Below are 71,656 nucleotides of genomic sequence, written 5' to 3' on the forward strand. Positions count from 1 at the left end.
TATTCTATTCTACTCTATTCTTTATTCTATTCTATTCTATTCTATTCCCTATCCTATCCTGCCCTATCCTATGATGATACAGAGAGCTGTGAAAGGCTGTTTCTCCTCCAACAATGTCCACAGCAAAGATTCCGATTATCTGGAAGCCCTATTAGGGCCCTGCATGAATTTTCTTCTTCAAAGTTGACAAGTTTAAGATGTATATAGACTTCAACTCCCAGAATTCCCTAGCCACCCATCTCACAGTTGCAGCGTTTTTTTTTTGGGGGGGGGAAACACACACCCCACTGCAATACATTGACTGCCTTGCATCTACAAGGGGAGGCAAAATCTTGCGGTGTTAAGGCTACACAATCAGTCCCAAAGCTCAAGATAAGTTCAAGGTGCCTTCAATGGGACTCAAGGGGAATCTCATTCCGTAGGTTAATTAATCAGTCCATTGAAGCCAGTGCTTTTTTTGTAAAAGAAAAAGGTGCCGGAACTCACACATGTCACACAACCCACCTTGCCTACCCTACAAGGCTCCATCCAAAAAAGGTGCCGGAACTCCATTCTGAGCGTTCTATGACAAAAAAAAGCCCTGATTGAAGCTATGTTCACAAAATCCTCTTTATCCCGGCTACGAGGGGGGGGGAAAAATCCCACAAGCAGCATTTGCACAACCCTTGAGCTGATAGGATCCCATCCAGAAAAAAAAGTTAATTCAGGCACCAGGGGAAGTGGATAAAGTGATCTCAAGTTGTAAAACATACAGGAAGTCCTTGATTTACAAGAGTTTGTTTAGGGACTGTTCCAAGTTACAGCAGCAATTGAAAAGGAAAAAAAAAGAAGACTTATCACCATTTTTTGCAGTTACGGCCATTGCAGCATGGGGGGCGGGGGTCAAGTGATCAAAAATTCAGCCACTGGGCAACTTGACTCGTGTTTATGACGGCTGCAGTGTACGGGGTGGGGTGGAACACGATCCCCCTTTGGGACCTTCTGACAAGTAATGGGGGAGCCAGATTCACTTTTAACAACCCGTGTGACTAACCTTTAGCAACTGGGGCAGGGAAGGTGGTAAAATGGGTCAAAACTCATTTAGCAACGGTTTGGCTTGCCAATTGGGGTCATGTGGAGGAGGACTGCCAGAACCAGGGCCTGATCAGGTCTGTCTATCGCTCGGAGGTCTCCTTCCCTGTCAAACAGGGCAGAAGAGACTCAAATTCCACTTCCATGAAATGGTTGGCCCTCACCTACGCCCACTTCTGCAGGTGAGCCACGCCACCCCAGAGTTTTGCAACATTAGGGGGTGCACAGCTGAGAAATCGGTCTGACTCGACTCCCCGAAAGTTACTAATGGGACTGCAACGGAAATATTGAGTGGATTTCTGGAATTAATGTAACTGTAATGATCAGAATAGAGTTGGAAGGGACCTTGGAGGTCTTCTAGTCCAGCCCCTTACTCAAGCAGGAGAGCCTATACCATCTCAGACAAGCGATAGTCCAGTCGCTTTTTAAAAACCTCCAGTGATGGAAAGGCCACGATTTCCAGTGGCGAGCTGTTCCACGGGTTAATTGTCCTTACTGTTAGGAACTTTCTCCTTAATTCCAGGTTGCTTCTCTCTTTGGTCAGTTTCCATCCGTTGTTTCTTGTCCTTCCCTCTGGTGCTCTGGTGAATACATTGACACCCCCCTCTTCCTTGTGGCAGCCCCTCAAATATTGGAATACTGTTATCATGTGTCTCCCCCCCCCCCACGCCCCAGTCCTTCTTTTCTCTAGACTGGCCATTCCGAAATCCTGCAACCATTCTTCGTATGTTTTAAGTCTCCAGGCCTTTAATATCATCTTAGTTGGATTGGAACTGGACCAGAACAACGGATTGGAACTGGACCAGAACAACAACAAAAAATGGAGATTTGAGTTACTTGTTTGCTCACTTAGAGAGCTTCCCCCCACACCCCCCATCCAGCTAGGTTTTTTTCTCACTCAGCCCAACCCAATTCACAGGATGATGATGATGATGATGATTGTTGGTTTTGTTTTGTTTTGTTGTTTTGTTGTTATATTATTATTTGTTTGTTGTTTTGTTTGTTTTGTTGTTTTGTTTTATTATTATTATTATTATTATTATTATTATTATTATTATTATTATTATATTATTTTATAAAACCTTTATTCATAAAACATGAAACTCAGTCAACTGAACACTCAAATTGACTGGCATTAATGGTTGACACAATTGCTGCCATTATTATTATTATTATTATTATTATTATTATTATTATTATTATTATTATTATTATTTATTTTATTTTTATACCGTCCTTCTCCCGAAGGACTCAGGGCGGTGCACAGGGCAATAAATTATTATTATTATTATTATTATTATTATTATTATTATTATTATTATTATTATTATTATTATTATTATTATTATTATTATTATTATTATTATTATTATTATTGGGGCTAAGTGAGCAGAGATCCTCATGCAAGTTGATGGTAATTCAGAGAAAATAACAGTGCATAAGGAAGCCACCAGAGTTTGACCTGGTCACCTCCAGATCTTTGCCAGGACTGGTACCAAACTTCCAGGATGAGAAGCTGCCACAAAGAAGAGGGAGTCAAATTATTCCCCAAAGCACCAGAGGGCAGGACGAGGAGAAAAAAAAATGGTTGGAAACTGACCAAAGAGAGAAGCAACCTGGAATTAAGGAGAAACTTCCTGACAGTGAGGACAATCAACCAGTTGCCTCCAGAAATCGTGGACTTTCCATCACTGGAGGTTTTTAAGAAGAGGCTAGAGACAGTCACTTGTCCGAAATGGTGTCGGTTCTCCCGCTTGAGGGGTGGGGGCTGGACTAGAAGACCTCCGAGGTCCCTTCCAGCCCTTATTCTATTCTATTCTTTATCCGAAAGTTGCTTCTGAATCCCAGCAAGGCGATTCAAGAGTTTTACAAAAGGGAGAGAGGAACGGGCAAGGTGGAGGTTTGGAGGAAACTCAGGAAGTGGGGAAATAAATAAGGGGGAGGGGGAGAAGGCGGAGGTAGGAGGCGGCGGTCAGGATTGCGTTTTTCCCACGTTCAACCAGGCGAACCCGCAGGTTCAACCAAACAAGCATCCAGGAAGAGGAAGTTTCAGGTTAGATTTCTAACAAGCCAGGAAATGGGGAGGAGGGGAGAGGGGGGGGGCAAAGGAGCTCCGGAGAGAGAGAGGCGAAAAGGCGCCCCCCAAAAGCAACCAAGAAACCAACCCAGATCCCCGCCGCGAACCTCGAACCGCGGTTCGAAACCGGTCCGAAACCGGAGAGCTCCCACGCCCCAAAACGTGGAGGGGAAAAAAGGGGAAGGGGGTCTTCCCACCCGCCGCACTTCGGGAAGACCCGACGGCTTCCCTGCGGGCCCCATGGGCGCGGGCCGGGCCCCATGGGCGTTGTAGTCTCGCCTGGAAAAGGGGAAGGACGAGCACACGCGCACACACACACAGACACACACACACACACACACAATCGCGCGATTCGGAGGAACAAAGGAGATCTCTTTTTCTCTCCTTCCCAAGGAGAGGCGAGGCTGGGCTTTAAAAGCCAAGGGGCTTCCAGAGGAAGGAAGGAAGGGACCCCCCCCCAGCCACCCATTGAAGGGGACCCCCCACCCCCCAAAAAAATAAAGGGGGGGAACCCAAAGAGGGAAGGCAGACGGACAGACGAGGCTGGGCTTTAAAAGCCAAGGGGCTTCCAGAGGAAGGAAGGAAGGGACCCCCCCACCCACCCATTGAAGGGGACCCCCCACCCCCCAAAAAAAATAAAGGGGGGGAACCCAAAGAGGGAAGGCAGACGGACAGACGAGGCTGGGCTTTAAAAGCCAAGGGGCTTCCAGAGGAAGGAAGGAAGGAAGGAAGGGACCCCCACCCACCCACCCATTGAAGGGGACCCCCCACCCCAAAAAATAAAAGGGGGGGGCGAAACCCAAAGAGGGAAGACAGACAGACGCCCGCCTTACCGCTGAACAGCCTGGCTGGAACTGGGCAACTTTGCCACCAAGTTGGCTCCGCTGGCTTTTTTCAGGCTGCTTCCAACCGGGTCCGACCGGGTCCCATCTGCTCCTCTTCCTCGCCACGCTCGGGTAGGGCGAGGAGGAGGAGGAAGAGGAGGAGGAAGAGAGAGCTGGGGGGGGGAACGCAGGAAAAAGCCGCCGCCGCCGCCTCCGCCCTGCTGGCCGAAGCGAACCAGCCTCTCGGGGGCCGCTTGGCCCCGCCTGGTGACCGAGCCGCCCCGCCTGCTCGCCGGCGCTTCGGGCTTCGGATTTCCCGGGAGGAGCCGTCCGGCAGCTTGGCGGCTGCAGCTTCGGGTTGGCCCGGGAAGCGTTTGGGCGGGGGAAGGAGGGAGGGGAGGCCACGAGGAAAGCCCAACCTCTTTCCTAGCCGGGAAGCGGGGGTGAGGTGGCGTGGGGTGGGGAGGGAAACAATGCTGGATAGATCCTCTTTAGATGGCTTGGCCAGAAATAGGAACTAGGGATAAATTAATATGTTTATTTTATGTATATGTGTGTGTGTGAATGTAAGTGGATGGATGGATGGATGGATGGATGGATGGATGGATAGATAGATAGATAGATAGATAGATAGATAGATAGATAGATAGATAGATAGATAGATAGATAGATAGATAGATAGATTTCACCCATATTTGAGTCGCAGAGGTGCTCAAAAACAATGTGTGTGTGTGTGTGTGTGTGTGTTGGCGTATTCAGGTCTTTTCCCGTGTAGGATACTACAAGACCTACATACCTATACCCATGAAAATCTATGAAAACAAACGTACATACATACATACATATATATATAAAAAGGGAAAGGTTCCCCCGCACACGCGTGCTAGTCGTTTCCGACTCTAGGGGCTGGTGCTCATCTCCCTTTCAAAGCCAAAGAGCCAGCGCTTGTCCGAGGACGTCTCTGTGGTCATGTGGCCGGCATGACTAGACGCCAAAGGCGCACGGAACGCTGTTACCTTCCCACCGGAGTGGTCCCTATTTTTCTATTTGCACTTGTACGTGCTTTCGAACTGCTAGGTTGGCAGAAGCTGGGACGAGTAACAGGTGCTCAGCCGTTGATTAAAAAATTCCCCCATGTTCTAAATCTTCTTTCTCTTTTTATCTTCAATGTCAATCTATCTGTTTCTGCACCGTCTAAGATTTTCTTAATTAATTGTTCCTCTCTTGGTAGGGTTTTCATTTTTCCAGAACTGAACACATACTATTCTTGCTGCAGTTAATAGATGTAAAATTAGGTAGATACATTCTTTCTCATAGTTTCCTACTATTATGCCTAACAAAAACAATTCTGGCTTAAAATATATATGGTTTTTGTTTAATCATTTTCTGTAACCATATATGTATCTTTTAGCTTTAGGGCATGTTCACCAGATATGATAGTAAGTTTTTGCTTACATTTCCAACACTTATTAGACATATTTTTAAACATTTTTGCTAATCTCAGCGAGGTTAAATGCCATCTATAAAACATTTTGTATAAGTTTTCTTTATGGGTGGCCGCTTTCGTTATTTTAAAGCAGGGGTGCCAAACTCGCAACGTCACGTGACGTGTCGCGATGTATCGTGACTTTTTTTCCCATCACCGGCAATGGGGTGGGCGCGGTTTCGGCATGACTCATCCGGCCCGCGGTCCAGCAGTTTGACACCCCTGTTTTAGAGTTTCTTTCCCGTAGCTTTGCCAATTTTCTAATTCTATGTGATATCCAAAGTTCTTTGCCCATGTTATCACTGTTTCTTTTACTTGTTCCTCTTCCACCTTTAAGCTTAGCAAATGTTTGTGAAGTTTTTTAAATTGGTTTTCCGTCTGTTTTCAGCAGTATCCGATCAAATTCTCTCTGTGACCATCTTTAATGGGGTCCGTCCCTGGTTGACTGACCCTCCTCTCATTCTTACTAACTCTTAAGACCCACCTTCAATCCACATCTGAAGCAGCCTTCTTTTTTTTTCTTCTAAGACTGATGATATTATCTACTTGGGTAATGAAACATCTGCATGAAAACAGCCAGGATCAGCGAGCATCAGGGGCCTCCAATTGTTGTCGTTCTCCTCCTTTCTGCAAACGTCATTCTTTCTACCGGTAACACTGATGATGTTGCCTAGATGGGTAATGAAACATCTGTAAGAAAACCAGCAGGCTAAGTGAGCATCAAGAACCCCACAATCCTCCTTCTCCTCCTCCTCTTCCACCTCTTCTTCTTCCTCCTCCTTCTCCTCCTTTTTGCAAACCTCATTCCCTTTCAGCACTGATCATGTTCTCTAGTTGGGTAATGAAACGTCTGCAAGAAAACCACCAAGCTGAGAGAGCACCAAGGACCCCACAGTCCTCCTCCTCCTCCTCCCCCTCCTCTTCCTCCTTTCTGCAAACCTCATTCCCTTTCAGTACTGATGATATTACCTAGTTGGGTAATGAAACGTCTGCAAGAAAACCACCAAGCTGAGAGAGCACCAAGGACCCCACAGTCCTCCTCCTCCTCCTCCCCCTCCTCTTCCTCCTTTCTGCAAACCTCATTCCCTTTCAGTACTGATGATATTACCTAGTTGGGTAATGAAACGTCTGCAAGAAAAACACCAAGCTGAGAGAGCACCAAGGACCCCACAGTTCTTCTCCTCCTCCTCCTCCTCCTCCTCCTCCTCCTCCTCCTCCTCCTCCTCCTCCTCCTCCTCTCTGCAAACTTCATTCCCTTTCAGCACTGATGACGTTCCCAGTTTGGATTGTGAAATCTCTGCAAGAAAACAACCAAGCTCAGGGTCCTTCATGTCAACCCTGGGTAACAAATATTCTCCTTTACTGGCACCTACTCCCTTTTGCTTTTCCTCAATTCCAAGCTTGCAGACCAAAACCTTACTTCTGGAAAATTAATTGTTTTAACTATTCCTGCCTGGGGTTTTTTTTTTTTTTTGGCTGTTCTTCAGCCCAGGGAAACCAAGTAGCTGTTTTAACATCTTTTCCATCGGCCAAACATTCACTCAGTGTATGAGTTAGCCATGCGGTTAAAAAGCCGCTGGGGGTGACTTCCTTCGGCCGGTGTCCGTCTGTCACTTCTTGACAATGCACCTTGAAAAATTTCCAGCCGTAAGCTGTGCAGTTGTGGGAAGTTAACACCTGGAAGGCAAAGGAGTGGAAAAGTAAATTGGGTTGGATATAAAAAGGTTTAATTCTCTGCATCCCCACTGCTTGTTTGCTGATTGTTCTGAACATGCTCTGTTCTACCAGGCAGGTGTTATTATGCACATATCCACACTTGCACATAATACTTTTAGCTAAGCTAGAACAGAATGGAAAAATACATTTGAAAATGCTTTGGGCTTGGCCAGCAGAGGGCAGCATTGTTAACAAAATTAGCAACAACCGTTGTTAAAAGAAGACTTGTCTAGTTTTGCTAAATGCTGCTAATTCATTCTCTGAATAAATTACTCGTGCAAGGCTTTACCTTCATCTGAATTTATTACATCAGTTGGTGGCATAGATTAAGTTCCTGAACTGAGTCTGCATTCATTGTTACTATAAGCAAAGAGAATTCAAAAACGCACCAAAGACACTACCTTATTTTTATTTTATTTTCAATGGCTAAAGCTGTGAATCCTTTGGTCATATCACCTGGCAACACAATAATTTATGCAGTCCCTGCTTGTTTGTAAACAAGAGGACCCAGTTGCCGTGGGAACACTTACAGGGAAAAGGAACAAAGCCTGCTTTTTTTTCCCATGGGGGCAAAGGTGGGAATAGTGACATAGAAAACAGAACATCTTATTGCGTTTTCTTTTGCCGGATGATGGACAACGGGTTGATCCCAAGCGTGTTTGAACTAGGTTCCTGATCACTGACCCACTTGGAAATTGGTTCCAAGCTTCGGCTACTCCTTCTGTGAAGTCATGCTTCCTAACGTGACCTTTGAGCTTCCTTGCGGTCAGTTTGAGCCCGTGCCCGCTGCCCTCTTCTCGATTTTTTGCCTAAGATTGAACGTGATTCGAGACCGGGAAAAGGAGTAGTTGGGTCAAGCGGTTTAAGGGCCACTGACTTAAAGAGGAAAAACTAAGGCGGACATTCCAGGTATTCTGAAACAATCCAAGCAGCCTGCGAGGAGGAAAAAAAAAATGCACGCCTGACTCATCTCACAGAACGCAGAATAACAGGATTGGAAGGAGCCTTGGAGGTCTTCTAGTCCAACCCCTTGCTGAAGCAGAAGACACTACACCAGCGGTCCCCAACCTTTTGGGCACCAGGGACCGGATCCATGGAGAAGGGATTTTCTGTGGACCAGAAGGGGGAGGAGCGTGGATTCGCCTCCCGCCTGCATTCCACGGATGGGGCTTTGCTTGTTTGTGTGGCCCGGTTTCTGGCATGTCACAGCCCGGTATCGGTCCACAGATCAGAGGTTGGGGACCCTTGCCGTACACCATTTCAGACAAGTGGCTGTCCAGTCTCTTCTTAAAAACTTCCAGGGTTACAGCATCCACAACTTCTGGAGGCAGGTAGTTCCACTGATTAACTGTTCTCGCTGTCAGGAAACTTCTCCTTAATTCCAGGTTGCTTCTCTCCTTGATCAGTTTCCATCCGTTGCTTCTTCTCTTGCCTTCAGGTGCTTTGGTAAATAAGTTGACTCCTTCTTCTTCATGGCAGCCCCTCAGACTGTACCATTTCAGACAAATGGCTGTCCAGTCTCTTCTTAAAAACTTCCAGTGTTGGAGCATCCACAACTTCTGGAGGCAGGTTGTTCCACTGGTTAATTGTTCTCGCTGTCACGAAGTTTCTCCTTAGTTGTCCATGGAGATTCTCACTCATCCAGGTCCTGGTTGTCCCAAAGGCGTTTTTTTTCCTCTCCCAGGAGGCAACTGGACTTCCTTTGCTTTTCTTGGAAGATGTTTCGCTTCTGATCCAAGAAGCTTCTTCAGCTCCCTTCTCCACCATCCCCACCATACGGTCAGAGCTGAAGAAGCTTCTTGGATGAGAAGTGAAACATCTTCAAAGAGAAACAAGAAAGTCTCCTTTGAGGACCTCTCCTTCATTCTAGGTTGGATCTTTCTCTTTAATGAGCTTCCCCCTTACTTCTTGTCCTGCCTTTTGGTGCTTTGAAGAGTAAGTTGACTCCTTCATCTTGACTAGGCATACCTAGTTCCCTGAAACATTCAGGGAATAATTTTTGTTAATAAGATTTTATTATTATTTTTCCATACATAACAATAATAATTTTTCAACCAACGTGCTGTCTGGATTTAAATACGTTAATGCATATTTAATTCCTAATCCTTTATTCTTTCCTGTAACCATCGGTAAAGTAAGTCCCAAGTTGGATATAGTATTCTGTTTCTTCTTTTTCTTTCAGTCTCATAGTCAATCTGTCCATCTCTCCGCGTTCCAGTATTTTTTTTAAAAAAATATTTCTTCATCTGGTGGTATTCCCTCATTTTTCCAATATTGCGCAAATATTATTCTCGCTGCTGTTGTGACGTGTAAAATCAACTATAGGCTTTGTGTGTTTATCTTTTCTGGCATTAAAGGTAAAGGTAAAGGTTCCCCTGCACATGCGTGCTAGTCGTTTCCGACTCTAGGGGCCGGTGCTCATCTCTGTTTCAAAGCCGAAGAGCCAGCGCTTGTCCGAGGACGTCTCCGTGGTCATGTGGCTGGCATGACTAGACGCCAAAGGCGCACGGAACGCTGTTACCTTCCCACCGGAGTGGTCCCTATTTTTCTACTTGCATTTTTACCTGCTTTCGAACTGCTAGGTTGGCAGAAGCTGGGATGAGTAACAGGCGCTCACTCTGTTATACAGCACTCGGGATTTGACCCGCCAAACTGCCGACCTTCTGAGTGACAAGCCCAGCATCCTAACCCACTGAGCCACCGCATCCCTTTTTTTCTGGCATTATACCTTATTAAAAAAAAAAGTTCAGGTTTAAAATCTACATATTCTCCCAACATCTTTTCTAACCAAGTATGTATCTTTTCCCAATAATTCTTTGCTTTATCACGTGTCCACCAAACATGATAATACGTACATGCCTGAGTTATGTTTACACATTCTGGGAATAAATTATTGGTTAAATAAATCATCTGGTTTAGCCTCCAGACCCCTTAGATGCTCCTCCTTGCGCTCTTTCTAGAGCTTCACGCAGTGGCTAAGCCACTCGTCATAAGCCGAGGGCTACCTATTTCACACTTCATGCCATTCCATAGGTCTGCCTCACACCCATCTGAAATAGTACCAGAAATAGCACCAAAACTAACCAGTAGGTCACCAGACAGTAATAATAATTTAAAAGCCTATCATTACTTTTGTAATTAGGAAAAACTGAGTAGAGAAAGACTTGATTAATACCTAGAGCCATTAAATGTCAGGAATGTATGCCAGGATAGAAAGTAAAATCATCATCATCATAATAATAAAAAGTCCCAAAAATTTGATTGCAGCTTTAGGGAGTATTTCACCGTTACATGTTTTTCATTCAAGCCAGAACATGATTGTCATGGTTCCGCCAGATGAAACTCTTCAAAAAGAACTTTGAGGCACCGTTTACCTTAAAAGATCTTTTCTTCGAGTGGCATAATATCGGCACTTTCATAATCGAAGCCAAAAAAAAACTGAATTCCCCTCACCTGGGCACAGAGTACCAAAGCACAATTTCTTCCTCCAATTTGCAGTCATAAATCACATTCCCCAATTATCTTGAAGGCCCCCCCCCCCCCGCTTCCTCTCCAGTTCGCCCTTGACTTAAAGAGGAAAAACTAAGGCGGACATTCCAGGTATTCTGAAACAATCCAAGCAGCCTGTGAGAGAGAGAAAAAAATGCACGCCTGATTCATCTCACAGAACGCAGAATAACAGGATTGGAAGGAGCCTTGGAGGTCTTCTAGTCCAACCCCTTGCTGAAGCAGAAGACACTACACCAGCGGTCCCCAGCCTTTTGGGCACCAGGGAACGGATCCATGGAGAAAGGGTTTTTTGCAGACCGGAAAGGGGAAGCATGGATTCGGGTCGCGCCTGCATTCCACGGACGTGCGACCCGCTTTCTGGCATGCCACAGCCCGGTACCGGTCCACAGATCAGAGGTTGGGGACCCCTGCCGTACACCATTTCAGACATGTGGCTGTCCAGTCTCTTCTTAAAAACTTCCAGTGCACTGGTTAGCCTGCCCTGGAGCCACATCTCCCTGTGGTTGGACTAGAAGTCCTTGCAGGTCCTTGTTAATTCTGGTTGCTAGAGGCCAAACTCAAGGAAGCTTTTCATAGCAGGCAACAGTAACTTGGCAGATCTCAAAAAAAAAAAAAAGCTAAGCAGTGTGTACCCTGGTGGCTCTTTGGATGGGAGAAGATCAAAGAATATCGGAGCTGGAAGCCTGGCATCTATCTTGGAAAAAGACCGTGACTTAAATTCTTTTGTATAATTGGATTGAAAACCTCAGGTACATAACGAAGACATCACTGGAAACTGAGATGACTCAAAAGATTTTCCTTTATGTTATGATCAGCATAGATACTATTACTAACAAAGTCATCCTGTTCACCACCTGCCGATTAGTCACCAATACATTTGCAAGGCACCTGCCTGAAGGAAGAGATTTAACCCAAGCGTTTCCCAGCTTGCATTTCTACCAAGAATTAAGCCTGGCAAGCTTGAATTCGTATCAGCTCTGCAGATCAGCTCTTTTCTTTGCTCCAAGTAGTAAACCCAAATTAATAGCAGTAACGCCCACAGCTAACAAATAATCTGTCTGGAATCTACATCTTCTGAAGCGCACGTCCACACCTCTGGTACATGGAAAGATTTTCATGGTTTTGTCTCGTTGCCGACGAAAGCTCAGAAGAATTTGGAACTTCCACCAAATTGATGGTGCTAGCAAATTCTTGAACCTTCATGAAGACGAGAGTCCATAACAACCCAAAAAAATAATAATGAAAAAAATCAATGGAATGATTGGAAAATAGAGGTTTACCAGCAGTGGTATTGCAGAATTATGCTCGAGTAACATTTTCTAATAATTTTCATAGATAACGGCGTAGATTCCTTGGGACGTTCATGTCTTCTTCCCATGGACAGAGTGTCACACGCTGTCACAAAAGTGCTTTTTTCAGGAGGCAACGGGACTTTCTGGTTTTTCTTGGAAGACGTTTCGCTTTTCATCCAAGAAGCTTCTTTGGCTCTGACTGGACAAGTCAACGACTCTCTAAAGGAATGCAAATGACCAGCCGTCTGCAAGGAGTATAAATCCTTCCATTTCCCCACCATCCAGGCAGAGCTGAAGAAGCTTCTTCAATGAGAAGTGAAATGTCCTCAAAAGAAAAACAAAATCCAGGTGCCTCTTGGAAAAAGCATCTTTGGGACAACCTGGATGAATGAGAACCTCCATAGACATTACACACTTGTCATTTAACTGTTTTGTTTTGCACTGTGGTTACTTACTTTTGTAGAGTACAATGTTTTAATGATGTTTGTAAACAAATGGGTTGAACTTGTGTAAACGCAGCCTGGAGCTGAAGAGAATCTAATAAATGCATGCTGTTAAATGGCGTGGCTTACTGTTACACTTACTACTTACTGTTAAATAAAGGCTTACAATACTGTCTACGGTTATGCATTTTTTTAATCTTAATGTTGGAAGATAATTTCGTTTAAACCAGGCCTACTGAAAGGTAAAAGGGTATTTCCCTTCTCCACTGTACCAATTATCCTCTTGGTGCAAATAGACTCGGTGCCCGAACGTGTGCAAAAATATACGTTTACTAATGGCTTCGGGAGGAAAGAAAAATTAAAACTTTCTCCCATTCTGAACTGGCTCCCCTAGTTCAGAATGGAAACGCCTTCATCTTTTAATAAAATGCTTTCCAAAAATTGCTTTTCCATAAAGGCAAAATGCAGAATCATAAATCCAGATGCAAACAGATCTTTTTCTAATTTTCTTCCTCCCTAATTTTTTTCTTCCTTCCTTTTTTTTCTTTCTCTTTTTCTTTTTTCTCTTTCTTTCTTTCTATAACAATCATACACATCAATATATTCTCTTTTTTTGCCCTGTTTCCTGAACGAATAGAAAGCTTTGGGAATGATTTTGACTGAAGAAAATAGCACAGCTTGAAATCTTTGCTCGTTGGATTGATTTAGCGCTATAGAGACCACACAGAACTCCCCCACCCCCACCCCCATCATCTCGATAAGAACCCCGAGGTTTAAAAAAAAGGTAAATGTAAAGGTTCCCCCGCACGTGCGTGCTAGTCGTTTCCGACCTTAGGGGCTGGTGCTCATCTCCATTTCAAAGCCGAAGAGCCAGCGCTTGTCCGAGGACGTCTCCGTGGTCATGTGGCCGGCATGACTAGACGCCAAAGGCGCACGGAACGCTGTTACCTTCCCACCGGAGTGGTCCCTATTTTTCTACTTGCATTTTTACGGGCTTTCGAACTGCTAGGTTGGCAGAAGCTGGGACGAGTAACAGGCGCTCACTCCAAAGTCACCTTTCCATTGCTGAGGGCAGAGTACCCAGCCACCATTCAACACCTTTTTACATCATAGGAACATTCCTACTTTAGTTCTGCTGAGTCCAAGGGATGCTCCAGTAAGAGATGTCCGTATGTGGTTATTATCAAAAAAGCACGAGATTCTGAAAGTACCTCCAGGTTAAGGCTGCTTACCATTTCTTAAAAGGATGTCTAGTTTGACCTTATCCAGCCAAACTAGACCTCATTGGAGACATGGAAAGTACCAGGTGAGCAAACTTGGGTTTTCGAAACCATGACAAAAACCCCACAGCATTTAAACTTTCAAAACAACGTTTATTAAGCTTTCCGTCATCCTCTCGACACCCCGATACCCCTGAATGTTTCGTTCCAACTGGGAAGGATCTTGGTCAGACCTTAACAATTTCAGACCTGGCCTTTCATTAACCCAGTAGGACAAAAGACAAAAGAAGGAATCGGCGGTATCTGAAGAACAGACAGAAAGAGCGACTAGGAAGGGTGGACTTTATGCTGAGGTTATTTGGGAGAAATTGAGAACCTGGCAGAGATAAGGCCCACGTTTGCGTGGCAACGCTTAGCATTTGCAAAAACAAAAACAAAAAGAAATAAAGGGTGCTTTATTCTCCACGGTCTGAAGGTTGCACTTTGATCTTCTTAACAGCTTCAAGGACAGCATCCTGGCTAACTTTGTCTCCAAATTCTTTCTCATGGTGTTCCAAGAGAAGCCCCTAAAAAAAAAAAAAAGAAAGAGAGGTCAGGAACAGGGCTGTCTCCAAAAACTACAATCAGAAGACTTTTTAACATCTCCACAATTTACCTAGGTTATCCCCTTCTGGGCTTAGGAAGAATTTTATAGCGAGATTTTTTTTTCAAATTTTAAAGCATCAATATTATCAACTTCCAGTTCTCCACGTTAAATTTTACAAACTTAAAACAGGAATCTGGTTTCAGAGGTTCCACATCCCCTGGCCTGATGGGGGATGTGTTGGGGTTTTTATTGCGGTTTTTAATACTATTATTTACTGTTTTAGCTCGGGTTTATATTTAATTCTCTTTTAACTTTTGTATTTTGTATTTTATATGTGCCCTGTTCACCGCCCTGAGTCCTTCGGGAGAAGGGCGGTATACAAATATAATAAGCTTATAATAAACCTAACTCATTCATAACGTTCTGCGACACAAGGAACAGGATGGCATCTCCAAAATAACATATAAAAGAAGTGAAAACAGAGAGAGAGAGAAAGAGAGAGAGAGAGAGACAGACAGAGGTAGAGGTAAAGAGCAAGAAAGAGGGAAGAAGAGAACAAGGCAGAGAGAGAGAGAAGGCGAGAGAGAAAGATAGCAAGAGGGAGACACAGAGAAAAGCAAGGAGAGACAGAAAGAGAAGGAGAGAAAGAGAAAAAGGAGAGAGAGAGAGAAGGAAAGAGAGAGGAGACAGAAAACGAAGAGAGGAGAGAAACAAGAAAAGAGATGGAGACAAAAAAGAGAGAGAGAAAGAAGGAGAAAGAGAAAGATAGCAAGAGGGAAACAGAATGAGAGAAGGAGAAAAGAGAGGGAGAGAAAGAAAGGAGAAAAAGAAAGATAGCAAGAGGGAGAAAAGCGAGAAGGAGAGACAGAAAGAAGCAGAAAAAGAAAGAGATAGAGAAAAAGGAGAAAGAGAAAGAGAAGGAAAGAGAAAGAGGAGACAGAGAAAACGAGGAAGAGAGAAGGAGAGAAACAAGAAAAGAGATGGAGACAGAAAAGAGAGAAAGAAAGAGAAGGAGAAAGAGAAAGATAGCAAGAGGTAGACAGAACGAGAGAAGGGAGAAAAGAGAGGGAGAGAAAGAAAGGAGAAAAAGAAAGATAGCAAGAGGGAGAAAAGCGAGAAGGAGAGACAGAAAGAAGCAGAAAAAGAAAGAGATAGAGAAAAAGGAGAAAGAGAAAGAGAAGGAAAGAGAAAGAGGAGACAGAGAAAACGAGGAAGAGAGAAGGAGAGAAACAAGAAAAGAGATGGAGACAGAAAAGAGAGAAAGAAAGAGAAGGAGAAAGAGAAAGATAGCAAGAGGTAGACAGAACGAGAGAAGGGAGAAAAGAGAGGGAGAGAAAGAAAGGAGAAAAAGAAAGATAGCAAGAGGGAGACAGAGAGAAAAGCGAGAAGCAGAGACAGAAAGAGAAGCAGAAAAAGAAAGAGAGAAAAAGGAGAAAGAGAAAGAAGGAAAGAGAGAGGAGAGAAAACGAGGGAGAGAGAAGGAGAGAAACAAGAAAAGAGGGAGACAAGACAGAGGAGAGAAAGAGAGAGGGAGATAGAGAAAGAAAGAGAGGGAGGAGAGGGAGGAAGAGAAGGAGAGAAAGAGGGAAATATAGAAAAAGAGAGAGAAAGAGGGAGGGAGGAGGAGAAATCCTTCAATCCGGAAGAGAAAGCCAATGGCGAAGGTCCTCTCGTGGGCTGAAGGCCGCAGAGACCTGAGGCCACCGGGCCACGGGGACAGAAGACCCAGTAACAGCTGCCTTCCCAGCCACACCTGTCCGCTCTCTACCTGTCTCCCTGGGCCGAGGACAAACACCCCTCCTAGGATCACGCCTTCTCCATCAAGGTTGCCGGTGTAGCCGCTCCTCCAAGCACGCCAGAAGTTCCTCCAGACGTTCCAGCGGAAAAGGGCCAGAAACAGCATCTTCCTTTTGAGAGGGCCGTAGAATTTCCTCTGGGGGAAGGGGGAAAAAAAATGAGAGGAACTCGGTGGCAAAAAAAAAAGAAAACGGACCGGGGGGGTTGGGGGGGGCTCTACCTAGGGAAGACCCACTGGAAAACGACCACCTTAAGCCCAAAATTGCTGATCTTGGGGAAAAGAAAAAAAAGAAACGGGATCGAACCCGGCCTTGTTCATTTTAAGTCAATTTTCATGTCGATGTTTATTGTTTTTTTTTAAATGTTTTATCTCGCTGCTTTCATTTGGCTGTAAGCCACCCGGCCTCCTCTAGGTAGGATGCGCAGCATACGAATTTAAAAAAATAATTAGTAGAGAAATCAAGGCTGGGTTATTTTAACACCTGTTCCCTTCTTGCCTATCTTTGCGCCATTCCTTTTCGTAAAATTAGGTGGCTCGAAGATTAGAATAGAATAGAGCCGGGAGGGACCTTGCGAGGTCTTGTAGTCCAGCCCCCTGCTCAAGCAGGAGAACCTATAGCATCTCAGACGAGGGACTGTCCAGTCTCTTCTTAAAAACCTCCAGTGATGGAGCGCCCACGATTTCTGGTGGCAAGCTGTTCCACTGGTTAATTGTCCTCACTGTTAGGAAGTTTCTCTTTAATTCCAGGCTGCTTCTCTCTCTTTGGTCAGTTTCCAACCATTGTTTCTTGTCCTGCCCTCTGGTGCTTTGGAGAATATGGTCACCCAGAACCGCAAAAAACCCCCACCCTCACCGTTTTCATCTGGGGAGGTTCACGCCACGGGCAGGCCTTTTCCAAGCATACAGAAAACCTGATTCCCAAATGCCACCAGCATTTGCCAGGGGAACAAGTGAACTGAACAATGTAGGTTTTAGCCCATCTCTCCCCCACCCCACCCCACCCTTAATCCATTTCAAGAATCCCACCTACCTTTTCATCCAGAAATATTTCCCCCTTGAAATATGGCTGAAAGTCGACCACCTCCGTCCCAATGTTCTCTTTCACAACAGCATAAAGGGGCACCCCAGCCTGATCGAGTTGGGGTTTCAGAGAGGACAGCTCAGAGGCCTCCTACAAACGAAAGGACGAGTTGAGTCAAAACACCATCACCCATCGCCAAGGTAGTGAGTTGCCCGCAGTACTGGCTCTATTCAAAAGAGGCTGTTAAGTGAGACATTTGTTCAGTGAATCTGGCTCCGTTTTACGACCTTCCTTGCCCGGGCTGTGGGGCTTAAGCAATTAAGAGGATGACAAATTGTTGGGGGGGGGGGGAAGGATTATTATTGTAACCAATAAATGGAAATAACCGCAGGAGGGCGACTAGCATTAGAAGAAGATGCAATTAGGATTAATAGGAGCTTGTTTGAATACTTACTCTAATTACTTGAATTTAAGTGGTTTGTAGAGTCAGCCTATCTCCCCCAACAATCTCGTTTTACCGACCTCGCAAGGATGAAAGGTTGAGTCAAGCTCGAGCTGGTCAGGATCGAACTCCTGGCAGTGGGCAGAGTCACCCTGCAATACTGCATTCTAACCACCGTGCCGCCACGGCTCCACTCTTAAGTCAGGATCGAACTCCTGGCAGTGAGCAGTGAGTTAGCCTGCAATACTGCATTCTAACCACCGCGCCACCATGGCTCCACTCTTAAGACAGTCAGGATCGAACTCCTGGCAGTGGGCAGTGAGTTAGCCAGCAATACTGCTTTCTAACCACTGCGCCACCACGATTTTTAATGGCTCTGCTCCTAACAGAGTAGGGAACACCGAGTTGTGATTCAGGGTCAGCCTGTGGGTTCGGCAGTTGGGTCGGACGACTCAGAGGAGGAGGAGGAGGGGGGTGTTGAAGAGCTTGCTGATGAGAGCCCTCAGCCAGGCCCCTCTCACCTGGTCACGACGCAGACCCAGCTGTGTTAGCCTGACAGCGTGGATGAAGATCACCCACAGCTGGCCCTGTTCAAGGACGCCCGACGCAGGAGGCAGTCAATCAGGAGTAAACAGAGGAAGGCAATGGGGCACCTCGGAAGGAGGCAGAGAGAAGCCACGCCCTGAACTGTATTTAAGGGGGAATGCGTGGGAGGGCTGGTTTGCTGAAGGCAACCGCTTGAAAGTCTCCTGTTTCTTGGTTTGTGTCTTGTTCTATTTGTTTTTGTAGCAATAAATTTGGCAGGCGTAATTCCAGCCTCTTGCCTTCTTGTAAAAGGGGTTGTCCCTGCCTTTTCTGCAGGGCCGGTAGCAGGCTGGTACAGAACACACCCCATCTGTATCCTTTCTGTACTTTGCTCCCTCCCTCTCTATCCTGCCTTAAGTTTTAATTGCATTTTTAATTTTAAGGTCTTTATTGCTTTCATGTTTTATAAGGTGTTTTAATCAACATCTGTAGAGTCGCCTTTGGCGTATAAGTGTAATAAATAAAGAGAAACCACTACAACATCCCAGCTTTGTAGGCTAGGCTGTCCATTCAAAAAAACACAAAAAAAAATCTTGCGAAAAGGCAGCAGCAGAAAATTACCACGGATGTGCTCGTGAATTCAAACCGAAGTGCAGCATGACTCAAAAGGAATTTTGCTTCAAATTCCTAAGCAGAAGGTAAAAAACCATAAGATATTTTTTCCTTTCCAGCTGCCCAGCTAAATCTACATATCTACTAAAAGCTCCTTGGGGGCCGCGAGCAAGCAATGGGCATGCTTGTAAGGAAATATTCCTAAGAACTGATCTAAGTTTGCCTTGCCTTAATTCTTTCTAAGAGCGAGCATTTGTATTTGGGGGTTAACAACTTCAGGTTGCTTCTAGGGATTCATGCTCTTAAACACACACACACATGCACACACAGAGAGCAATAAAAATATAAACCTCCTCCCCCCTAGGAAAATCAGATTGCAGGAATGAGGCTTCTGGCTTGCAGCACATCTGATGCGTTACTTTTCCAGGCAGAGAAAAACAGGTAAGGAAACCTAAGACAAATGTGGCCAAACAGGAGTCACTTAAAACACGAAGGGATGATATATCTCAGTGTAAGATTCTGCTTCGACATCGTGCTACGTTTTGGGGCCGCGTCACATATTTTGCTCTTGAAGGAATGCGCTTGCAAATCCCATCCTCTTTTTTTTTTTTTTTTTTTTTTATTGAAAAGTTTTAAAATACAATTTTCCCTTGAAAAACCCCCCTTCCCCCTCCCTCCTCCCCCCCTACCTCCCCTCCTCCCCCCTCCCTCCTCCCCCCCCTACCTCCCCCCCTCCCCCCCCCTACTTCCCAGAGCTGAATACAAGGTATATATATATAAAAAAAAGCAAACCTAAGCAGCCATATACTAACAACTATAAATTCTAAAATCCATCACTCTCTAGCTTATATAGGATAAAACAAACCTTAACAATATTAAATATATATATATAAAAAAACTAGAATAAGAAAAGGACACTCTCTAGCTTATATAGAATGAAACAAACCTTAATAGTATTAAACATATATTAAAAACAAAAAAAAGGAAAAAAAAAAACCCCTTCTCAACCCTATACTTATCCTAAATAAACTCCATCCATTTTATCCATTCCATGATATAACATTCTTACAAATAATTTTCCAAATTAACCAAGGATCCCAAATCAAAAAACTTTAAAGTCAACTCTTCTGTAATCGACCGTTCCTCTTCCAGTACCACATCTATAATTATTCCAAACACAACAAAAAAGAAAAAAAAAAAATTGCAAACAAAACTTGAACTTTAATCCAAAAAAGCTCACCCTTTCCACAAAACCACCAAATATAGAAATATATTGCGTCTACACCCAAATCTTTTCCCCCCTCCCCTACTTGACTACTTGACTATATCGTAAAAGTTCCAAAGACTTCTGCGATTCCTGCTACTTTCTCTTCTTAGATCGTTTTGCAGCAGCACGCGTCACCCTCTGTTTTATAGATTCATCCAACGAGGTTGTATCTTGATCTCCTCCAACACCGTTGTCTTCTATCTGACCATCTTCGGCCTCTTGATGCACTCCTTCTCCAGATCCCTTTCCAGCTTCCAAAAGTGTTAATGGCGTTGCATTTAAAACATTATTGTAGAAATCACGCGCTTGCATCACAGTAACCAAACGGTACTTTTTACCTTCGTGCGTCACCATCAACCCCACTGGGATCTCCCATCTGAACCTTATATCTCGTTGCTTGAGCTCTTGCACAAGAAATGTAAAATCCTTCCTTCTCCTTAGAATCTTTGGAGGAATTTCTTTTAAGACCAAAACTTCTTGATTAGCAATCATAACTTTAGTATCATAAGCAGCTTGTATAACTTCATCTCTAGTTTCCCTTTTTGCAAAATATACCACCACATCTCTAGGCAACTTCCTCTGTCTGGCAATCCATGAATTCACACGAAACACTTTGTCCATGCCTCCTTTTATTTCAGATGCTGGCTGTTTCAACACTATTTCAAAAGCCTCAGAAACCAGCTGCTTTAGATCTTCCTTAGTATTCTCCTTTAAGCCTCTAATTCTAATAGCAAACTGCATCTGGAAATATTCAGCAAGACACAGTTCCTTTTCCATTTTATTTTCATTCTCCAATACTTTCGCTTCTAATATAGCATTCTTTTGAGTCAAGTCTTCTAGCTTTTCCTCCAATTCTTCCACACACCGAGCCACTTTACACACTGAAGTCAAGATGTCTACCCTCATCGCTTTGAGCTTCTGTTCCATCCTCTCCTCCATTCTCTCCTCCAATTTCTCCAATTTCTCCTCCATCTGTGCAAATCTAATATTAATTGATTCCAAAATTACCTGGGTATGTTTTTCAAGAGCATCTTGTAAGTCCTTTGATGTCAATACATCAGGAGGATGCAGCGCCTGCAATAATGATTGTTGCACGGGAGAAGTTCCAGCACTCCGAAGAGTTTTAGGGGGTGGTTTAGCCGCCATCTTTTACCAAATATGACGCACTTTCACTTCAGATTTGTAATCCAAAAAAGTCCATCAAGCTGGAGAGTAAAACATAGTAATCCTCTTTACCATTTCCTCTTGTATCGCTCTGCCTGCTCCTTTAAATCATAGTCATTCCTTCAGGCAGGGGTGGTCGCAGACGGCTGGCTCTGCTCCAAGAATCAGGAGCAGAGGCGACGGCCAGCTGGGAGCAGCCCAGGCTACGGGGGAGTTCAATCCTTCAGCCGCCCAAGCCATAAGCTCAGGCGGCCCTGGAGAACTCTACCCCTACCTGGGAGCTCGCCCCCTCCTCTTCTCCCGAGGAGGGGGCTTCGGATTCGCCCGAACAGCTGATCGGCGCTGTTTCGGGCGAAAAAAACAACAGCTGAGCCGCGGGCAGCCCGGGAAGGCTCCCTCCGTCGCCGCGGAGCCACCGGAAGTCGCAAATCCCATCCTCTTGATAAGAAATTCCTGGCCTTAGGAATCTGATTTAACGCTCAGCTTTTCGGTTGAGCGGTAGAATCGTAACACAGAATCAGAATGGAGCTGGAAGGGACCTTGGAGGTCTTCCAGTCCAGCCCCCTGCCCAAGCAGGAGAACCTATATCATTCCAGACAAGTGGCTGTCCACTCTCTTCTTAAAAACCTCCAGTGATGGAGCATCCACAACTTCTGGAGGCAGGTAGTTCCACTGGTTAATTGTCCTCACTGTTAGGAACTTTCTCCTTAATTCCAGGTTGCTTCTCTCTTTGATCAGTTTCCATCCATTGTTTCTTGTCCTGCCTTCAGGTGCTTTGGAGAATAGGTTGACCCCTTCCTCTTCTTTGTGGCATTCCCTCAATTACTGGAATAGTGCTATCATGCCCCACCCCCGCTCATCCTTCTTTTCTCTAGACTGGCCATTCCCAAATCCGGCAACCGTTCTTCATATGTTTTAGTCTCCAGGTGTTGTGATTCAGGGTCAGCCTGTGGGTTCGGCAGTTGGGTCGGATGGCTCAGAGGAGGAGGGGGGTGTTGAAGAGCTTGCTGAGGGGGTTGGACAGCTTGATGAGAGCCCTCAGCCAAGCCCCTCCCACCTGGTCACGACGGAGACCCAGCTGTGTGAGCCTGACAGCGTGGATGAAGATGACCCACAGCTGGCCCTGTTCAAGGACGCCCGACGCAGGAGGCAGTCAATCAGGAGTAAACAGAGGAAGGCAATGGGGCACCTCGGAAGGAGGCAGAGAGAAGCCACGCCCTGAACTGTATAAAAGGGGAATGTGTGGGAGGGCTGGTTTGCTGAAGGCAACCGCTTGATTAGTTCCTGTTTCATGGTTGGTGTCTTGTTTTGCTCTGTTTTATGTTAATAAATTTGGCAGGCTTAATTCCAGCCTCTTGCCGTTTGTAAAGGGGTTGTTCCTGCCTTTTCTGCAGGGCCGGTAGCAGGCTGGTACAGAACACCAGGGCCTTTAATCGTCTTAGTTCTGGAAGGGACCTTGGAGATCTTCTAGTCTTAACCCCTGCCCAAGGCAGGTCCTTGTTTCATCCTGGACAAATGTTGTCCAATCTCTTCCAGTGATGAAACTTCCACAACTCCGGGAGGCAAACCCTTCTACAGTTGTTCTGCGAAGAAATTTTTTTTCCTTGCTTTTAGATTGTATCTCTCTTTGAACAAGGTCCCACCCATTGCTCCTTCTCCTGCCTTCAGGCGCTTTGCAGAAAAACGTTTATCCCCTCTTCCCTCTGGCAAGCCCTTCCAAGGATTATGCCCCCCCCCCCCGACTGCCTCTGCTTTACGAGCCTGCATCAATAACTCCAGCTAAGCCAGTTCAAACCAGTTCTCCCACGAGATACCTGGCCTACTTCCAGTTTAATAAGCTGCTACCGTATCTCTGCTAAGCTTGCACCGTTCCTTCTTTGGGCTCCCATGTTTTCAAGTCCCTGTTCTCTGCCTTTTTGTACACCTAGAAATTAAAGCCTTTTGTTCTTTTGTCATTTTATTTTATTTTTTCTTATTTGGTCCCATTTCCCTGTTCCTGCCAGCTGTCCCAGTTTTAAATGTAGATTTAGACATGCTTAAAAAGCTTTTGTTCTCCCGTGCTGCTTTCTGGTTCACTGCCCAAAGGATTGGCAGTTAGGGAACACAAAGATGTAATGGTAGGCTTGAAACCATAGAGAAAGATTTAGATCCTAACTAACTGAACATTCCTGTATTCTTAGTCAAGAGAACAAATCAGGTTCACAGGAGAATTGTAAATAAGAGAAGAAACCATCTGCCTCAACCACCAGAAGATCAGCTGAGCTGCTGAGAGTTCTGTAATCTTATTCTATCCTCTGACTGCTCTTTAGAAGGCCAGATCCTGAAGCTAAAACTCAAATCCTTTGGCCACCTAATGAGAAGGAAGGACTCACTGCAGAAGAGCCTAATGCTGGGAAAGATCGAGGGCAAGAGAAGAAGGGGACGACAGAGAAGGGGGTGGCTGGATGGAGTCACTGAAGCAGTAGGCGTGAGGTTAAATGGACTCCAGAAGATGGAAGAGGACAGGAAGGCCTGGAGGAACGTTGTCCATGGGGTCGCGATGGGTCGGACATGATTTCGCAGCTAACAACAACAATTCTATCGTCTTCCAGTAAATCTTACTAAATTTATCACTGGAAGAACCTTGCTTTTTTTCTGTGCAGGTTTAACAGAGTGAAAGTTGGAAGGGGCCTTGGAAGGTCTTCCATTCCAACCCCTTGCTCAAGCAAGAGACCCTGTCCTACATCAGACAAACTCCTTCAGTGATGGAACGACCACAACTTCTCGGAGCCAAGTCCTTCAAATGTGGTGGGTTGTCCAAGAACTTGGCACAGAGGCTGGAATTAATGTTGGCCTGTTGTGTGCACAGATGACGGTCAAGGAGAAGAGCTCCCGATCCAAAAAGATCCAAGTTGTGTCAAACTTGGAGATGTGCCGTTCTTTCCAGCTCCTTCCACTCATCCATAAGGCTGGACTGCTTACATCTTCCTGGGTTTTTTTTTTATTAAAGAGTTTTACAAAAACAAAATTTTACAATATATCCCCAAATCCCTCCCACCCCAAACCCACCCACTTCCCCCCCCCACTTCCCAGAGCTAAATACAGGATTATAGTTACAATAATCATATTCTAAATAAAAATTATGCATAATATACAATTAACCAAATTCATAATGCGCTTTAACTCCCCTTTAACATAACTACAAACAACGTACCAATAACAATATCCCACTAAAATCTACTCATAAGCTAAATGGTACTTTTTAGTCCCATATTTGTTCTGGATATAATTTATCCATCTCCTCCAAACTGAAATATATCTTTCCTGTGAATGATCCTTCAGATAAGCAGAAATCTTAGACATTTCTGCAAGATTCGAAACTTTAAACACCCATTCTTCTATAGTGGGCAAACTATCCTTCTTCCAATATTGTCCCACCAGTAACCGTGCTGCTGTTATCATGTTCAACATCAAGTTAGTTTCTTTAACATCACAATCTACAACAATACCCAATAAAAACAATTGCGGGGAAAACTTTATCTTTCTCTTAAAAATCTTTTGAATGTTCCACCAAATTTTAATCCAAAAAGCTTTTATATTTCTACAAGTCCACCACATATGAAAATAGGTAGCTTCTAAACTACCACACCTCCAACATTTAGACTGTAAATTAGGATACATGTTGGACAACTTCTTGGGATCCAGATGCCATCTATAAAACATTTTATAAAAATTTTCTCTTAAATTTTGTCTTCCTGGGTTTTTATTAAAAGGGTGCAAACTAGGCTACCGTTTGATCCAATTCAAGGTGCATTCATTCAACTCTGTCAGTCATTTTAACAGGTGTGAACTGTGAGAGGACTACCTCAAGATGAATGAATGTTATCTAAACCAAATCAACAACCTACCCCAAGACGGATATAGCAAAAGTTCTTGCAACAGATCCAGACAATCTATCAGTTAATCCCTATCGAGAGGGTGGGGGGAGAACCTCAAGGCTTTTCTGTGATGCAGCCATAAGGGATGAGGCTGGGGCCATCTGCTCTGCCTCATCTGTGAAGAACCAAGGTTTCAATGCCCGAGAACAACTTCTTATGGCCTTCTCAGCTCTTCTCACAACACCTTTGCTCCTCTGGATTAGCCCCCTACGGACTGGGCAGTTGGGAGGGGGTTTGAGCAACCGGGTGTGTGTGTTGTGTGTGGTGTGTGTGTGTGTGTGTGTGTGTTAACCTCACGTTTTGGGGAAACTTTAGATCCTGCCTGTTCTCGCTGCGGTCACTGCCCGCTTCAAGAGTTTTGACTTTCTTGAGGGAATAGCCAAGAGCTTCCACAATCTAATGCACGTTCAAATTTCACAGCTCGACCAAAAGCTAATTATATATAGTTTCCCCAAAACGTGAGGTTAACACACACACACACACACACACAGACACACACACACACACAACACACACACCCAGTTGCTCAGCGCTTGTCCTCAGACAAGCGCTGGCTCTTCGGCTTTGAAACGGAGATGAGCACCGGCCCCTAGAGTCAGAAACGACTAGCACGCATGTGCGGGTGAACCTTTGCCCACTGCCAGCAGTTCGATCCTGACCGGCTCAAGGTTGACTCAGCCTTCCATCCCTTCCGGGGTCAGTAAAAGGAGGACCCAGGTTGTTGGGGGGCAACAGGCCGACTCTGTAAACCGCTTAGAGAGGGATGTAAAGCACTGTGAGGCGGTATATGAGTCTAAGTGCTATAGCTATTCCACTAACATGTTCAGATAGCTCTGAATAGGATTTACACCTTGCTTGGTATCTGCCAACGCTGTTTAAGTGGAGCACAGTTATCTTCCCCAGCATGTGACTATGATGCTCCTTGGCAGACATTGGATCATGTAGTAACTAGCCACCCTTTGAGAGCTCATACAGGAGGTAAATCAGATTTTCTCAGCTAACAAAAACTGTGTTTAACGGGATAAACGGTCTAGATGTGACTATACATACAGAACACTTATTCCATTCCCAGGAAGCCACGGATTTCAAAATGTAAACTATAAATGAACCAGAGGATTATCTTCTCTTGCATGATGAGCTTGTGCTATCAGTGATTCTGTTCTAAGCATCCTGCAGTTAGCTTCAATTTTGCAACAAGGTTCCCACAAAATAAGTGATCCGAACTGCATTTTTGTGCCTGGGCACGTCTGGTTGGTACGTCGGCATTCAGAAAATGCAGGAAGCACATCAAGTGCCTAAGCTGGGGTTTCTGGCCAAGGCAATAACTGAGGGGCAGTTAAGAGGGCAATCTGCTTCAGTTAATTCAATTAATTCTTAGAATCTGGTGACTTCCGGGGAAGTCTCTCTGGACTGTCATTTTCCTGAACTTAACAAAAGAGGAAATAGGCCTCCTCTTGCTTATTTGACATTCCTGGATTAGGGAGAGTCCCAGAATCATCCCTCAAGATCTGAGGTCTTCAAACTTGGTCCTTTTATGACTTTGTGGACTTCAACCCCCAGAATCCCTCAGGCAGCATGCCTGGCTGAGGAATTCTGGGAGGACTCTTCAAACTTGGCCCTTTTATGACTTGTGGACTTCAACCCCCAGAATTCCTCAGCCAGGCACAACAAGTCCACAAGTCATAAAAGGGCCAAATTTGAGGAGCCCTGGTCAAGAACCTCCGATAACAGCAACAGTCTGCAAGGACTTTTAAAAGCTGACCACCACCTTTTTCATTTCCCTCTTTACACTAGCCTATTCCTTCCCCTCCCCCTTCCCTTAGTTTTCTCTATTACTTTTTCTTTAAAAATCTCTCTCTGTATTTTACATTTTGACCAAACCAATAAAACTACACACACAGAATAATCCTTAAGAATCTGTTCTACCGGAGGACGTGCGTTACCTCTCTGCATAAAAATCATCCAGGCCGCCTCACCGCCATGATGACAGCACCGTTCGTCTTCCACAGATCCTTGGCTTTGAACGTTCTCTGTTCTCCTTGAGATCAAAGGGAAGGGAAGGAATATCTCGTTTAAGTTCAGCTCCTTTCTAAATCGTCCTCACGTCCCGGTACGTTCGCGGAGAAGCCCACAGAGTTGTTTTAGCGGCAAGATGGAAGCGACTGGGTTATGCCTTTCACACGGATGTTTCCTCAACTTTCCCGTGTAACCTGCTTGCGGGGGGTGTGTGTCCCTGGTGCTTCTCTTGAGTTTGGTTGCTTTCTTGCAGACATTTCATTACCCAACTAGGTTAACATCATCAAGGTTAGGATCACTAGCACCGGTAATGCTATCTAGAAAACAAGCTTAGAAAGCTCCAAGGATCCCACAGTTCATGCCCGAGCCTACAAATATTTGTTTCTATTCGTAGCCTGCCACTCTGGGACTTTCAAAGAGTTTCCCGTTCAATTCTCTGCCTAGCTTTTCAAGATCAGTCAAAGTGTACCCGTAAATCATGAAGACATGATCAGCAGATAATTAATTCTATTCCCATCTGTTAGGCCAGCCTGATGCCTTCTAGACAGCCACGCTTCTCAGGAATTGTAATCCAATATGTTGAAAGGCACCAGGCTGAAGGAGTTCTGTGCTATTTTAACCCCACTTTCTCCCGAAGAGAGCTTTGGAAGAATACTTGAATTCTGAAAGTCCACAAATTCACTTTTTCTCCAAAACTGAATCCCACCTTCACAGTCCCCAAACTACAGAACAAAGGACTGTGTCTGAAGAATACAAGAGGGCATATATTCTTGCATACATTCTTGCATTCTGAGTGGAAAGGGGATGCTTCTTTTCTGAGAAACAAATCTCACATGTAAATGAAATGAAATGATACTCAACCTGGACTTGGGAGTCCTAGGGCAGGGGTAGGCAACCTGGGCTCTTTTATGACTCGTGGACTTCAACTCCCAAAATTCCTGAGCCTGCATGCGGGGAACTATGGCCCCCTTCATGACTCGTGGACTTCAACTCCCAGAATTCCTGAGCCAGCATGGCTCAGCTTGGAAACCTCTCCCTTTCCCCTCAGCATGGCTGGCTCAGGAATTCTGGGAGTTGAAGTCCACCAGTCATAAAAGAGCCAAGGTTGCCTAACCCTGGTCCTAGGGGATGATCACTTGAATATGAAAGACCTCCAAGCTCTAATTCAATTCAATTCAATTCAGTTCAGTTCTATTCCATTCCATTCCATTCCGCATCTATTCTATTCTAGTCTAGTCTAGTCTATTCCATTCCATTCCAATTCCTCTATTCTATTCTATTCCATTCTCCTTATTCTATTCTACTCTATTCTATTCTAATTCCCATATTCTATTCTATTCTATTCTATTCTATTCTATTCTATTCTATTCTATTCTATTCCATTCTCCTTATTCTATTCTACTCTATTCTATTCTAATTCCCATATTCTATTCTATTCTATTCTATTCTATTCTATTCTATTCTATTCTATTCTATTCTATTATTTTATCTATTCTATTCTATTCTATTCTATTCTATTCTATTCTATTCTATTCTATTCTATTCTATTCTATTCTAAATTCCCATATTCTATTTTATTCTATTCTATTCCTTATTCTAATTCTATTCCTAATTCTAATTCTATTCTATTCTATTCTATTCTATTCTATTCTATTCTATTCTTTCTGTTATTCTATTCTATTCTATTCTAATTCTATTCTATTCTATTCTATTCTATTCTATTCTATTCTATTCTATTCTATTCTATTCTATTCTAGTCTAGTCTAGTCTAGTCTATTCCATTCCATTCTAATTCTTCTATTCTATTCTATTCTATTCTATTCTATTCTATTCTATTCTATTCTATTCTATTCTATTCTATTCTATTCTATTGTATTCCATTCTCCTTATTCTATTCTCCTCTATTCTATTCTAATTCCCATATTCTATTCTATTCTTTTTTATTTATTTCATATATTCTATTCTATTCTATTCTAAATTCCCAATATTCTATTCTATTCCTTATTCTAATTCTATTCCTAATTCTAATTCTAATTCTAATTCTAATTCTAATTCTAATTCTAATTCTATTCCTAATTCTAATTCTATTCTATTCTATTCTATTCTATTCTATTCTATTCTATTCTATTCTATTCTATTCCTTATTCTAATTCTATTCCTAATTCTATTCTATTCTATTCTGTTCCGTATTCTAATTCTATTCCTAATTCTAATTCTAATTCTATTCAACTATATCTCTATATAAGTATAGAGATAGATAGATCCACTCCTTTCTACTCTACTCTACTCTACTCCTATTCCTATTTTCTAACTTTCCAAAGGAGGAACGTTACTTGCTCTAAATCTCTCTAGCAGAGTAAACACTCAAGTATGCTTTCAGCCCTTTATCCACTCCAGGAAAAAAAAAAGGAAAATTCATCTCTCCAGTGCATTTCTACAATTTGCAATTAGGACCTTGTGAAGAATCTCTTTCCCCCACCCCTGCCCCCCACCCCCAGTCTTACCTTGTCCCAGAGTCTTGAGATCAATTTCTTCTAGAAAGTCCAGCGAGGCATTTTCTGCCTTAGGGAGGAACAGATCCGTATTGGCGAGGATCATCCCCGTCACGGCAGCCCCGATGGCTCCGAGTCCCAGAGTCCACATGGCTACCGAGAAGTCGATCGGGAAAGACATCTCTAGAAAAATTTAAGGAAAAGAGCGATTACACCAGCAGCCCCAAAGATTCAAAAAAAAATTTTTTTTAAAAAAAAAGGTGGGGGAGAGAGAAAAGGAATGAACGTCATTAAAGAACAAAGGGAAGGTAAATAAAAAGTTCCTGTTGAGTCAGGCTCAGCTCCTAGTGACTACAGAGATACGTCCATGTGATATTTTTTTCCCCCTCAACAACAGTATTACTCATTTGATAAATAACTTTGCTCGCTTCCCTGCAAAAAACCAAAAATGCTTTGAAAAAGCGGAGCTGGATACTGGGGCGGGCTGTCAAATGACTTGACAGTTTGCCTCCGAAAATTGTGGCCTCTCCGTCGGTGGAGGCTTTTAAGAAGAGTCTAGACCAAGAGTTGGCAACCTCGGCTCTTTTATGACTCATGGACTTCAACTCCCAGAATTCCTGAGTCAGCATAGATGACTCAGGAATTCTGAGAGTTGAAGTCCATGAGTCATAAAAGAGCCGAGGTTGCCTACCCCTGTTCTAGACATTCATCTGTCTGAGACGGTATAGGTTCTCCTGCCTGGGGCTGGACGAGAAGACTGTCCTGGTTCCGACAGATGAAACTCTTCAAAAGAACTTCGAGGCATTGCTTACCTTAAAGAATCTTTTATTCGGGAAACAAAGCATTGGCACTACACAGTTAAAGCCAAAAACTGAGGTCCTCTCCCGTGGATACAAAGTAACAAAGCACAATGCCCCAATTAGCTTGAAGGCTTTCTCCCCAGCTCTCCAGCCCACCAAAACTCTTATCAACAATGACCTTGGGTTCCCACAGCTGAGTTACTCTTGTTACAACTAACTGGACTCTCATCCACACACACCCTCCCAGCATCAACTAACTCTAAAAGCAAGAGAGTAAAATGGCTGCATTTTCATCTGTTGTCAAAGCAAGAACATCCGATGGTCCCTTCCAACTCTACTCTACTCTACTCTAATTTTATTCTATTCTGCATTCTATTCTATTTCCTATTCCTATTCCTATTCCTATTCCTATTCCTAATTCAATTCTATTCTATTCTATTCTATTCTATTCTATTCTATTCTATTCTATTCTATTCTATTCTATTCTATTCTGCATTCTATTCCTATTCTATTTTATTCAATTCTGCATTCTATTCTATTCTGCATTCTATTCTCTTCTATTCCATTCCATTCTATGACCTGGATGATGGAGAATCTCCATAGACAACTAGTTTCCAGAGAGGGACACTTGAGTCAGAGGTTTTTTTCTCAAGCTAGACCTTGGAAGCTATCAAAATCTCCCTGGGATAATCTTCCAAAGCACGGCATGGTTGTGCAATGTTGCAAACCACCAGCTGGGAAGCAGAGAATCATCTCAGATGTTTACACAGAGGATTCCATGTGCACATTCACACAGACCTGATAGGCGTAATCTATATGTATACATGCACACCCACACCCATTGATAAAAACAATGATAATTTAAGGCAGTCATGATCATCCTTATCCTAGGATGGAGGGGAAAAAGAAGAGTGGATTTCAGAACAGAAAAGGGATTGTTTCTGGAGCCCCGCTATACAACACAACCAAATCCACGTAACACTGCCAAAGACACTAGGCATTGGACTGAGAACTTTGTGTCCACAACTGGTTAATATCTGAATCATATTTTTACTGATGGAACCAATTTTATCCAATGTAAGCATTCTCTAGATCAGGGGTCTTCAAACTTGGCCCTTTTATGACTTGTGGACTTCAACTCCCAGAATCCCTCAGCCAGCGTTGGTAGCTGAGGGATTCTGGGAGTTGAAGTCCCCTAGTCATAAAAGGGCCAAGTTTGAAGACCCCTGCTCTAGATGCTCAGATCTTGAATTCTTTGAACCTCATCTAGTTACTTCACAATTCAGTTTTATGTCCATGGGATAGGTTCTTAGTTTCGGCCGACCATGTAGTTCAAAACTTAAAAACCCTGAACCATCCACCATTCCCAGTTTTCCTGAAATATAAATTCCCTTGTCAAGTGTTTGTGACAGTGTTTAGGCAGGTTTTTTAAACAGCTTTATTCATAGTGTGTAATTGTGCGTGTATAAAGGGGAACACCAAGATTATCATTAATCTGGAAAACTGCTGACTGTCACATTGATGCATGCTTTGGTGCTATGAGCGTTAATTGATGCTACCTGCAAAGAGAAAGTTGCAACACCACCTGAATTCACTAATGTCCTGATGTTTCACAGAAGTACACAACTAATAGGAAGATGTTTTGACACCCACCCTGTTCAAAATCTGTCTTGTAGTGTCTCCTGAACTTGGCAACAGGAAGAACAGAAGAATGGAATGGAATGGAATGGAATGGAATGGAATGGAATGGAATGGAATGGAATGGAATGGAATGGAATGGAATAGAATAGAATAGAATAGAATAGAATAGAATAGAATAGAATAGAATAGAATAGAATAGAATAGAATAGAATAGAATAGAATTAGAATTAGAATTAGAATTAGAATTAGAAATCTGGAAGGGACCTTGGAGGTCTTCTAGTCCAGCCCCCTGCTCAAGCAGGAGAACTATACCATTTCAGACAAGTGACTGTCTAGTTTCTTCTTAAAAACCTATAGTGATGGGGCAGCCAAGACTTCTGGAGGCAAGCTGTTCCACTGGTTAATTGTCCTCACTGTCAGGAGGTTTCTCCTTAATTCCAGGTTGCTTCTCTCCTTGATCAGTTTCCATCCGTTGCTTCTTCTCCTGCCTTCTGGTTCTTTCAGCCACTGAAATCTTATATGAATCAATAGTCTGAACTTGGATAAAGGAGCTTCATCTACCTTTATGTACATCTTCCAGAGTGTTTGGTACACTGCAACAACTGTGAAACCTACCCAGTGCTTAAGACCACAAAGTAAGCACTAGCTACACAGCTAAGTCCTCAGCTTGCAATCCTTTACTGAGCGACTGTTTGAAGTTACAAGAGACTTATAACCATCCTCACACTTATGACAGCATCCCCACGGTCACTTCAAAATTCGGACTCTAGGCAAGAGGTGTCCTGGACTCAGGTGACCATCATTTGTGACCTTCCCAACTGGCCTGCCACAAGCAAAGTCAATGGGGGAAAGTGTGTTCGCTTAACGGCCATCTGACCCACTTAACAACCGCAGTGATTTGTGGCCAAAAAAACACAAAAACTAGTTGCAAAATCGGGACGCGATTCACTCTAGAGCTGCCTGGCTTAGCAATGGAAATTACTGGGAACATAAGTCGAGGATCATCTGGAATGAAATTCCCCTGCAAAAAAACAGGGTTGCTTTTCTCCCCGTTATTGTTCTCCCTTGCTTGTAAGGGTATAGAATCCGTGCGCTCTTATCGCTTCGACTTCAAAAGAATAAAGGAATCCAAGCATAATAGGAATGGCTTGCATCAAACTAAAAGTATGGTGTTTATCATTACAATCTACCTTTCCTTTACAACAGCAAGCAAAACAGACAAGTATCAGCAGCTCCATACATCCTTCTCCCATTGTCTCAACTCTACTGCCTTGTACGCTGCTCCAGAATTTGCGAATTCTCCACTATCCTTAACAATTCTCAGTTTTCCTAAGGCCCTCTGGCTTTCAGTGGCAAAGAGCCAGTGTTCCTTTTCTGTATATATACATAGAATGAAGGCTACTGCTAAGCTTGTAAGCCGCCCTGAGTCTTCGGAGAAGGGCGGGATATAAATGGAATTAAAATAATAAAAAATAAATGGCTGTAAATAAAACTCAAGTCAAGCGCCTTCCCGCTGAAGGTGCAACATTCACCCAATTTAGGACAAGACAGGGGTAACTCCACCAAGCAGTCTTTCCTTCTGTTAGGAAACGCCAGTGTGAAGTAGCACAGAATACATTGGAGGAGACTATTCACGGGCTTGAATTCCAAATGTATCATAGGAATAAGAGGAGACACCTACCAGCTTTTCACATGGATGCTAAACGTTGGAAGACCTCCCAGTTCAGGTGTCAAGAGCTATCCGGGCAAGCTGAAGGCAAGTTCTGGATGAAAAAGTCTTGAGCGAACAAGGAGAGATGAATACCCTGCCCCTCCGAGACAAAACGTGGGTAGGACAGGCTGGCTGCCAGCCAGAAGAACGTTGGCGTTCTTCTCAAGTGAACTGCTCCAAGCAAACTTACCCAACACGTCTTGGGTGGAAACAGGACTGGATGGTTAGTAAATCTGTTAAGCAAAGGACCCAGTTCCCTAGGGACGGAGAGCGGGTGGGTGGGTGGGTCCATCAAAAGGAGTGGATCTGAACTGGGACATGATACACAAGTAGGTAAGAAGGTGTCAATTACAAATGTTAATTAAAATCATAAGAAAAGAAAGAAAGAAAGAAAGAAAGAAAGAAAGAAAGAAAGAAAGAAAGAAAGAAAGAAACAAAAAGAAAGAAAGAAAGAAAGAAAGAAAGAAAGAAAGAAAGAAAGAAAGAAAGAAAGAAAGAAAGAAAGAAAGAAAGAAAGAAGGGAGGGAAGAAGGAAGAAAGACAGAGGAAGGAAGGAAGGAAGAAAGAAAGAAAGAAAGAAAGAAAGAAAGAAAGAAAGAAAGAAAGAAAGAAAGAAAGAAAGAAAGAAAGAAAGAAAGAAAGAAAGAAAGAAAGAAAAGGAAGGAAGGAAGAAAGAGAAGGAAGGAAGAGAGGGAGGGAGGAAGGAAGGAAGGAGAGAGGGAGGAATGAAAAAGAATTTGAAAAATCATTATCTTCCACTTCAGTTAAGACTCAAATCCCCATAATGAGGACCCAGATTGTTGGGGGCAATAAGCTGACTTTGTAATAATGCCGCTTGGGTGTGTGTGTGTGAAAGCCCTAACAAGCAGGCATATCCATAGAATGAAGGCTACTGCTAAGCTTGTAAGCCGCCCTGAGTCTTCGGAGAAGGACGGGATATAAACGGAATTAAAAAAAATAATAATCCCCAGATAGCAAGGCTGATGACCTCATGCCGTGGGAGTTGAAGCACAAGACATTCAGAAACCAAGGGGGGGGGAGGATGATTTAAACAACTGTGTATTTGTGTATTGTTTATTGACTGTGGTGACACTGGACACAATGAATCTGAATACATTCAAGGTTTTGCTGCTATTCTTACTTGCAACAATTCTAGCAGGGATGCAAACACCAGTCAGTCAGCACGATTGCAAATCTTGATTGCGGATTATACTGCTTGAATTTAGCAGATCCTGAAAACTTTCCCAGCCTTAGCTCCCAGCCTAATTTTATTTAATGAAGGAAGGGTTGCTTAGAATTGCTTTCTGCAACTAAATTAAACATAGCTTAATGCTTTCAGGTGATTATGGCTTTAAAAAGCAAGGTGGGTGTAAAAGTCAACCCCTTTTTAAAAATGATGCTTTTTAAAAGTTTATTATTATTATTTAATTCCATTTTGAAGAGAGCCCTTCAAATATTTTGCAAAGGAGGAAATATGGTTTGAAGGCATAATTACGAATGTAGCTTCCAATTCTACTCCACTCTGTTGCTAATATGGACGTAAAAAGATAAGTTAACAGCGATGTGCCATACCTCTCTAAAAAATGCAGAAATGGAGGGTCAAATATCTGGGGGTGTTTTTGTCACCCTCTAATACAAAGTTATATAAAAATAACTATGAAAAATTATGGGGAAAAATCCAAAAAGAAATGGAGAGCTGGGAAAAATTGCAATTGTCTTTGTTGGGGCGAATCGCAGCAGTGAAAATAAATGTCCTGCCTAAATTTTTATTCTTATTTCAAATGATACCGGTTCTTAAGAAAGATTCTAATCTGGAGGAATGGCAGCGAGGTATCAACAAATTTGTTTGGGCAGGGAAAAGGCCACGAGTTAAACTTAAGATCATGCAGGATACTCTTGAAAGAGGTGGTCTTAAAATGCCTAATTTTAAATTATATTATGAAGCTGCTGCGTTAGTAGGTATAAGTGATTGGATTAATTTGACACAAGAGAGATTATTAAATCTTGAGGGCCACGACTTGTTGTTTGGCTGGCATGCATATTTGTTGTATGATAAAAAGGTAGATAATGTGTTTAAAGCGCATATTTTAAGACAGGCATTGTTGAGAGTTTGGAAGAAGTATAGACATAAGTTAGATTGTAAGATACCATTGTGGGCAATCCCAAAACACGCAATAGAAAATATAAATGTTGGTTTTAAACATGATGTGACTACGTATAAGGAGATTTTAAATCTGGAAAGAAATGTCTGGTGTTTGAAACCGTACAGTCTCTTGCGAGATGAGAAGATTGTTCAAACTTGGTTTCAATATATCCAGCTACGGGCCAGGTGGAAAGAAGATCAGAAAACTGGTTTTACAATGACTGATGAAAATCTGATAAAGCAAATTAGAAATCAGGGTCCAGCACATATCAAACGGATATATCTTGCATTGATAGAAATTGATTCAGAAACAGAGCTTGTTAAAGATTGTATGATAAAATGGGCCCAAAACATCCAAGAAGTTATTACAATGGATACGTGGGAAAAGATTTGGGTGAGGAACGTAAAATTTACACAAGCTCAAAACTTAAGAGAGAACTTTTATAAAATGTTTTATAGATGGCATCTAGATCCTAAAAAGCTTGCAAGTATGTATCCGAATTATCAGCCCAAGTGCTGGAGGTGTGGCGATGAAGATGCAACATATTTTCACATATGGTGGACTTGTAAAAAGGTTAAGGCCTTTTGGATAAAAATTTGGTGGAACATGCAGAAGATTTTCAAGCAAAGGATAAAGTTTTGTCCGCAACTTTTTTTGTTAGGTATAATTACAGATGCTACGGTTGTGGACACTAAGTTGATGTTGAATTTAATTACGGCAGCAAGACTCTTAATAGGTCAATATTGGAAGAAGGAGGAACTGCCGACCATAGAAGAATGGACTTTAAAGGTTTCTGACCTGGCAGAGATGGCAAAGATCTCGGCTTATTTGAAAGATCACTCGCAAGAACGTTATATTATGGAGTGGAGAAAATGGATTGAGTATATCCAGAACAAATATGGGACTAAAAAGTTTCATGTAGCATTTGAATAAGTCTTCCTTTTTTTCTCTTTTCTCTTTTTTCTTTTTTTTATATTTAATAGTAATAGTGTTTGTAGTTATCCTATATGAGCTAGAGAGTGACAGATTTTAGAGTTTATGGTTGTTAGCATATGGATGTTCATGATTGTTTTTTTTTTGTTTTTATACCCTGTACTTAGCTCTGGGAAGTGGGGGGGGGGAGGGGGGGAGGGGTAGGGAGGGATGGGTACGGGAGGGGGAGGGGGGGATTGTTAAAGATAAAATGTATGTTAAAACTTTTCAATTAAAAAAAAAACGCAGAAATGAAAAGGAGTAAAAAGCACAAATCTTCTTGGTGCAATTTAAGAGCTGTTGCTCCGTGTTCCTTTAGAACATGATTGGCAAAAATATTCTTCCAAGGATCTTGACACAACTAATTGAACTAAAGCCAGTTCAGCTCTTAACGTCTTCAGAATTATCAGCTTGTTATAAAGAATATAGTTCGAGGAAGGTTAATCTGTAAAATACGATCTGACTGAACCTGTAAAATAGTCCAGGGGACTTCAAACTTAGCCCTTTTATGACTTGTGGACTTCAACTCCCAGAATTCCTCAGCCAGGCACGCTGGCTGAGGAATTCTGGGAGTTGGAGTCCACAAGTCAGAAAAGGGCCAAGTATGAAGACCCCTGAAATAGTCTGTAAAACACCATCTTTACTGCACCCCTTAAAAATGAAACCTACACCCCCGTTCTGACCGATCAAAAAAAAAAAAAACAACCCCCAAGGTAACTCTTCCTGGTGTGAAGTTTGTTTTTGCAGCTTGTAAAATTTGTATTTCGCCGTCAACAAACTAGGGCAAAAATGATTGTAATCTTTTTACCTCGTACGCTTTATTTTGTATGCTCTACCTTGTAAGTTCTGGTTAGTTTTTTTTAAGTTTTAACTTCATTAGCTCAGGTAATCCTCGACTTACGAGCGCAATTGAGCCCAAAATTTATATCGCTAATTAAGACATTTAAGTGAATTTTGCCCCATTTGATGATCTTTCCCGCCACAGTCGTTAAATGAAGTCACTTCTTTCCAGTGCTGTTGTAACTTGGAAGTCACTAAATGAAACTGTCGTAAGTTGAGGACTACCTGTAACTAATGCCTCCTTAAGTAACACCAGCTGCCTGCAATTAGTGCAGGTTCGGATCCCACCAGGCTCAAGGTTGACTCAGTCTTCCATCCTTCCGAGGTAGGTAAAATGAGGACCCAGATTGTTGGGGGCAATAAGCTGACTTTGTAATAATGCCGCTTGGGGGTGTGTGTGAAAGCCCTAATAAAGCAGGCATATACATAGAATGAAGGCTATTGCTAAGCACATTGATTTGTGCTTCTTAGATTGTAAGCCGCCCTGAGTCTTCGGAGAAGGGCGGGATATAAATGGGATTAAAATAATAATTAAAAAAACTTAATTCGTAAGTTGTGACTAGTCTGGGTCATTCACCGGTAATTAGGAATTTGATGATTTGATGAAAAGTTTACATTTGTGTTGGCTGGGGGAAAAAAAACATTCACGTAGAACATTAAAATGTCACATTTCCTCAAATGCAGTAGCTGCAAGACCTCGTTGGATCATTTTGAGGAACTGGAAAACTGCAAGGATGAAGAAAATCAACTAAATACCGTGTGTTCGATAATTATAAAAACCAGCTCTGATCTGCTGGCATGTAAGCATTTTTTTCTGAAAAATATCTGGGTCTTCGCTGTGCTGTTGTCACGAAAACTATATGAGAAACTATATGGAACAGCGTGCCTTCAGAAGTTGTGGAAGCTTTCAAAAAGAGACCGGACAGCCATTTGAGGTCTCCTTGCTCCAGCATGGGGTTGGACTAGAAGACCTCTAAGGTCCCTTCCAGCTCTGTTATTCTATGTTCTCAAATATCTGGAATAGTTAATGCGCAGTTAGATCTTTCCTTATTTAGCTGGGTTTTTTTCCCCAGAATTGATTTATATTCATATATTGCTAGACTATTATAGACAGCTTTAGTTTGTTTTATAAAGTGTTTCTAACTTTATAGCACTCTGCAAAATGGTATTTAGATGTGTTTTATGTCAGATTTTCACCCAGAATAATAATTAAAAATAGTACGTTGCAATAGTTTGGCAGTTCGTGGTCAATACCAGACAAACCTTCCTAGACGAAATCAAACATTTCACACACAATTTGTTACAATTTGGTATTTCAAAATAGGCTGAAATGTTGTGATTCTTTGCGTCATCAAACAACAATCAGAATTTATCAATCAATCAATCAATAATTCTGCCATTACCCGGTTCACAGAGGTGCAAATAAAGCTAAGGTGACGCACACACATATTATACAAATATTTAGGGTAAATATTCACAATTTTTTTTAAAAAAAATCATACTGGCTAAGACAAGAATACTTCTTTACTGGTTGTTCTTTCTCACGCTACAAATATTTTAAGAACTGACATCTCAAAGAGGTGAATTTGCTCACATCAGGAAGTGTGTCCAGCTGAGTGCCTATACCATTTTTGTAATCCCCATACTAGCTGGGAATTATAGTATCTGTAGTCTAACACATCTAATAATGAGAAGCTACACCAACTGGTTCAACCTATCGCTCATTATAATTGCGGTTGACATGTTGACACATGCTTGCATTCACCCCACCCCGATGCCTTTGTTCTTCAAAGTGTTTGGCAACCTCATGTTGAGACTTATGATAGGTTATCTTGTGTCATATTAAGCATCTTCACCGAAAAGGTTTCATGCCATTAAAAAGCTAGCTTGGGAAGACAGCAACCAAGCTTGCAAATCTTTTGAACTCCTAGCTATGTAAAATGATGTAATAAAGATGTTGAGACTCTGGAAAGAGTACAGAGAAGAGCAACAAAGAGGATCAGGGGACTGGAGGCTAAAACATATGAAGAACAGTTGCTGGAATTGGGTATGTCTAGTTTAATGAAGAGAAGAACTAGGGGTGACATGACAGCGGTCTTCCAATATCTCAGGGGCTGCCACAAAGAACAGGGAGTCAAGCTATTCTCCAAAGCACCTGAAGGCAGGTCAAGACAACGAATGGAAACTAATCAAGAAGCAAACCAGAATTAAGGAGAAATTTCCTGACAGTGAGAACAATTAATCAGTGGAACAATTAAACCAGGACAAGAAACAATGGTTGGAAACTGATCAAAGAGAGAAGCAACCTGGAATTAAGGAGAAACTTCCTAACAGTGAGGTCAATTAACAATTAACCAGTGGAACAGCTTGCCTCCAGAAATCGTGGGCACTCCCATCACTGGAGATTTTTAAGAAGAGACTGGACAGTCACTTCTCTGAGACGGTATAGGTTCTCCTGCTTGAGCGGGGGGCTAGACTAGAAGACCTCCAAGGTCCCTTCCAGATTCTATTCTATTCTATTCTATTCTATTCTATTCTATTCTATTCTATTCTATTCTATTCTATTCTATTCTATTCTATTCTATTCTATTCTATTCTATTCTATTCTATTCACCAGCCTTGGTGGAGCAGTGGGCTAATGCCTCCTTAAGTAACACCAGCTGCCTGCAATTAGTGCAGGTTCGAGTCCCACCAGGCTCAAGGTTGACTCAGCCTTCCATCCTTCCGAGGTAGGTAAAATGAGGACCCAGATTGTTGGGGGCAATAAGCTGACTTTGTAATAATGCCGCTTGGGGGGTGTATGAAAGCCCTAATAAGCAGGCATATACATAGAATGAAGGCTACTGCTAAGCTTGTAAGCCGCCCTGAGTCTTCAGAGAAGGGCGGGATATAAATGGAATTAAAATAAAAAATAAAAATAAAATATTCTATTCCTTATTCTATTCTATTCTACATTCTATTCTATTCCTTGTTCTATTCTATTCCTTATTCCTTATTCTATTCTTCAAGCTCAAAGAGACTTAACTTCAATCAAGACAACTTCACAGAAATGCCAGCCTACCATATTTCCCCGAAAGACCTAACTGGAAAATAAACGCTAGCATGATTTTTCAGGATGCTCATAATATAAACCCTACCGCAAAAATAAGCCCTAGTCAGCCAGACGGATGCATTCAGTACCGTATTTCTCCCAAATTAACTGGAAAATAAGCCCTGGTGCATCTTTTGGAGCAAAAATTAATATAAGACCTGGTCTTATTTCCGGGGAAATATGGTACACGGCTTTTCCAATACCGGAAAAATAAACCATTTAAGATTGATACATGAAACAGAGATGCTGAACTACTCCATCCACCTGCAGTTTACAAGACAAAGAGTGCCGAATACCTGCAAGCTTGGTTAAAGTGGAGCAAGACTCTTGAAAGTAGACGTGTGCGGGTCCTCCAAAAGGTTGCGAATCGACAACCACATAAACCAGAGCTTCTGATTTATTGAGCTGGGCTGTAAAGACTAAGAATGTTTTCCCAGGGGCAGAAAAAGCCTCATAGTGTTTGTTCCTCTTTCACACTGGAGGCAGTATTAAATCTGCCCTAAAAACAGCGAGTGGATTGTGCAAGGGTGGGTTGGAAATAATCCAAATTTCCTATGCCCGGCCTCTGGACTGGATTAGTTCACAAGGATAATAACTCTTAAATGTCTTTCTCGGTACTCTTTGTCTTGTAAATAAAATTCCACAGCTAATCTTTTCCCATCTGAGAAGGCATGAGAAAACCACCCACCCCTTTGCGTTCATTCATCTTTCTCTCTCTCTTCCTTTCTTTTCTCTCTCTCTTTCTCTTTTCTTTTTCTCTCTTCCTGTTTTTCTCTCTTCCTTTCTTTTCTCTCCCCTTTTCTCTTTCTCTCTCTCTAGCTAGATGTTCAAGGATCAACTGAAAATCATTCTACACAAAGAACTCTGAATGTTAACTAGTTAGACTTCACACGAAGGAATGCACCAATCTCACTGCTTTTTCATTATTTCATTTTTTTAACCCAGAGCTGTTTTCCCATATTAAAAGGGAACTGCAGGGGTTTCAGCTTACAATTTGACTAGAATAGAACAGAGCTGGAAGGGACCTCGGAGGTCTTCTAGTCCAGCCCTCTGCTCAAGCAGGAGAACCTAGACCATCTCAGACAAGTGACTGTCTAGCCTCTTCTTAAAAATCTCCAGGGATGGAAAGTCCACGATTTCTGGTGGCAAGCTGTTCCACTGGTTGATTGTCCTCACTGTCAGGAATTAATTCTAGGTTGCTTCTCTCTTTGATCAGCTTCCAACCACTGTTTCCTTGTCCTCCCCTCTGGCGCTTTGGAGAATAATGTGATCCCCCTCTTCTTTGCGGCAGCCCCTCAAATGCTGGAATACTGCTATCATGTCGCCCGTTTCTTCTTTTCTTTAGACTAGCCCAGGGGTAGGCAACCTCGGCTCTTTTATGACTCATGGACTTCAACTCCCAGAATTCCTGAGCCAGCATGGCTCAGCTTGGAAACCTCTCCCTTTTCCCTTAGCATGGGTGGCTCAGAAATTCTTGGAGTTGAAGTCCAGGAGTCATAAAGCGGCCTAGGCCTAGGCCAGGGGTAGGCAACTGTGGTTCTTTTATGACTCGTGGACTTCAACTCCCAGAATTCCTGAGCCAGCATGGCTCAGTTTGGAAACCTCTTCTTTTTCCCTCAGCTCAGGAATTCTGGGAGTTGAAGTCCAGGAGTCATAAAGCGGCCTAGGTCTAGGCCAGGAGGCAGCAACCTTGGCTCTTTTATGACTCCTGGACTTCAATTCCCAGAATTCCTGAGCCAGCATGGCTCAGCTTGGAAACCTCTCCCTTTTCCCTCAGCATGGGTGGCTCAGAAATTCTTGGAGTTGAAGTCCACAAGTCATAAAGCGGCCTAGGCCTAGGCCAGGGGTAGGCAACTGTGGTTCTTTTATGACTCGTGGACTTCAACTCCCAGAATTCCTGAGGCAGCATGGCTCAGCTTGGAAACCTCTCCCTTTCCCCTCAGCATGGCTGGCTCAGGAATTCTGGGAGTTGAAGTCCACGAGTCATAAAAGAGCCGAGGTTGCCTACCCCTGGACTAGCCAAACCCAAGTCCTGCAGCCGTTCTTTGTATGTTTTAGCCTCCAGGCCTTGGATCATCTTAGTTGCTCTTCTCTGAACTTTTTCCAAAGTCTCAACATCCTTTTTTTGCAGTATGGTGACCAAAATTGGTTGCACTATTCCAGGTGTGGCCTTATTAATGGGCTTTATAAAGCGGTACTAATACTTCGCGTGATCTTGATTCTATGCCTCTGTTACACGCATGGCTTTTGAGTTGCACCCAGGCTTGTTCACACATGCAACCAGAAGCCTCCCATGCAAATCTGAAGGTTACAGCTTATAAAAACCTGGGGGGAGGGGGGGGTTAACAATCTCCCCTGGCAACTCCGAATTCAATAGATAAAAAATAATTTAGTTTAAAAACATTTTGAGGAAGCATGTTTTTTTTTCTTCTTCCTGGCAATCTGGGTTTATTTGAGCACAAAACCTTGCTTTTTAAGGAAACCTCGCTAGCAACAAATAACTACCGTAATAATTCTAACTTTGTGGTTAAGCAAGCACCAAACCTCTGCAGCTGACCTTGGTTTACAAATGGCTGTTAAGAAAGCAGGACTTTGTTATGCTAATTGGGTCCCAAAGGTGCTTTTTCAAGACGCAAACTGGACTTTTAGTTTTTCTTTCAAGATGTTTCGCTTCTCACCCAAGGAGCTTCTTCAGCTCTGCTGAAGATGATTCTTGAATGAGAAGCCAAAGTTTTTCTTCAAAGAAGTAACAGAAAGCCCAGTTGCCTCTTGAAAAAGCAGCTTTGGGACAACCAGGACCAGGATGGCTGAGAATCTCCATAGAGATTCTTATCGAGTCCAATTTCTCAACGTAGCTGAAGCAGAATCACACTTTTAAGAGACGCAGAAACCTCTTTTCAACATTTGTATTTCTGGCCTAGCCGTCTCCCAATTAAAAGAAAGTTCGTGGTTGCCCCGTTTTTCCTGTCTTTTGGGGGGAATGAAATGGATAAACAGGTTTATTTTTCTTAGCCTCTTCCGGAACGCACACCTAAACATCTTTTTTACCTCTTTAAAACCTGCAGGGAAAGCGTATTTTTATTTTTATTTTATTTATTTTTTTAAAAGGAAACCTGAAAACAGCTAGCTTTTCCCACCTTTCTCTCTCAGCATTCCTTCTCTAAGCCATACAGGACCCGTAACTTTTCCTAATTGCATAATTTTAACCCTTTGGACTGGCTTTATTTGCTTTTGCTGCATTGCATTCCTAAACAAGAGGGCAAGAGAAGGCAGGGAAAAAAAAGTGTCATTTTATGGGGGAAAAACAAACAAACCAAAAAAAAAACAAAATTCCTAACGCAAAATAAAAGCAATTCTATTTTCCTTTGCTCCAAGGAAGGGCTCCTACCCCTTTGGAGCCACGTGTTTCTATTTCTGCAGGATGGGAAAAAAAAGAGAGAGAGAGAGAGAGAGAGAGATCGGATACAAACGTGCATGCAATCCATCGAACAGGCTGTAGTCACACCGGACAGTTCATATATTTGTGTAAATTACTAACAAAGAATTTAGGGAGGCTGATATGCATTTCGGACTCATTATGACTGACTGATGAAGACTAATGAGTCCGAAATGCATATCAGCCTCCCTAAATTCTTTGTTAGTATACATACATACATACATACATACATACATACATACATACATACATACATACATACATACATACATACATACATACATACATACATACATATATATATATATATATATATATATATATATATATATATATATATATATATATATATATATATATATATATATATATATATATATATATATATATATATATATATATATATATATATATATATATATATATATATATATATATATATATATATATATATATATATATATATATATGCTGGGCTGTGACGGACTTTGCTTCCAGAATTCGACCGAAGGTTTGCTTATATCTCGGTTGGTTTCCGTCCCACGACAGCTACATTCCTCGCTAGCAAGCAGAAAGGGGGGGGGGAGAGAAGGGAAGGGGGGGTGGTCGAAAAAGCGAGCTCGAATCTAAACCTCCCCAATTTACAAAGTCGGGGGAGGGCAGGGAAAAAAAAACCCAAGTCTTCTGGTTGGACTCTTGGAAGATTTTGCAAATAGGTCGACGCTGTTTTTTCTTTTTTTTTTTAAAAAAAAGCAATAAGTGGGGAAACGGTTTAATTTCTACCTGGTTTTCTCCACTTCGCATCAAAGCTGCTGCCGCTGCTTCTGGCTCCTGATCCGCGGGCTCAGTTTTTTTTTGTTTTTTTTTTGTTTGTTTGCCCCCTACCTGCCTGCAAAACTCCAGATGGCCAATAGAGGGCATCAGCCAACCCAAATGGGTCGCCTTTCTGCCGCCCTCTAGCGGCCGTCCAACTATTTGCAGCTCCGAGCACAGTCCAGACGTGTCTCTCTCTCTCTCTCTCTCTCTCTCTCTCTCTCTCTCTCTCTCTCTCTCTCGTGTGTGTGTGTGTGTGTGTGTGTGTGTGTAGATAAGATAGATATATAGACGCACATATATAGACGCGTATACACACACACATAAATGCTTGTTAACTATTTAGATTACCTTGCTAGGCTCCAAACATGGGACAAATCTTTATATACATACACACACGCACGCACGCACACACACATTTTCTCTCCTCTCCCCCACCCCCTCTCCAGCTCTGGGTGCAGAAGATGCTGCATGGACAGGGGAGGAAGCCCCGAAGCGCCCCCCCCCCCACTCCAGCCTGCGCCTTTGCAGAGGACGCGCGTCACCGCTTCCCAAGTGCTTTCCTGCAAAAGGCTTGGCTGATCCCCCGGCTTGGCTGGCGCAGGGATGGCGAACTCACACTTCAGAAGAGCTGCGGGGAGATGCTGTGGCCGGCTCTCCATCGCCGGCTTGCTGCGCCAGGGCCCCGCCAGCCTCACCTGCCCTCACCTGCAGCGCTGGCAGTCTTCCCACGGCCCATGAGCCCCCAGGGCGTGAAGGAGGAGGGGGGGAGTCAAGAAGAGTCTCCACTCAGGCCGACTAATCAACCGGGGAGGCGCCGAGTCAATCCGGATTTAAATCGATCCGGGTCTAAGTCGATCCGGGTCTTTGCGCCATGCGCAAAAAGCAAGCCTTTTTCATCCCTTGGCGTGAAAGGGCTGCAAGCCTGGTTTGCGCAGCTGGGGCTTCTCTTGTCCTTTGGGGGAGGGGGTGTGTGTTTGGGTCTTTGTGTGTGTCTGGGTCTTTGTGTGTGTCTGTGTGTGTGCGTAAAAGGGGTGGAGTCGGGCTTAGCTAAAACCAATCCGTCTGGTAAACTGGCAAGGTTCGTGTTTTTTTGTTTTCCTCGCCAGGCACAGGTATACATAATCCGGATTAGACTGCGTTGTTGTTCTCTCTTTGTCTTATAATATACGTAGGTATGTGCATAATTCTTCATTGATTGATTGATTGATTGATTGATTGATTGGGTCATATTTGGGCAGTGGATATTGGAGGGGGGGTGACCTTTTGCAAGCTGTATGCAACCAAATTTCGTTTTCATGGATGCCGATCGGGGTGTGAGATTTAAAAACCCAAAATTTGATACTCACAACTCAAAGCACATTGATTTGTGCTTTAGATTGTAAGCCGCCCTGAGTCTTCGGAGAAGGGCGGGATATAAATGGGATTTAAAAAAAAAAAGACAAGTCTGGTTAACAAAAACAAAGATTTATTGAAAAGAAATTGAAAATAATAAAGAAAGAAAGCGTTTGCAAACGTGGCCTCTTAGACCCTTCCCAAGTTGGATTGGGTTCTAAGAGCACACCGAGCGAGTTTCAAAGCAAGCATTTATACTTTCTTTTCTCAATACATGCCCCCCCCCAAGAAACTTAAGTTAGTCTTTGAAGTCATTTACATTTCTAAAAGATCTTCTTTGAACCTTTACTTCCAAAAGACTTATTGTAACAACTTCCTTACATTCGTCACTACACTATCTTGTTTTACTCACCTTCTTGAGGGGAGTATCCTTTTTAACATTTCAAAAGAACTTTGTTGATTACCATGTGTGAATTCTCTGTCTAAGCAGGAAATAGATGGCCCCCACATCTTAGTGTTACATTTGATACAATTCATTGGTGTTACATTTGGTACCATTTATAAAAGAATAACCTTTATTTATTTTCCTTTAGGGGTACGTTCAAAGTTCCAGGGGTCTTCAAACTTGGCCCTTTTATAACTTGGCCCTTTTACACACACACACACACACACACACACTCACACATATTTATATATCAGTGATTGCATGAGGTCTGCAGGCGCCAGCAAGAAAACCTCATTAAAAAAAAGGAAGTTCGGTAAGATCATCCTTTGGTTTACTCCAGGCCTGAGTTCAAAGTTCCAGGGGTCTTCAAACTTGGCCCTTTTATAACTTGGCCCTTTTACACACACACACACACACACACACACACACACACACACACACACACACACGCAGATACACTCACACATATTTATATATCAGTGATTGCATGAGGTCTGCAGGCGCCAGCAAGAAAACCTCATTAAAAAAAAAAGGAAGTTCGGTAAGATCATCCTTTGGTTTACTCCAGGCCTGATGACCCACTTAAGCACTCACTCATCTGGCTGAGCAAGTGAAAAGGGGAAAGGTGTAGAAAGCAAAATAGCAGCTTCAGTCCCTCTTCTGCAGGCAAAAAAAAAACACAAAACAACGGACGTTGCCCTTCAAATAAGAACTAAATAAGAGCCTTGGTGGAGCAGTGGGCTAATGCCTCCTTAAGTAACACCAGCTGCCTGCAATTAGTGCAGGTTCGAGTCCCACCAGGCTCAAGGTTGACTCAGCCTTCCATCCTTCCGAGGTAGGTAAAATGAGGACCCAGATTGTTGGGGGCAATAAGCTGACTTTGTAATAATGCCGCTTGGGGGGGGGGGCAAAAGCCCTAATAAGCAAGCAGATACACAGAATGAAGGCTATTGCTAAGCACATTGATTTGTGCTTCTTAGATTGTAAGCCGCCCTGAGTCTTCAGAGAAGGGCGGGATATAAATGGGATTAAAATAAAAATAAATAAAAAATAACGAGTTGGTCCCATTCCGTCCTCTCCATGCTTAACTTAGGAATGTCTGTTTTCCTATATACGGTAGTGGCCAAAATTGCGGAAACCTTTTGGGGAAAAGCGTCCAGTTAGAAATGGCCCCTTGGGTTAAGTTTCCACCAGTTTTTCTTCTAATTTCTTTATAACTGTAGCCTTGCTCACTTAATAATACTATTCTGCGTCGCTTTCTGGGTGACCAGTCAGATCTTTGCACCGTGACTTTAATTTTATCGCGTTTTACAAGCTCACTCAATGAAAGAACACCAAAACACCCAACCGACTTGATATCGATCACATCACGCACTGACAAATGTCCTTCCTCTCAGCTTCAGTGCAGGACATCAATCACTGGATCCTACCGTGATCTGATTGGCCCATTGCCAAAACAAGGTGACGCCCGATTGGCTCTCTAAACGCTCGTGCTCATTGGCTACAATCGGAGGAAGGAAAGCTAGCCGATCTCAACCTAAGCAAGCTGTGCTTCGTCTGGTTATTTGGCTATGACTTTTCATAGAATACAGCACAGATATTTGAACAAACTTTGTTGCATTACATTCTTGATTAAATTATCTTTCCATTGATATATAACTTTATGGTACTACTCCAAAAAAAAAAAAAGTGGCGTTATTAGTCATCCAACCTCAAAAATGCACTTTTCCCAAAAGGCTTCCACAATTTTGGCCACTGCATTGAACCAAACCGAGGATCCATGTCAGCGAGCACACAATGGATTATAAACTTGATCTTGGGAAAGAGCGTGACTGTTTTGAAGTGCTTTGGGGCTGCATGGGTACACCTGCCACCAAAGCCCTCCTGCATATAGACAGCACAACAATGCCAGATTTTAATTCTCCTTGAATACTTCATTTTATAAGCTACTGTCTGATGAACGTTTCAAGGCCAGCCATTCTTCTAAGATGCCCTGTGTATTTAATTTTTTAAAAAAAAATATATCAAAGAAAACAATTCCACAAATACTTTCAAGAATCAGTACAAAATAGCAAGGCATCAACACTAGACAAACAAAAGAGAAAGAAATCAACATAGCAACAGATCAATCCTACAGTAAACACGCCATAATAAATCAGACTATTTTCTCCCCCCCCCCTTAAAGCTGCTGTTATTGTTATTTATCCATTTGAGTTAAAATGTGATCTTCGTTTGGGCTCCTCACCTAGGTTTTCACTGCAATGCTTTATTGTAATAGTTTTAAGCTTTAGGAGAAAGCTAAATAAATGCGTAACAGAGAAGTCAAATTCAATGCCAAATGTTAATTTTGCAATTGTTTTTTTTTTAAAAAAAAGCTGTATCCAAAGGGTTAAATCTTTGAGAGAAATTTAATTTTCTGGGGTTTTTTTTTCCCAACAGCAGTAAATTTCTCTGGTCATCTTTATTTAGATTTCATTTTTATAGCATCTGTTTTTACATCCAGCTCAGTCCTATGCCCTTACGTACATCTCAGGGAATTAAAAACAAAAGTCCTCTTGAAAATGTCTGTACATATTTGCAAATAAAATGAAATGAAAAGCGACTTTCAAAATAGCAAATATTTCTCCCCCCCCCCCGCTTCAACAGCATTGCAAAACCAACATTTTACAAGGCAGTTTGGGAATCTTTTACAAAAAGTCCATACTAACTACAGAACTTCCCATTTGAAAAAATATGCCAGATGAAGGACAAGAAATAACAAACTAAGAAAAAAATAGAGAGTAACAATATATATATATATATATATATATATATATATATATATATATATATATATATATATATATATATATATATATATATATATATATATATATATATATATATATATATATATATATATATATATATTCTTTCTCCCTGGAAATTTATCATGGATCATCACGCATCATCTCCCCCCCCCCGCCCCACCTCTTAGTTTTCTAACAGTTTTGCAACTACACATTTCCTCTGTTCGGCTGTCATATGTTCACAAGCTTCCAAAACATTGGCTATTATTAAAGTCTGTTGAACCGTTTTGGCTTTTACCCAGATTCTTCCATTCATTCCTAAGACTAGCTCAAAAGGATAAAGTTGTCCCAGATCGCAGATGATTTCACAATCTGGAGCCAAGAGTCTGAAATTAAAACAATGGGGAGAAAGGAGAAGGGGGGGGGGGAAACAGAAATCAATTCACGGCATCAATCCAACCTCAATTCTTAATAATTGATTATTTTCCTCGGACACCTAGCCAAATCATGCAGAGATATAAAACGACTTCTCTATAGCTTTGGGTGTGCGAGTTTTTCCTTTTGTGTGTGTGTGTCTCTGTGTGTGTCAGCTCAGAATCACAAAAGTCCTGAAAATCCTGACAGGATATCTGCCTTGAAAAGAGCTAGTGCTGATGGGGAATGAAATCTGTAGACATTTTGGCAAAAAGGAAAAAAACCAGAAGTAAAATAATAACAATAATGAGGAATCCAAATTTACTGTTCAGTTAGCCCTCGACTTAACGACCACAATTCAGCCCAAAATTTATGTTGCTAAGCGTGACATTTGTTAGGTGGGTTTTGCCCCGTTGTATGACTTGTCTTCTCACTGCAGTTGTTAAGTTGGTCACACCTGGTTCCCCAATTGACTGTCCTTATCAGCAGGTCACACCATACTCAACTAATTAATTCAGCCCCAAATTTCTGCAGCTAGGCGAGACGTCGGTTAAGCGAGCTTTGCCCCATTTTACGAACTTTCTTGCCGCAGCTGTTAAGTGAATCACCGCAAGGGTTAAGCTGGTAAACTGGCTGTTCAGCGTATCTGGCTCTTCCCCCATTGCAGCCGTCGTAACGGCGAGTCAGTTGCCAGGCTTCGAATTTTGATCAGGCGGCCGTGGGGATCCTGCAACGTTGTGTGGGAAGAATCCAGAGGAAAGAACTATTTGGGGAAATATGAAAAGGGGCAGAATATTATATTTCCCCAAAGGATCATGAAGGCAGAAAACAACCCCCCACTTCCCCCAAGTCTGTCTGCCCCAGACAGAAACCAGGTCTGCAGAAATGCAGATGTGATCATCTTGTCAGAAAGACTGGAGCCAGGAAGCCGAGATTGGAAAGATAAAAAGATCCCTAGAATCCACAATCCCTCACACCAAAAAATCCAACTGTCATCAACCACAGCCCCAAGGAAGCAGGATATGACCTTTGGGACATAATAGGATTAACCCACCACTGTGAGAAAACTGGAAAGGCAGACTCAGACTCAGGTCAAAGTTCATGCCACAGGAACAATTCCAAACAAAAGCCCAAGGAGGTATAAAAACCCACCACTCCCTACTTCATGTGGTCAGTTTTTCCCAGAGCCATCTTTCTGTCTGGCTCTCCTCTTCAATAAACTACAACATTCTTTCTAAAGCAGTCTCCATGTTGTTTATTCCCGGCTTGGACTGGACCCTGATGAAGATTTTTCTTTCGACAGTTGCAAGTGTGAAAAATGATCCTGAGTACGTTTCCCCCCCCCCACTGTCGTTGTATCTTTGAACGGTTGCTAAACAAACTCTCGTAAGTTGAGGACTTACTGTGTGCTGCACTTTTAGCTTAGCCGTCACTCTTACAACCGATTCACAAAACAGCCCTCCCTCTTAAAAGCTTTCTGTCCTTTAATCGGCAACAAGCAGTATCACAACGTGATATTTATCGCTAATCAAATCCAACCCGTGTTATGCAACCGTTCGTTTAGTGATTGTTCAAAGTTACGACGACATTGGGAGGGGGAAATAAAAGTGTGACTTATGGCCGTTTTTCACACTTGTGACACCTTCATGGTTGTGCGATCAAAATTCGGACCCTTGGCAAAACCGGTTCATATTTATGACGGTGCGCAGCATCCCGTGATCCACTTTTGTGACCTTCTAACAAGCCAACTCAAAGGGGGAAGAAGCCGGGTTCACTCCAGAACCGTCGGACTAACTGAACAACCGAAAAGATGCCCTTAACAGCAGTTGGCGGGGAAAGTTGTAACATGAGGCAAAACTGACTTGACATGTCTCGCTTAGCAGTGTAAATTTGGGGGCTTGATTGAGGTCGTACATGGAGGATTACCTGTATTAACTGATTTTTTTAAAAAATAAAATAAACCTATACTAGGAAACACGGGAAAGGCATAAACCAGGTGTAGGCAACCATGGCCCCTTCATGACTCGCGGACTTCTACTCCCAGAATTCCTGAGCCAGCCATGCTGAGGGGAAAGGGAGAGGTTTCCCAGCTGAGCCATGCTGGCTCAGGAATTCTGGGAGTTGAAGTCCACGAGACACGAAGGGGCCATCGTTCACCCATTATGGCTCAGGAATTCTGGGAGTTGAAGTCCACAAGTCATGAAGGGGCCATCGTTCCCCCATGTTGGCTCAGGAATTCTGGGAGTTGAAGTCCAAGAGTCATGAAGGGGCCATAGTTCCCCCATTATGGCTCAGGAATTCTGGGAGTTGAAGTCCACAAGTCATGAAGGGGCCATCGTTCCCCCATGTTGGCTCAGGAATTCTGGGAGTTGAAGTCCACGAGTCATAAAAGAGCCAAGGTTGCCTACCCCAGGCATAAATCACGTCGTTTGAGAAGCAAAGAAATCTTAGTAAGGATTCCTTCCCACCTACTTTCTTATTAGGCCTAGCGAGACCTTGAATAAAAAGCCGTCCTGTCCTATGATTCCCATGCCATTCGCCCGGCCGCTGCTGTCTATGCAGACCATCTCAGGATCCATATCTTTATTGGCCACGATAAACTGGCCGTAAATAAGGTCGCCCACCTAAAGGAGGAAAGAAAAATCAACACTCTCGCCTACACCAGTTTTGCAGGACAGATTTACGTTTCGGCCTTTTACACTAGTGCAAAAGGGCCTATCCTACACTCCCTCCGTTGTGTCCTCGCCACTCTGCGCAGGACGACGGAATAAGAACTGAAAGAATGGGCAAAGTACCACCAGGATGGTCCCTGGTTCCAGATCAGCAACTTAACTACTATCCCACAGTAACAAAAGAGCAGTTACTGAAGGGTTGGATACACAGGGTTGGATCGGCAGAACCTACTCCAAGGAAAACATACCAAAGTTATGGACGTTTTCTCTTATAGAATATCTTTATTCTCCTTGGGTATCTCACGACGAAATTAAGTGCTGTCCACAGTGCGCACTACGCACAAGTAAAAACATACATTATGTAAACACATCCTTCACACTCGATTCACCATCGCGCTGCCCCTAATATTGTTCTTCAATCTTGCACTGTTCAGTAGGATTTCATATGGTTGTAGCTCTTGAAGACGTTTTGCTTCTCATCCAAGAAGCGTCTTCGGTTCTTGCAGGAGAAGCGCAAAGTCTTCAAGGAAAAACGAAGGAAGTCCAGGTGCCTTTTGAAAAAGCACCTTTGGGACAACCATGATCTGGATGACTGAGACTCTCCATAGACACTTTGAAGAGAGTGACCTTTTGAAGCATCAGAACTATACAAGAGCCTTCACAGCATCTGCAGTTGACGTGCAACTCAAGAACGTTATCAGAAAAATCTTTTGTCCAGTAGAGCAATGGTGGCCCTCATTCAACAGGAAAACCAAGTTCACCTGTTGTTAGAATTGACACATCAGTCAACTGACTAGTGAAATGTTGTCCTATCCGAACTTGATATCCTAAATCTAACAAACGATACCCCAAAGAAGTCAAAGGGAAAAAAAATCCAGGGAGAGAAGCTAATGCTTTTATCGGCAATACATGACTATACTTAATATTTAGCTTTCAGTAGACCAATGAGATGCATGTCCAGTTCACATTCTCACACAGACCAAGAAGATATATCTGGCAACTTGCTTGCTATCTCATATGCCCTTGCCCCACCCTCAAAGGTTTGCCTGCTCTTAAGGCAATGTCTTTGAAATTTAAGACATCCTAGTGACCCATAATATGATGGTATTAAGAGTCGACCCCATTGCAGCTTCTTAAAATACTAGATACGCCTTAGCGCAGGGAAATGATCCCAGCTGCATCTGTCTTTATCCGGATTAGAAGTATTGGCTGAACACGTTCATTTTTTTTATTATTATTTATTTCATGTCCGGATCAAAGCTTAAACTGCCCAAATGAGGCCACCTTTGTGGCTTTGTCGTTGGCCAGGAAAAAAAAACACTTTTCACTGTAAACCACTAGCTCAGGGGTAGGCAACCTTGGCTCTTTTATGACTCATGAACTTCAACTCCCAGAATTCCTGAGCCAGAGTTGAAGTCCATGAGTCATAAAAGAGCCAAGGTTGCCTACCCCTGCACTAGCTCAACCCAAGAAGCTAGATCAAACACGTTGACATTTAACACCAAACGCTAAAGTCACGGCTCAAATCCCACCCAAGCCTGCTCAGAAACGTCCCTGGGTACAAACGGGATGGTGTCCCCGCTCGTGGTGGTTGAATGGGTTTCTCACCTGCACGTTTGGCCTGTTTCTTTTGGTGGCCCCTTCAAACGCCAGGTAAGAGAGAGAGGCATGCTCACTGCCTCCAACGTCCAGTTTGAATATGTCCCCAGCTTTGGCCGTCACTATGCCTATCACGTGATCTCCTTTCACTGGCACATACTGGCAAGAGTAAGGATAAAAAAAAAGGATTTTTTTTTTGGTTTGTTTTGGTGAGAAAACAAAGCCGTGGTATCATGCAGCCATCCCTTCCCCTGCAATCCACCATGAATATAGGGCTTTTTTTTTTCTTTCTTGCAAAGTAGCACTGTAAGAGCCAGGGTGGCGCAGTGGTTAGAATGCAATATTGCAGGCTAACTCACTCCTGACTGTCAGGAGTTCGACCCTGACCGGCTCAAGGTTGACTCAGCCTTCCATCCCTCCGAGGTGGGTAAAATGAGGACCCAGATTGTTGGGGGCAAGAGGCTGACTCTGTAACCCGCTTAGAGAAGGCTGTACAGCACCGGGAAGAGGCATATAAGTCTAAGTGCTATAGCTATTGCTACATAAATACAGCATTCCTGCCCCAAATATTTATATTTATTATGTAACATATACTATACTGTGATGTGAATGTGCCATACGATGTATGCTAATATACATATCAATATATTTATTAAAAATTACATTATATGAATTTGTATCAATAAATTTTATATAAATTATATTTTACATAATCATATATAGCCTATTTGATATGATTGTATTATATAACCCATCTCTTTCAACAAGCTGGCCTGGCCTGATGGGACGGGGTTGGATTTTATAAATGGATTTTAACTTTTAATCTGTATTAATTTATTACGGGCACTGTTTAATTACTTTTTAATAATTTTTAATTTTTGTATCTTGTTTTTATGTATTGCCCTGTTCACCGCCCTGAGTCCTTCGGGAGAAGGGCGGTATACAAATTAAATTAATAATAATAATAATATAATTATAATTTAAACATGCACTACAATCATATTATATATAATACAATTAAGTTATATATATCATATAATTTATATAAAATATATTACATAAATTTATATAAGGTAATTAAATTATAATTATATAATGCAATATATTATTTAATGTGATTATAATGTATATATTATATAATTATAATTTAATGTAATGAATTTAACATACAATAATCTAATATATAATACAATCACATTAAATAAGTTATGTTGCATTATATAATTATAATTTAATATAATGAATTTAATGTAACATAATATATAAATACATAACACAATTATATTAAATAGGTTATATATGTAATTGTCCCCTTCATGGATTACTGCCTTGTCGTGGCGAAGGGGCTTGCGTAATTCAATGAAGCTATGAGCTATGCCGTGCAGGGCCACCCAAGACGGACAGGTCATAGCAGAGAGTTCTGACAAAACGTGATCCACTGGAGAAGGAAATGGCAACCCACTCCAGTATCTTTGCCATGAAAACCCTATGGACAGTACCAAAAGGCAAAACGATATGACGCTGGAAGATGAGCCCCTCAGGTCGGAAGGCGTCCAATATGCTACTGGGGAAGAGCAGAGGGCTAGTACTAGTAGCGCCAGAAAGAATGAAGCGACTGGGCCAAAGCCGAAAGGACGCTCAGCTGTGGATGTGTCTGGTGGTGAAAGGAAAGTCCAATGCTGTAAAGATTTTTTCTCCATAGGAACCTGGAATGTAAGATCCATGAATCAAGGAAAGCTGGACGTGGTCAAACAAGAGATGACAAGACTGAACATTGACATCTTAGGTATCAGCGAACTAAAATGGACAGGAATGGGTGAATTTAATTCAGATGACCATCAGGTATACTACTGTGGGCAAGAATCCTTCAGAAGAAATGGAGTAGCCTTCATAGTCAATAAAAGAGTAGGAAAAGCAATACTGGGATACAATCCTCAAAATGACAGAATGATCTCAGTTCGAATCCAAGGCAAACCATTCAATATCACAGTAGTCCAAGTCTATGCCCCAACCACCAGTGCTGAAGAGGATGAAATTGACCAGTTCTATGAAGCACTACAGCACCTTATAGAACTAACACCAAAAAATGATGTTCTTATCATCATGGGGGATTGGAATGCTAAAGTAGGAAGCCAAAAGATAACTGGAATAACAGGCAAGTTTGGCCTTGGAGTGCAAAATGAAGCAGGGCACAGGCTGATAGAATTCTGTCAAGAGAACGCGATGGTCATAGCAAACACTCTTTTCCAACAACCCAAGAGACGGCTCTACACATGGACATCACCAGATGGTCAACACAGAAATCAGATTGACTATATGCTCTGCAGCCAAAGATGGAGAAGCTCTATACAGTCAGTAAAAACAAGACCAGGAGCTGACTGTGGCTCAGACCATGAGCTTCTCCTTGCAAAGTTTAGGCTTAAACTGAAGAAAGTAGGGAAAAGCACTAGGCCACTCAGGTATGAATTAAATCATATCCCTGTTGAATATACAGTAGAGGTGACAAATAGAGTTAAGGAATTAGATCTGATAGACAGAGTGCCTGAAGAACTATGGACAGAGGTTCGCGACATTGTACAAGAGGTAGCAACCAAAACCATCCCAAAGAAAAAGAAATGCAAGAAAGCAAAATGGCTGTCTGAGGAAGCTTTGCAAATAGCTGAGGAAAGGAGGGAAGCGAAAGGCAAGGGAGAAAAAGAAAGATACGCCCAATTGAATGCAGAATTCCAGAGAATAGCTAGAAGAGATAAGAATGCCTTCTTAAATGAACAGTGCAAAGAAATAGAAGAAAACAATAGAATAGGGAGGACCAGAGATCTTTTCAAGAAAATTGGAGAAATGAAGGGAACGTTTAATGCAAAAATGGGCATGATAAAGGACCAAAATGGCAGGGACCTAACAGAGGCAGAAGAGATTAAGAAGAGGTGGCAAAATTACACAGAAGAACTATACAAGAATGAGCTTAACGTCCCTGATAATCACAATGAGGTGGTCACTGACCTCGAGCCAGACATCCTAGAATGTGAAGTGAAGTGGGCCTTAGAAAAACTGAGCAACAACAAAGCTAGTGGAAGTGACAGTATTCCAGCTGAGCTATTCAAAATCTTAAAAGACAATGCAGTAAAAGTGCTACACTCAATTTGCCAGCAAATTTGGAAAACTCAACAGTGGCCACAGGATTGGAAAAGATCAGTTTACATTCCAATTCCAAAGAAAGGCAGTGCCAAAGAATGTTCAAACTATCGCACCATTGCACTCATTTCTCATGCTAGTAAAGTCATGCTTAAAATCCTACAAGCTAGACTTCAGCAGTATGTGGATCGAGAACTACCAGAAGTACAGGCAGGATTTCGAAGAGGCAGAGGAACTAGAGATCAAATTGCCAACATACGCTGGATCATGGAGAAAGCTAGGGAGTTCCAGAAAAACATCTACTTCTGCTTCATTGACTATGCTAAAGCCTTTGATTGTGTGGATCACAACAAACTGTGGCAAGTTCTTAAAGAGATGGGAGTACCAGACCATCTTATTTGTCTCTTGAGAAACCTATATGCGGGTCAAGAAGCAACAGTGAGAACTGGACACGGAACCACTGATTGGTTCAAAATTGGGAAAGGAGTCCGGCAAGGCTGTATACTGTCGCCCTGCCTATTTAACTTATATGCAGAGCACATCATGAGAAAGGCAGGGCTAGATGAATCAAAAGTTGGAATTAAGATTGCCGGAAGAAATATCAACAACCTAAGATACGCAGATGATACCACTCTAATGGCAGAAAGTGAAGAAGAACTAAAGAGCCTCTTGTTGCAGGTGAAGAAGGAGAGTGCAAAACTTGGGTTGAAACTTAACATTAAGAAAACCAAGATCATGGCATCTGGCCCTCTCAATTCCTGGCAAATAGATGGGGAAGAAATGGAGGTAGTGACAGATTTTATTTTCCTGGGCTCCAAGATCACTGCAGACGGGGACTGTAGCCAAGAAATTAAAAGACGCTTGCTCCTGGGGAGGAAAGCCATGGCAAATCTAGACAGCACACTAAAAAGCAGAGACATCACCCTGTCAACAAAAGTGCGTATAGTCAAGGCTATGGTCTTCACAGTTGCAATGTATGGCAGTGAAAGTTGGACCATAAGAAAGGCTGAGCGCCAAAGAATTGAAGCCTTTGAACTCTGGTGCTGGAGAAGACTCCTGCGAGTCCCTTGGACTGCAAGGCGATCAAACCGGTCAGTCCTAGAGGAGATCAATCCTGACTGCTCTTTAGAAGGCCAGATTCTGAAGCTAAAACTCAAGTACTTTGGCCACCTAATGAGAAGGAAGGACTCACTGGAGAAGAGCCTAATGCTGGGAAAGATTGAGGGCAATAGAAGAAGGGGACGACAGAGAATGAGGTGGCTGGATGGAGTCACTGAAGCAGTAGGCGTGAGCCTCAATGGACTCCAGAAGATGGTAGAGGACAGGAAGGCCTGGAGGAACATTGTCCATAGGGTCGCGATGGGTCGGACATGACTTCGCAGCTAACAACAACAACATATGTAATTGTATCATGTATAATGAAAAGTTAATATAATGTGCTAATTTAACATAAAATTACAGTGTACAATATTTTAATATATATTCTTCCATTTAATAGCCATGCACCTATTTGCAAATACTGGGGCTGCGAGCAGAGCCAGTCTCCGAACTGCGCAGGCGCAGCCCTCTTACCCGCTTCTGTTGTGAGTCCACCCAATAGGTTCCCCCGGAACTACTTCCGCTCCCACTTCCGGCCTGAGCAGAATGGCCCCGGTAACGCAGCAGGCCGCATTTGGTGACTAGCAGGCCGTCAGCGCCGCGTCTCAGCCCCGGCCCGCAAACCAGCCGCCCCTTCTGCGGCCCGGTCGTAGTCAGGCGCAGCCGTTCGCCGTCCGCCTCTTCCTGGCCGGGCAAGAGCAACGCTTCCCCAGGCATTACCACTTGCCCCACCCGCGTCTCGGCCAAGCAAGCGACAGCGCCCGCCATAATTTCAGAAAACGGCCTTGCTTCTCCGCCTTTTGCGCCTGCGCAGAAGGAAGGTTCACCCCGCCGCTAGGCGATTACCTAGCGCTCGAGCTTGGGCCCTTGCACATGCGCAAATGAAGCCCTGTAACTTTCGGATTGCAAAAAAGGAATAGGCGTTTTTAGAGGGATGCTAGGCTTGGCGTCCTCTGGCTTTTAACCTCTTGGGTTTTTTTTATTTTTGGTTTTTTTTCTGGTTGGAGAGATTAGGCAACCATTCAGAGAAGGGTTGGTAAGGCCACACCTGGAATACTGCATCCAGTTTTGGTCACCACGATGTAAAAAAGATGTCGAGACTCTAGAAAGGGTACAGAGAAGAGCAACAAAGATGACTGGGGGACTGGAGGCTAAAACATATAGGGAACGGTTGCTGGAATTGGGTATGTGTAGTTTAATGAAGAGAAGGGTGAGGGGTGACATGGTAGCAGTGTTCCAATATCTCAGGGGCTACCACAAAGAAGAGGGAGTCAAGCTATTCTCCAAAGCCCCTGAAGGCAGGACAAGAAGCAACGGATGGAAACTAATCAAGGAGAGAAGCAACCTAGAACTAAGGAGAAACTTCCTGACAGTGAGAACAATTCACCAGTGGAACAACCTGCCTCCAGAAGCGGTGAATGCTCCAACACTGGAAGTTTTTAAGAAGAGACTGGACAGCCATTTGCCTGAAATGGTATAGGGTTTCCTGCCTGAGCAGGGGGTTGGACTAGATGACCTCCAAGGTCCCTTCCAACTTATTATTGCTGCTATTATTATTATTATTATTATTATTATTATTATTATTACTATTACTATTACTATTATTATTATTATCCCTTCAAAGAGTGCAAAGAGCATCTAACATCAGCAGACATGGATCAAGATAATTTCTAAGTTCAACCCTGGCCAGACAAGTTCTTTTGTGCCGGAGCTGGGCCATCTCTGAGCAAATAAGCAGCAGAAAAAGCCCTGGTAAAAAGACAGCCAAGATAGTGCATGGAGGGCAAAGGATTAGCATCCCTAAACTTGTGCAAAGAAAGCAGTTTCACTCTAAGCCCACATAAGTTTTCTTGGAAAGAATTGTGATGTGTGCACGCAACATTATCAACAGTAGCAAAGTTTGTTTGGAGCCTTATCTCAAAGAGACTTTCTCAACTTCCAGCGCTGTGATCCGACAATGTTTGCTCAGGCTTTTCTGTTCTGTGTCTGACCAACGCCTTCAAAACGTGGGGAAAAGGAATGTGATGAAATGGTGGATACTGTTTTTTCAGTACTGAAGTGCAGTGTATGCACAAAGCTTAGCTTCACAGCAATTCATTCTGAATGATTGGATTACATTCTTCAAAACAAAACACGGATTAGACCTTGTTAATAGCCAAAAGATGTGAGCTAAACTGCGAAATTGGCGGGGGGGGGGGGGGGAATCCCAAACACATTAGCTGGACTTAAAGACAGGTTGAGGTTCTACAGATCGGTTGTATCAACTGCACAACAAAAGAAGAAAATGTTAAAAAAAACACCTCCGTTTATAAACGTTACTTTCACTTGCTGGGTACAATTGTCAGTTAGATACAAAATGAATTGGTGTCGAAGTTAGATGAATTCCTATTGGAAAAACAAGCTATTAATACCGGTGTACGGAAGTGTGAAATATTCTTTGGCTCAGAAAAAAGGGGGCCAAAATCATACAGGGGTCAGTTTTATGCCACGTTGATTGACTAATGGACACGACCAACTGCATCAAGTTATACAGAAGACTAAAAAGTCTTAAAAAAACATCAGATAAAACTTTTCTTACACTGAATGAAACACACCAAGCCATTCTTGCTTTTTCAACACTTGTAAGCCTATCAATCAGCAAATCCACAAATAGATCAATCTTGGTTCTTATATACACACCAAGCCATTCTTGCTTTTTCAACACTTGTAAGCCTATCAATCAGCAAATCTACAAATAGATCAATCTTGGTTCTTATATACACACCAAGCCATTCTTGCTTTTTCAACACTTGTAAGCCTATCAATCAGCAAATCTACAAATAGATCAATCATGGTTCTTATATACCATATTTGCCCTGGGACTTTCACATCTTCCTACAAACATTTTGGATTTTTTTTTAACAGCTCAGCTAATACTAAGTCTTCTCAAGGAAGCTGACACGGTAAACAAGACCTATACTGGTTAAGCTACACTTGATGGGTCAGATCTGCAGCTTATGCCATCTTAACTATATCTTTTAAGTCGCTTTTTGCAAATAATATCTTTATAACTGCAGGCGTTCTAATTTAACAGATTAGACTAGAGCAAGAGGGTGAAATGATGAGTTAGTTCCTGGATTATTAAACTTTAGCGACCCCATCTGGCTGACAGCGGCATAGCAATATACGAGAAAATTATAAAATGTGGAATACTATACCGAAGAAAGAGGACGTTATACCTGAAGATGAGGTTTGATTTTCTAAAGCAATATCAGTGCTACTAAAGTTGGCTTTTATTGATATTAATATATTATCTTCAGCTTTGTATACAGTTATCCAGTTTCTCCAGGCTTTTTTGATTTCCAAACAATGTTTTTCCCAAGGCTAGAGACAATTCCATGTAATAACACATAATGTTGAAACTGGAGAGTGCAAATTGATCATTATTTTTATTATTTTTTATGCCACCTATCTCCCTTATAAGACGATTCGTGGTTTATGCTTCACGTCCAACAATTGTCTCATTTTATAACCATGGAAACAGTCTTAATAAAACTATTGCTGCACTATGCTATACAAACCAGAAATGACCATCTAGTGAATTTGCAACCTAACCTTTACAAAGCTATCATTAAAGGCTTCATGTACAGACGTGTACCAATTATGAATATGAATGAATTACAAACATGCTTGACTACACAACTGAACAATTTGTTACAGCAAAACCGTCATCTGTGGAAACCTTCATGTCTTGTATGTGAGATCAAGTCATGCAATATTTAATAATGACTTCAAAGAGTATAATTATTGATACATTTCTTAACGATGCCATTCATAGTCATATTTTAAAAGATTTAGCGGAAGAGAGAAAAGAATCACATGATATTTTCATTCTTCAAAACAAATTTTTATTCGGGACATAATATTTTTGTTTAAATAAACAACTGTTTACACAAAGCTACCACACGTGCGTGCTTACATCCATAAAGAGATTTATACAAAAAAATCATTAAAGGATAAGCATATTCCCTTCTAACTGTCCATATGTAGTCTATATATGTCACTAGTCTTGTGGACATACTTTCATGATTTTTACATTTGAAGAACATTTATTGAGCATCTTGATACGGATAAATGGCACTTCCAGCTTCAGGGACATCTAAATTATTACAAGTGATTACCAAGTTTTAATGAAACTACAAATCTCACAAAGAGGGTTTACAAATATCTGCTGATATGTTAGTTTGATACATCTTAAAAGACTGAACAGAAAAAGCAATTGGAAATTTCCACTTTATCAAAGCAATAGGAAATTCTATCTGGAAACCTCTGATAAACGTTAGGCTATATTTTATTCAAGAAAAAGCAATATTGAATTTACTGGACCTCTACTACATTTGTACAAAAAATAGTCAAAAGTTAACTATCTATATTATTCTCAGCGAGAACACAGTATGGCTTCGGTCAAGAGTATGATTTTGGAATATGCTAAAATGTATTATTCGAAGAAGACACTGCGTATATTAATTTGAGTTGGACAACGGTCTTAATATTTTGAGATGTCTGTATCTTTGGATATGAAAATTGGCAGCTGGACAACGGAAATGGATTGTCCCTCCCCTTCTTATTGCTAAAATAAAGGTTAAACAAGAATGCTTTGACTTAATGAACACAATCGGGACTAGAATTTCCATTGCTAAGCAAGCCGGCTGTCAGTGAGTTGCACCCAATTTTATGGCCTGTTTTGCTACAACCATTAAGCAAATCACTGCGCTTAAGTAAGTTGGTTGTTACGGGAGCCTGGCTCCCCCCCCTTGACTTTTTTTTTTTGGAAAAATCACAAATGGAGCTGACCCTGAGACGCTACGAGCACCATCAATACATCCCAGTTGCTAAGTGCCCAAATTTTGATCATGGGATTGTGGGAATGCTGCAACAGTTGTTAGTGCAAGACAGGTCAAAGGTCATTTTTTCCAATGCTGTTATAACTTTGGTCACTAAAGCAATGATTGTAGGTCAAGGACTACCTTTATACACATAATCATAATCACAGTGACATAGCAGAGGGTAAAGTGAGCTACTTTTCAAACACTGCTGACACATAAGAATAATCCAAAGTTCATTATGATGTCTTATTTCTAAATACAACCGCATCAGACTAAAAAAAGTACATTTAAGAACAGTTTTTGGACCTCCAAAATGTACCATTTAAAAGAAGCATTTATCTGCAATATTCTTCGAAAGAATGAAGGTAGAGGGCTACTACTTTTAATGACAATTGGTTTGGAAGATTGAATAAGTCTGCTATTGAATATTTTACCTGGTAACATTTTTTTTAAAGAAAGCATGTCACTACATTCACCCTTAACTTGTTTTAGAAATTAACTCACTTTCTGGGTTTGCACTGAACCATAATGAAATGGACTGTGTTCAAACATAGCCACCTAATCAGAGAAAAAACTCAGTTGTGTGAATGAGGGCCTTAGGTTTGTATCCTGTATTATTTTTACATACACACACACACATAGATAGATGTTGATAATGTTTTGGAGACACTATATGCACCTATACATCTGAATGCGACCTGTGTGTAGAATACACAGAGCCACAAGTTGATATAATGTGTCTCCAAATCAGTGTCACACATCTATAACATTGAGGATGGTTTTACACACATAACAAAATGTCTTGCATGAACTGTGTCAACCATGGCCGTGAGAAGAATTCCTTCGCAAATCACCCATAGGTGTGATTATGTAAGAATCTTACTGCTTATTGAGCTTTGATTGCAATCAATTGTATAACAGGATTTCCAGTTGTAGATAGATACCATTCCTTCCAACAGATAAAAGTATAAAAACAAAAGCTACAGAAACACCAGGTTTTGAAGAGGCGTGTCATACACATACTTTCCCAAGACTGGTTACCATCTAATGATCAGTCTTATCCCTATAACATCCTAGTCTAGTGCAACTATGCTGGAAAACTGTCACTATCACACACTCAAAAACCATCCTTTTTAGGTTACCTTCTTTGTGAAACAAAACCTTTACACAAAGCCTTTTGAAAGCAACAGGATTTTCTTCCAAGTATACATGAATCGTGGAATTACTCTGAATTCCCATCCTGAATAGATCTGTCTATCTCAGCTTGAGTGTCACCTTCAGCTTGTACATCATTCTCCTTCTCAGCTGCTCTGCCTTGTTCCAACTGGTCTTCGTCTTTGTCATCCAAAACATTGGGACTTAAATCTTCATCTGCACCTTCAGCTTGTACATCATTTTTTTCAGCTGCTGTGTCTTCTTCCAACTGATCTTTGCCTTTGTCACCTTCAGCTTGTACATCATTCTCCTTCTCAGCTGCTCTACCTTGTTCCAACTGGTCTTCGTCTTTGTCATCCAAAACATTGGGACTTAAATCTTCATCTGCACCTTCAGCTTGTACATCATTTTTTTCAGCTGCTGTGTCTTCTTCCAACTGATCTTTGCCTTTGTCACCTTCAGCTTGTACATCATTCTCCTTCTCAGCTGCTCTGCCTTGTTCCAACTGGTCTTCATCTTTCTCATCCAAGACGTTGGGACTTAAATCTTCATCTGCAGCAATTCCTAGTGAGGCTTCCTGAAGGGTTAAACTAGGACTTACCTGGCCTGGTTGCTCATCCAACTCATTTATCACAACATTCAAGTCATCTCGATCCACAATGTTTTCTAACACCTCTTGTGTTGACTTAGTTTCATATTCTTCTGGCATGTGTCCAACCTTTTCTTTGGTCATCATCTATGGTTGAAAATTAGTTTCATCTACATGAGTACACTGTTAATATCCCTCTGCTCAACCCAATCTTTATTAGTCTAGTTTTTCAAGATTCTGCTACAAAACTCTACTAGCAAAAAAGATCATTCCAGAAATCCAAGTGGTCCTTGTTTCCTAAGTCTGACAGTCTTGAAGGGCTTCAACAACCATCTTGAAAGCCACCAAATTGTCCGGCTCAACTTATACCCAGTGTAATCAAGGCAGGATTATTCTTAGTCTTTTTCTTGTACTTTTTTCCTACTTTGGAACAAGAAATATTTTCTGTAATGGGTCCTCCATTATGTTCTCAGAGACTGCTAGATATTCCATCGCCCTAGTCTTAAACAAGATGGATTTCAATTCTTCAAAATAAGGGCAAGAACTAAGGATGCACGAAAACTAACTTGCAGATTCTGTACAGAGTTTTAGACCTGAATGGATTTATCTGTCAAGGCAAGAAGGCAACAATAATCCTGAATGAAATGCTCCCTGTTGTCTTATCTTAAACTCTTGTCCTTAAACTCTTCCAGTTTTCTCAACCCATGAAGAACACCAAAACAAAGGGTCTGAGAAACTTCCAGTAAGTAAAAATCATTTTAATGCAAAGTGAATTTCAAAGGCCTGGTTTTGTTGTTAGAAGTAAATAATTACACGTGTGATAAAGCAAGAAAATATTGGCGTAGGATTTGTATGTTAATACAGAAAGTCCTTAAACTAAATATAGAAAGAAAAGCAGGGACTTTTCTCTTGGGGTAATGGACAAAGATCTGGAAAAAAAAATATGAAGCTTTGATACTATATATATGTTGAAAGCAGCAAGATTACGCTCAGAAATGGAAGACTACAGCAATTCCTATAACAGAGGAATGGTTACAAAAACTGATGCAGCTAACCGAGATGGCTAAAGTGATTAACGAAAAAAAAATACACTTTTATTGCCACGTGGAAACCGCTTCTAGATTTTGTGCTTGAGGTGGGGGGGGGGCGGAAATGAAATTTTGATTGCGGGCTTTACCAGTTAGATAGATTTGATCTTATTGAAATGGCTAGTTTATATTATCTTGTAAAAGTAAAAAGTTGAGGTTTGAAGTTGACACTCTATTGCGCCAAAGGAACTCAGGAGTCAATGCCTTTTTTCTTTTCCTTTTTTCTCCCGTACCTTACTTCTCTTCTCCCTTTTCCCTCCCCAATCTTTCCCGCTATTTACTTTGTATTTCGATTCATATATTACCAGGGCTTTTTTTCTCATAGAACGCTCAGAACGGAGTTCCGGCACCTTTTTGGGATGGAACCTTGTAGAGTAGGCAAGGCGGGTTGTATGACATGCGTGAGTTCTGTATATTACAAACCAATAAAGCTCTTTAAAAAAAGAAGTAATAATAACATGTCATTTGTTAAAATAGGTACTCACTTCATCTGCCTTCTTTTCAGCCATCTCTCCTCCCGAAGGTTGGTGTGATGCTCCATCTATTTCCGTTAATTTTTCTGGAGCATCTTCTGTTTGCTCCTGGAAAAGATCCTTCATAGAATAAAACTGCATTCAGTTCACTTCAGCCACCAACTTGTAACCATCTAGCATCCATCCATTTGGCGTAAATCCATCCCTCCACCCACAATCTAGGAACAGACCCTTTTTTAAAAAAAAAATACACTTTTTTTTTTACAACTGCTCGAACAATTTTTCTCATTACACCAATGAGCCAAATACGGTTCTTCAAGGAAGTACTTTAGTGTAAAATTCATTCCGCCGGGACCTGAAGACCTGGCTCTTCGAGCTCTCTGGCCCAGGCTGAGAATTTTAATTTTAATTTTAATTTTAACTGGGGTTTTATTTGTTCAGGGACGGATATAATTTTTAAAATTGTTTTTAACTTTTGTATTTTTTTGTTTTAATCACCCTGTAAACCGCCCCTGAGTCCTTCGGGAAAGGGTGGTATATAAATATAATAAAATAAATAAAAAATAAATAAATAAAATTAAGTGACCCCAGACCTTCGGCTGCTCTTCAAATTTTTGGGCCATCAGAAGTTCTTCTGCTTTCCGTTTTTCTGCACTCCCCAGCTCTGCAAGAAGTTCTTCATACTGAAGTTCTAGGTGGCCCTTTTCTTCCTTTTTCTAGAGGGCAGGAGGGATAGAAGGGAAAGGGGGAACCAAAGAGAGAAGGGATAGGAAAATTGGGAGGAAGGAAAATTGGATTCAGTCGTTGCTGAGACAAGATTTCTTCAACTTTTTTTTTAGGAAATGGATCACCTTTTCTTCTCTCTGTCTGTTTTCGTTATAGTTGTAAATCCAGCAGGCCAAGAAACGGATGGGGTCTACTGGCCGGCGGTCCGCCACTTCCGCAAGTCCTTCAGCCAAGCACGTTCCGAGATTTTCCTTGAAATATTTGGCATCCATTCCCATCGTTTGCCTTTCACTCTGCATTGATCCAAGGGACTGGACGAGCCTATACCAAGTTCTCTGTTTAGAGGGAACAAAATTAACTGTTGCAGGACAGCCCTTAGATTAAATCGAGGTCCTAATTAAGTTTCTTTACTTGTTTTTGCAGAGTGGACATTATGCTAGACACTATTTTCAAAGAGTTTATATATATTTATAATAACATATTTATTAGCAATTTGAATAATTTATATATATGTATGTATGCATGTAGGTATGTATGTATGTGGGTCTTTTCCCGTGTAAGATTGAGGGTGTCTTGGCGACATTTTGACGAGGTCCCACTCATCATCTTCAGGCTGGTGTCTTCGGCTTCGTGCTTGTGCGAGCCGAAGACACCAGCCTGAAGATGATGAGTGGTACCTGGTCAAAACGTCGCCAAGACACCCTCAATCTTGCACGGGAAAAGACCCGAATACGCCAAGACCTACATACCTGTACCCATGAAAATCTACAAAAACAAATACACACACACACACACACAGAGGTAAATATATTTATTAGCAATTTGAATAATTTATATATATGTATGCATGTATGTATGTATGTGGGTCTTTTCCCGTGTAAGATTGAGGGTGTCTTGGCGACATTTTGACGAGGTCCCACTCATCATCTTCAGGCTGGTGTCTTCGGCTTCGTGCTTGTGCGAGCCGAAGACACCAGCCTGAAGATGATGAGTGGTACCTGGTCAAAACGTCGCCAAGACACCCTCAATCTTGCATGGGAAAAGACCCGAATACGCCAAGACCTACATACCTGTACCCATGAAAATCTACAAAAACAAATACACACACACACACACACACACACAGAGAGAGGTAAATATATTTATTAGCAATTTGAATAATTTATATGTATGTATGTATGTGGGTCTTTTCCCGTGTAAGATTGAAGGTGTCTTGGTGACATTTTGACGAGGTCCCACTCATCATCTTCAGGCTGGTGTCTTCGGCTCGCACAAGCACGAAGCCGAAGACACCAGCCTGAAGATGATGAGTGGGACCTCGTCAAAATGTCACCAAGACACCCTCAATCTTGCACGGGAAAAGACCCGAATACGCCAAGACCTACATACCTGTACCCATGAAAATCTACAAAAACAAATACACACACACACACACACACACACACAGGTAAATCATAATTGCCATCTAAAGTAATAGACCTACCCTGAGTTGGGAAATAGAAGAGACAAAATTCACTAAAAGAATAACAGAATAACAGAGTTGGAACGGACATTGAAGGTCTTCTAATCTAACCCCCTGCTCGGGCAACACACCCTCCACAGTTCTGAACAAATGGCTGTCCAATCTCTTCTTAAAACTTTCCGGTATTGGATAATCCACAACTTCTGGAGGCAAGTTGTTCCACTGATTAATTGTCCTCACTATCAGGAAATTTCTCCTTAGTTCCAGGTTGCTTCTCTCCTCGATACGTTTCCATCCGTTGCTTCTTGTTCTGCCTTCAGGTGCTTAGGAGAATAGGCTGAGCCCCTCTTCTATGCGGCAGCCCCTCAAATACTGGAAGACTGCTATTGTGTCACCCAGGGTGGTGGACTAGGAAATCTGTGAATCTTGCAAAAAAGGTAGAAAAGAAAAGAAGATGATTTGGCTTCAAATACTGTATTGTATTGATGACTGCTTTGTCGTTTTATCTCAGCTGCTGTCTGTCTGTCCAATCTATGTCTTTTGCTGTTTTTTGTTATCGCAGTAGTGCCCAGTGTCATTTGTGTAATATGGGCAAGTGTATAAATGAAATGAATGAATAAAATACATTTCGTACGACTATTTTATATATGCAGATTCGTATTTAGATGAATTCACATTTCTCTAAATATTTAGGTAAACGGTTATCGTGTAGCACACTCATACCTATGCTTACCTTATACTGCACAATCAGTTTACTTATACGGAATTTACACATCTTTGTATCTTTTATGGAGATTAAGTTTCCAAATACAGACAGAGCAGCTGTCTTGAGTTTCTTTCTGCCTGGAGAGTGCAAAAAAGGATGCACATTTTTTAAAAAACTTGAGTAACTTACTCATGTTAAATGTGCATCCTTTTTTTTTGCGCTCTCATTGCTCCGGGCAGAAAGAAACTCAAGACAGCTGCTCTGTTCGACTCTTTGCTCGCTTTCTGCAGCATCTGGGAAAAAAAAACACAGATCAGGCTGGGAATGAAAGCGGCCTCCTTTGTTGCAATCGATGCTCGTTTATACCTTTTTAACCGAGTTGCAACCTTCACACCAGGAGGGTTTTTCTTTCGCTCCTTGCGGGCGATCTCGGCGTCCCTTCGTCGCCCGGCAACCGAACACCTTGTTGGGATTCGAGGCGTGACGACACGGTGTCTTCAGCTCCGCGAATCCAAGGGGGGGGGTGGAGGGAGGGAGATTCTCATTGGTTGCTGAGTCCCATGGAAGAAGAAGAGGAGGAGGAGGAGAGGAGGAGGAGGAGCTTGGTTGGTGAATCCAAATCTTTGTTATTTTGCCATGTACACCTGAGATTTGAAAATGGACTGAAGCTGTAAGACTGTTAAGCCTTGAAGAGAAGAAGAAGAAGAAGAAGAAGAAGAAGAAGAAGAAGAAGAAGAAGAAGAAGAAGGAGGAGGAGGAGGAGGAGGAGGAGGAGGAGGAGGAGGAGGAGGAGGAGGAGGGGAGGAGGAGGAGGAGAAGAAGAGGAGGAGGAGGAGGAGGAGGAGAAGAAGAAGAAGAAGAAGAAGAAGAAGAAGAAGAAGAAGAAGAAGAAGAAGAAGAAGAAGAAGAAGAAGAAGAAGAAGAAGAGGAGGAGGAGGAAGAAGAGGAGGAAAAAGAAGAGGAGGAGGAAGAAGAAGAGGAGGAGGAGGAGGAGGAGGAGGAAGAGGAGGAAGAAGAAGAAGAAGAAGAAGAAGAAGAAGAAGAAGAAGAAGAAGAAGAAGAAGAGGAGGAGGAGGAGGAGAAGGAGGAAGAAGAAGAAGAAGAAGAAGAAGAAGAAGAAGGAAGAAGAAAGAAGAAGAAGAGGAGGAGGAGGAAGAAGAAGAGGAGGAAGAAGAAGAAGAAGAGGAGGAGGAGGAGAGGAGGAGGAGGAGCTTGGTTGGTGAATCCAAATCTTTGTTATTTTGCCATGTACACCTGAGATTTGAAAATGGACTGAAGCTGTAAGACTGTTAAGCCTTGAAGAGAAGAAGAAGAAGAAGAAGAAGAAGAAGAAGAAGAAGAAGAAGAAGAAGAAGAAGAAGAAGAAGAAGAAGAAAGAAGAAGAAGAAGAAGAGGAGGAGGAGGAGGAGGAGGAGGAGGAGGAGAAGAAGAAGAGGAGGAGGAGGAGGAGGAGGAGGAGGAGGAGAAGAAGAAGAAGAAGAAGAAGAAGAAGAAGAAGAAGAAGAAGAAGAAGAAGAAGAAGAAGAAGAAGAAGAAGAAGAAGAAGAAGAAGAGGAGGAGGAGGAGGAAGAAGAGGAGGAAAAAGAAGAGGAGGAGGAAGAAGAAGAAGAAGAGGAGGAGGAGGAGGAGGAAGAGGAGGAAGAAGAAGAAGAAGAAGAAGAAGAAGAAGAAGAAGAAGAAGAAGAAGAGGAGGAGGAGAAGGAGGAAGAAGAAGAAGAAGAAGAAGAAGAAGAAGAAGAAGAAGAAGAAGAAGAAGAAGAAAGAAGAAGAAAGAAGAAGAAGAGGAGGAGGAGGAAGAAGAAGAGGAGGAAGAAGAAGAAGAAGAGGAGGAGGAGGAGGAGGAAGAAGAAGAAGAGGAGGAGGAGGAAGAAGAAGAAGAGGAGGAGGAGGAAGAAGAAGAAGAGGAGGAGGAAGAAGAAGAAGAAGAAGAAGAAGAAGAAGAAGAAGAAGAAGAAGAAGAAGGAGAGAGATTTGCTTGCAAAACTTAGAAAGAAAAAAGTCGTTTTGTTGGAAAGAGAGAGAAAAAAATAGCTTTCTGCACTCCAAACAAGAGGCTAAATGCAATTCACTATTTTCCGTGATGTAATGTTTGTTTTCCTGCTGCACATCGCAAGTGTAAGTTGCACTTCCAGAGATCCCAACCTAGAAATAAGGAGAAATTTTCTGACAGTGAGAACCATC

At 42.2% G+C, this 71,656-nt stretch overlaps 3 protein-coding genes across 7 annotated transcripts in view; all 3 read right to left on the reverse strand.

The window, feature by feature from the left end:
* Positions 1-4,203, reverse strand: part of TSPAN14 (tetraspanin 14) — a 70,396-nt gene extending 66,193 nt beyond the window's left edge. Inside the window, exon 1 of the mRNA XM_081329761.1 lies at positions 3,982-4,203. The gene's annotated coding sequence lies outside the window, so the exon portion shown is untranslated. The remainder of the gene's footprint in view (positions 1-3,981) is intronic.
* Positions 4,204-13,582: 9,379 nt separating this feature from the next.
* Positions 13,583-45,841, reverse strand: PRXL2A (peroxiredoxin like 2A). 4 transcript variants are annotated; one of them, XM_081329765.1, is made up of 6 exons: positions 45,636-45,841; positions 29,492-29,662; positions 26,915-27,009; positions 17,054-17,194; positions 15,994-16,158; positions 13,583-14,205 (listed from the first exon to the last, which is right to left on the reverse strand). In XM_081329765.1, exons 1-6 carry the CDS (start codon positions 45,664-45,666, stop codon positions 14,095-14,097), a joined length of 714 nt encoding a protein of 237 aa, XP_081185891.1. In that variant the 5' UTR covers positions 45,667-45,841; the 3' UTR covers positions 13,583-14,094. The 4 variants fall into 4 exon arrangements, with proteins under 4 accessions (XP_081185891.1, XP_081185894.1, XP_081185893.1 ...); XM_081329768.1 differs by lacking the exon at positions 45,636-45,841 and adding an exon at positions 44,898-45,253 and having other exon boundaries at positions 13,585-14,205; XM_081329767.1 differs by lacking the exon at positions 45,636-45,841 and adding an exon at positions 33,602-34,520 and having other exon boundaries at positions 13,585-14,205.
* Positions 45,842-49,641: 3,800 nt separating this feature from the next.
* Positions 49,642-59,682, reverse strand: EXOSC3 (exosome component 3). Of its 2 annotated transcripts, none has more exons than XM_081329135.1 (4): positions 58,886-59,682; positions 54,191-54,340; positions 52,383-52,534; positions 49,642-49,882 (listed from the first exon to the last, which is right to left on the reverse strand). In XM_081329135.1, the coding sequence occupies exons 1-4, from the start codon at positions 59,177-59,179 to the stop codon at positions 49,681-49,683; spliced, it is 798 nt and encodes a 265-aa protein (XP_081185261.1). In that variant the 5' UTR covers positions 59,180-59,682; the 3' UTR covers positions 49,642-49,680. The 2 variants fall into 2 exon arrangements, with proteins under 2 accessions (XP_081185261.1, XP_081185262.1); XM_081329136.1 differs by lacking the exon at positions 49,642-49,882 and adding an exon at positions 49,957-50,673.
* Positions 59,683-71,656: the final 11,974 nt, after the last annotated feature.

Source organism: Vipera berus (assembly GCF_964194415.1).
Source record: "Vipera berus genome assembly, chromosome: 5".
NCBI classification, from domain to species: domain Eukaryota; kingdom Metazoa; phylum Chordata; class Lepidosauria; order Squamata; family Viperidae; genus Vipera; species Vipera berus.

What these genes read in the sequence shown, in the direction of transcription:
- EXOSC3 (XM_081329135.1), bottom strand. Translation starts at nt 59,179, where the DNA reads ATGGCGGGCGCTGTCGCTTGCTTGGCCGAGACGCGGGTGGGGCAAGTG. An exon ending in GAAACAGGCCAAACGTGCAG is followed by an intron (nt 52,535 to 54,190) that starts GTGAGAAACCCA and finishes TTCCTCCTTTAG; the next exon opens with GTGGGCGACCTTATTTACGG. An exon ending in TCGCTAGGCCTAATAAGAAA is followed by an intron (nt 49,883 to 52,382) that starts GTAGGTGGGAAG and finishes TTTTAATTTCAG; the next exon opens with ACTCTTGGCTCCAGATTGTG.